This window comes from Lagopus leucura, unplaced genomic scaffold (assembly GCF_019238085.1).
Source record: "Lagopus leucura isolate 7727_CA_CO unplaced genomic scaffold, USGS_WTPT01 Super-Scaffold_100018, whole genome shotgun sequence".
Taxonomy (NCBI): domain Eukaryota; kingdom Metazoa; phylum Chordata; class Aves; order Galliformes; family Phasianidae; genus Lagopus; species Lagopus leucura.
In genome coordinates this window covers 7,964,381-8,033,006 of record NW_024962272.1, presented here as the reverse complement: position 1 = coordinate 8,033,006, position 68,626 = coordinate 7,964,381, and the positions used below count along the sequence as shown (strand labels likewise).

Sequence of the window (68,626 nt, the reverse complement as noted above, 5' to 3'; positions counted from 1 at the left end):
AAAATTGTTGGCTTAGGGTAAAACTATGCAGTTTATCAGTTTTGTGGTACCACCTAGTTCCCATCCCTTCAAGGTTACCACAGTAACATTGGTGTAACACTCTGGTGTTGCCAACTCCAAGGCTGCAGGTTGTGTTGCCTAGGGAACCATCATAAAACAGATTCTTTGCACACTCGCTATACTCTATGCTGGAATTTTCCTCAACCCTGTACCATCTCTTAAGAGAGGGACATCCCAACAAGTCCCCTCCAGTAGTTATTCCACACCCAGGAGTTAACCAGATACTTGCAAGGTCCTGCTTGAACATCTACATCCATGTTTCTTTACAGGTATTTTTTAACTGCTTTATTAATCATTTGAAACTGAACAAACTGAAAGCATTGTGAGAGAGAAGTCATATGAAAGCACTGTGAAAAAAATAGACAAGTCTTTCTTTCGGGATAGGGTAATTTTGTGTTTAGCCTGAGTCTCGTGTCTCTGGCTGCTGCCTCTCACCCTCCTACCCCACACTGCATGCAGAGCTCGCTGCCTCTCCTCCATCCCCTCCTGATGATGCTGGGACTGCTGCTGGGTGCCCCCAAGGCCACACCTGCAGCCATTTCCCAGATGAACAGGTCCCACTCTGCAACCTCACCTCACACAGCACAGCCTCCAGCCCCACTGCCTCGGGACCTCCTCTCCCCTCCTACCAGTTTGGAGGTATCCTCCCCCGCAGTCTGCAGTGTCCCAGCTCTGATACAAGCTCTGGGGAGCCATGACTGGTTCCTGGCTGGAGCAGCAGAAAAGCATCTCGAGGTCTCCTCTTAAACCCAGGATTTCACTGTAGAAGGCGGTAAGGTGGGACAGGTATGATTTACTCTTGTTAACTTGTGCTGATTGTTCCCAGTCGCTGTCTGCTCCCTTCTGTGCACGTGGGCTCTTTGAACTGGGACTGAAGGGAGGCTGTCTGGGCTGTGGTTCCCCACGTTGGCTTTACCCTGTTTCTGAAGGCAGGTGGGACATTTACCATTCTCCAGCTATTGTGGACCTCCCCTGAACTCCACAGCATTCCAGAGCTCATGGAGGGTAGCAATACAAGGGCATCCACTCACACAAGTCCCAGAGACATGTGTAACTAAAGTGCTCCTAAACAATTTCTGGCTCAACCATCACTCCTGATTGCTATCTTCTCTGCTTCTTGAGCCATGTCACTAACCACCGAAGCCTGGCAGACCTTGATAGTGATGACAGAGGCCATATCAGTGTATGCTCTAAGTCACACATCCTATCTTGCAATGCACCCACAGTTTGCTTGATCAGCCTTTTATGACTCATGTAGCAGTAGAATATCTTGTTGCCCTTAACATCCCTTCTAAATCTCAGATGCGGCTGAAATTTGGCTTTTCTGACCCTATCTCTCCATGCCTTGGCAGCATTTCGTGATTCCTCCTTTGTAGCTTCTCCTTGGCTCTCATCCTGGCTGCTGCCTTTTTGCACTGGAGAGCTAAGCTGGGAAGTCCCACAGCTGGCTTCCTGAGATATCTTGTTTTCCTGAGAATTGAACGTTCTTGCACTTGGAGTATGCCATCCACAAAGACCAGCTAGATTTTCTGGGTTCCTTTGCCTTTTGTAGATCCTGCCTATGGAATTCCACATACAAGTTCTTTGAATAAGGTAAAACATGGTTGATTTGCAGTATCTGTGCTCACATTCCTGCATACGGGGAATAAAGGCTATTAATGCCAAATACATGTCCTTTTTTAAAGGCTGGAACACTGATAGTAACTGCAAAAGAATGCCATCTTCATAAGACACACTTTTCTTTCATAAGACACACTTCACACTTTTCTGTTCCTGGAAGAGAAGAAGAACACATTCTGTTTCTGAAGAATTATTTTCTGTTTGTTCTTTTCTTTTTTCCTATAAAATCAGACCAATTTGCAGTGAAAAGCTTGTCAAAAAAGAACAGCTATGCAGAACATTAAGCCCAGTCATTACTTCCAATCAGGAAAATATAAGTGCATTTATTTGTCCTTCACAGGAAATTTCTGTGAAATAATCAATCAGCTAATTTTCTACTATTATCTCTGCTAAGTTTATCTACGAAACAGATCTGTGCTTTATGCTTTCTGGAGGGTCTGACGTTATATAGCTACTGTTTAGATAATGTTAATTTACTACAATTGAATAAAAGACACACTGAACTCATGTAATTTGTCAGACTGACATTGTCCTCCTTCATTTTATTTTTAACACAAAAGCAGACAATCTTTGGAAACTGTCACCTCCCCCCTGTTCAGAACTTTACAAACGAGCAGATCTTGCAGTCTTCAACCTTTGGCTTGGTTAAGGTAGGTGGAAGAAATGTGGGCCATCTCTCTTTGGAGATATTCAAAAGCTGTGTGGACACAAGCTTGAGAAACCTGCTGTAGGGAGCCTGCTTGAGCACAGGTGTTGGAGCAAATGGTCTCCAAAGGCCTCTACCAACCTCAGTCTGTGATTCTGTTATATTGCATAATGGGGTCTTTCCAGGTGGCTTGGACCAGGTGAGGTTAGAAAGCTGTGTGCAGTAAAACCAAGGATAATTTTTTCTAGTTACAGTACATGAAGCACATGTTTCATGACACATGGGAGCTGTCAAAAATTAATGCTATTGATAAAAACTGTAAGGTGATGAGGAATTAGTTGCAGGAGAGAGAACTAAGGACTGAATTAATAGATCATCTTTCAGGATAGAAAGATGTCAGCACTGGAAATAAAGTTCTGTTTCTTTTCTTTTTATTGCTTAATATTTCCACTTAGCACTGTTTCTCAGAAATTGTGCCTACTGATATTTGATGACAATTAGGAGGAAATATGATTCTTAAAAGCAGAAGTTTAAATTCAATATAGTTTAGGACCACATGAGAAGGAGAAGATGATGAAAAGTAGAATGTTTATGAACTACTAAAGTGCAACAACCATGAAAAAGATAAAAATGAGCATTGAATATGGCAAGAGATGTGTTTTTCAGGAGGAACAGGAGCACCTTAGTGGTACTGTCTGGAAGAACCTTGACTCTATGTACTAGTCATCAGTTTCAAGAAGGAAATTCTTATACAACAAACAAAATTTAAATTAGATATATGGAAACAATTCTCAAGAAAGATGATCAAATATTGTAACAGCTTGCCTAGGAAGGATGGTCTCTACCCTGGAGACAGGCAAGCATCAAATGTGCATGGTTCTGAAGTGTTTAATCCCAGTGGACTTTACATTGTGCATGAAGTTGAATCAGATGGAGCCCACCATTCCTGTCCAAAACAAGTTATGCTATGCTTCTGGAAATGGAGATCATCCATTAAAAGATTATGACTGACTTGGCAAACTAAAAAGGGCAGAAGTTGAAAGCTGTGATTTTGTCCCATTTTTGTCTATACCTGGCTGCTGACTGTGGAGCATCATGTATCACTTCAGCTGCTGCCTGCCAAGGAGTCGTCTTGGTGGGAAGCATGAGCTCAGAGCCCAGGGGAGAACAAATGGAGACAGCTGACATGGTCACAGCAGTTGTACAGCATGCAGCCCTGCATTACAGCCTTGCTGTTGCTGGTCACAGATCTCATGCTTTGTGCTGACCTTGGAGACCTCAAGGCTCACACTTGTCAGGCTTGCAATGTCTGAACTTTTTGTGTAACTTTATTTTACTTGATCACAAAAGCAATTTATTTGAGTGTTAATGACTAATTTTTATTTTTTTTTTACTTCTGCATAGTAAAACCATAGTTTTATATGGATAGTAGCAACAAGCATTTATTCCATGCAGAATTAAGTATTTTCACCTCTAACACAAAGACACAGCATAATGAAATACAGGCCTGGTTTTATAGCAAAAGCCTTGAGAAGTAAGACACAAGATGTGGTCCAAATTTATACAGACATGAGCTTGGCACTGGGAGCAAAACAAAACAAAACAAAAAAGCAGAAAGTGACATAAGTAAATACCACCATACATAGTACATTCGGGTGTAGAAGGCTGCAATGGACCACTGAATACAGGTGTGAAAGCACAATAGTGGTAAACATACAAATTACCTCAAGCGGATCTTGCAGAGAGAAACTAAGAACCAACAGCTTCAACCAGGAGGCTAACATTGTCTGGTATTGCCCTTTCTAGGAGCTCAAAGCTATTGACTTCAAGACTCAGAGGAGCATTGGAAACGTAAGCATAGCACCAGGAAAACAAGAGTAGTGATTACAAACTATATATAACAGTTTCCATTGTATTATTACCAAGAATCTTCTATATGGAAGTTTCTAACTGCAATATTATCCATTCAATTTCTGCAATAATTATATTTCTATGACTAATGGTTTTGAATTAGTCTGTTAAAATTTCCAGCATCCTACTTAGACTTTTATTTATTTACTTATTTATTTACTTGTACATAAAATGTGATTCCTCTTTGTCCATAAGCAAAAATTTGAGAATGAAGTCCAACTGGCTCAAGGGCACAGTGGATGGACACATCTCAGAGGGTCATCGTGCTGGCCACTGCAGGGGTGTAGTGGGGAATAGGGTCTTTGTTTATAGCTGTGCTGTAACGGTGCTGATGTGGTGCATAGAGAGGTCCCCAGCATGAGCTGGAGTGGCAAGTCATCAAGCATGCCCACTCTCCAGCCTCCATTAGGCAACTTTTGACTTTTTTTTTCAGTTCTGGAAGCAGAGTCAGAGAAATGTCACAATAAATCAGCATGATTGTACAAGTATAATTGTATTATTCAGAAAAAATTACAATTAGACCAGCTAGGCTGATTACCAGCACTTCTGATAGCAGTAGTTTTCAGAAACCAGCTGCAAGATTAAATTATAATAATGTAACCATGGTAGTCAAAATACTGTTCATACTCCGGTAATTCCCTGAAAGATTTGAATATTGGGGCATAACACTGAAAAACAAATCTGTAAATGCTGGTAAAACAAGCTGTAAATGACATTGTTTGTGGGAAGAAGGTTTGTTTCTCAGATATTCCCAGAGGTAATATGTACCTCTGGTTCCTGACAACATAAGCAGTGCGGGGAGATAGTGGCTAACCAACTGTGGTGCTATGTGAATTTTGGTTACTGAATTTGTTACTGTTATGTGAAAGTGGAAGGACGTGATGGGATTGGGCAAACTGCAATTTGCTTTTATTCATCTTCAACTAATTAGCAATCCATCAACTGCTAAAAATCAAACACTAATCAAATACAGTGTATTAATTCTTAGGTATCCTATTCCACGTGCTTCTTTTCTGGCACTGATGTTCACAGTCTCAGAGGTCTCTGAGATGAGAATCACCTAAATATATCTAAATATTTATATCTAAAATATCTTTGATGAAAGAAAACAGAAACAAATTTGGCTAGTTTGGTCCAAAAAACATTGTCCTTTTATTTTTTAGATAAGAAACAATCCATTGTGGCCATTCCAGAAACATCTCATTTCTTTGCCAGAAGGGTGTTACCTATTAGATGGCATTTCCCTCCAACAGTCATGTCCTGAATGTCTTTGCCTTGCTTAGTCTCACAGTATGTCTTGCTGTAAGGCAAACAGAACTAAGTCACTACCAGGTCTTGATGCCATAAGAGAGTATTCCTTCATTAAGAAAGGGTGTTGAGCCATGCAGATGTTTCTGCTGAAGTGAGGCTGTGAACTTAGTTAAAAAAATTTCGGACCAGTCCAGATCCAACCTGAGAAAAAATGAAGCTTTGTCTAATTTGAAGCTTATATGATGGTCAAGAGATTCCGTAGAAAAGGAAAGAATAAAAGCTCTCCTTCCTACCAAGACACATTCTCCAGAAATCTCCCACAGTCTACACTCAGAAGAGCTTGATGAAATGCTAAGTAGAACAGGAGCATGTGGAGTTTGCTTAGAACCTAGCATACATTTTCTGTATTTATATCTTTTTTCTCTGACTCATTCTGTTAAGTGTTTTCTCATCAACCAACCATCTATGTTTGGTGGAGAATAAGATACTGCCATTAATTCAAAGACTGGTGTTGTTCTTATGTTTTTAGATATCAAATAAGGTCAGGAAGTATAGTTAAAATATATTCCACATTTTAGAAAAATATATTTTACAGTTCCTAAAAATTATTTCAGCTTTGTTCAAATGGAGGGAGGAGACCTGAGTCAAACACGTTTGTCCTCTATGCAGAATGACTAGAACAGCTACAGGCTAGGGGATCTAAATTGTTACATATTTTAACATCATTTGAAATTAAGGGAATTGGTTTAGATACCTTTTGACAGATGGCATACAACTGAAAAGCTAAATGGCATGTATGTTTTCTATTCACATTTCTGAAAAGTGAAGAATAAAGCAACACTGTCATCTCCAAAGCAGTCCTTACATTATAAACCAAACAAGAAACTGTTTTTCCAGGCAGATGGTTACTCTCACCTGGTAACTTAAATAGTGCTGTAGCTCAGTGACAAGTGCTGCAGGGGGAAGGCTTAGTTGAAGTCAAGAAATGAACCATCATGAAGCAGCAAGTATTTGGAGAGATTATCTTCATTTTGGGGCTGGTAAGCTTTGGCATACTTCCAAAAGAACGAGAGCTCGATTTACAGCCGTTATTTTAAACACCACTCATGCATCTCCAGTTTTACTCCAGAGTGGCTTTGTGCATTGGCAAGGGGAAGGGATCACTTAACCAACTCTGCTCCTGCTGCCTGCCCAACCACCTGCTCTGCTGTGCCCACTCCAGCCGGCCAGTGCTATGCTTGCAACACACACGGAGAGAAGGAAGGACAATCTTCCTCTTTATCCTCTTTACCAAAAAACCTCCACTCCCCCCCCAAAACCACACTGATCTCTTTTCCTTCCCAGACACAAAATCTTATTTCCGTCCTTTCCAGCAAAGGAAAGATAACATGCTGTTTTCCTATTAGTTAAAACAATAAAACTCAATTTTTACCCTTGGTCCTGGCAGTCTCTGTAACATTGCAAGCACTGTCTGGAATTTATAACTGCTTCAGGAAAAGATCTTATAGCTAGCAGGATCCTTCGTTCACTGCTCATCCTGCACCTAAATCCAGCAGTAGGCGCCCTCCCTAACTCTGGTGTTAATGCCTTTGCAGCCCTAAGGAGATGAACCATTTCACCATTCAAATGCAATATAGATTAAAACAAGAGGAAACCTTGATTTCCTTTTTTTGTTTTTCAGTTCAGTCTGTATTTAAATGCAAGCTCCCTCCTTGTCTGAGGCTTTGCATTGTTCAATGAGCTTTAATCCAGGGTGAATTTCCATGCTTTTCAAAAAGGGCTATACTGAAATGGCTTGAATAAAATGTGTTGTCATATATATACAAGAAAATCACCATGAAACCTTCATTCTAACCTCATTCCCAAGGGTTGTTGGTTTTTTTTTTGTTCGTTTTTGGTTTTTTTTGTTTTTGTTTTTGTTTTTGTTGTTGTTGTTGTTGTTTTTTCCCTACCTTTCAGAATTTTGTATAGCTAAGGTAGTTAAATACTTGAAGTAGTCTTTGAAAAATTACTTTGGAAAATGGTACTACAGCTAATTTCATCATTGTATTTCTTCTTTCTGTCAAGGTAATTTCAGATAAGTGAGACTTTGAGAATAACTAACAGCAACTGAAGAAAAAAAGTGTATGTTTGATGTTGAGATAAAAGCAGTTTTATACAAAAGCCCTTTTTTACACTTTTCCAAGAGTTATACAAGTCATGGTAGCAAGAGAAGGAAGGCATTTTCTCCTAACTGGATCTTGGCCACTGTATTGATCCAAGGCCAGCTAACCAGGAAGAATGTTTACTGCATTAGTTTTGTTAGCCAGAGCCGCACAACTGGAAACACTTGGGTGCGCTTTCTAGAAATGTTTTTATTACCTGTTACATATCAGATATCCAGTTCTCCTTTTGCTAAGTGGAGGAACTTTGGAAACCAACTCCTTCAGCTGCCCCCAGCTGGCGGCTCTCAGCACTTCACCTTCCTCCTGCCCTTCACTCAAAAGATCCCTCGTCGCAACGGTGCTCCTGAGCTGCTCCTCGTGTCAGGCACAAACCTACTGAGTGCCCACTAACCCCAGGCGTCTGTCAAAAATGAATTGGCCAGCTTGAAGGGTGTACCAGTGAGCTCCACGTGTTGAGGCACCAGTACTGCCTGGGAAAGGAGTGCAGGCTCACTGGTCATGCAGGTGCTTTTATCATGTACTTTGGACTTGTTTGATCAGCTTTTCTGCAATTTACCATCAGAATTCCCATGTAGATATGCGATTAGAGATAAACTGTTGCATGATACAGTAGCTCCAGTTTAAAACAAGGATTAATTATAACAAGTTTTCTGTTAGCATTGAGTTGCAAAGTAGCAAGTTTATTTTGGCAATGTAATTCTTTTGTGGGGTGAAAGAGAGCAAAACTGTGAACAATGACAATTGCAGAGTCCGTGCAGAAGTTAAGCTTTTGCTATCACCATGGTTACTTACTTCTAAGCCAGAAACAGGGAGGGAACACACTGTTAATTTCCTGGAAGCTGTTCATCCCATTGAAACTATGTTATGTTTAGAGTCAGCCTCACCTGGCTTTTAAACCTATTCAAATGAATGAGCCTGCTTTAGATGTGGGGAAAAAAAAGGAAAAAAAACAACACAGAAATTAATGTTCCTGAGCTCAGAACTGATAACAAGAGAAAAAGGAAACAAGCACAACCAGTTGAGGCTCTCTTTTTTTAGTTGACGCAAGAATCATTTGATTTCTTTTTCTTGTGGCAAAATCTGAATCCAAGGAATTTTCTACACCAAGGGTCGCAAATGGAAACAAACTACACTATACAGTACTTCAAAGAGAGAAGCTTAGATACGTTTATTGATACACTAGGATTATACATACTGACATATCAAAACTTAATTGTAAATAAGGCAGTGACTGCATAAGATTTGAGGTGGCTGTATATGTACTTACATATTGACGGCACAGAGGGTGGGGTAAACACCCTTACACAGAAGGCCTTCCCACTGAGTCACAACGTTCAACGAGGATCCCTTTCTTTTCTAAACTGCTTCAACCATGCTGATAAGGAGCCTATGTGCAGCTGGATCCATATGTAGTCCCAGGCTTGGGCAATGGTTTATGTCTGAGGGATTGTATGAGCACAATCTAAGACACAATCTTAGTGAAGATAACAAATTTTACAGTCAATCTAAGATGTGATCTTAGCAAGGCTGACCAAGCACAGAACAATCAATCAGACACTTACTGAGGATCTCTGTCAGCAACTTGTTCTGACATTAAGGTGTAAAGGATCTTTGTTTGGTCATAACCTCAGTAAGTATCACTGCTCGAGAGAAGATCTTATCTTGCAGCTCAGTACCATGTAGGAGAGCTCAAAGGGGCTTTTGGGCTGCTTACAGTTGATGGGATAAGATAATTGACTCATAGTCAGATGTTGCTTTTTATGTTCATGCTCTATCGGCTCTTTCAGACCCTGCCCCCAACAGTCACCCTAAGTTTGAGAAAGATTTGTGGTTGTTAATCTGTTTTAGCAAGAGTGCTATCAGTCCAGCTGTGCAAGGCCCTGTGTGCAAGGCCAGCTGAAGGATGGAGCAGAGGGAAGGAGAGGTGGGAGCAGGGGGAAGGAGCACTGTCATACCAGGCCACAAGGACTCTTTAAACTTGTAAAGCTTCTGATGCATGGGGCTTTTTCTAGGCCTTCTACAGTGATGTGTTCACCCTTGTGCCTTTCAAACCAGGAAAAAATTGTTAATAAATAAGTTAACATCTGGAAATTACGATTAAGAGAGTGTTCATGAAGTGTAAATAAACAGTGTTTCTGTTTATTAATTTATCTCTCTCAGCCAAAAGAAGGACTTTTTTTTTTTTCCTCTTCTATCACTTGCTCAAATTCTAATCAACTCACTCCTACTTAGGAAGAAAAGGAGGTGGTTATTCTTGGAAAGGAGCTTCCTCCCACCTTTATTCTTCTTGAACTTAAGAAATTCCTTGACTCCAATTTTTCAATAGCTTCTGGAAATTCCTATCCTAAAATTGAAAACAATTGGATGGAAATATTTCAATCAAGAAACTGAAAGATTCAACCAATTCATGCAAGCATCAATAACTTCTTATTGGAATTGCATCATCAGCTTATTTGCATGCATTTTGGGTACCTTTCCATTATGAATGTCTGAAACTTAGTACTGAATAACACTGTCATCTTGCTATACGTTTTCCTAGTTAAGAAACATTTTACAGAGGACAACAAGTTGCCTTTAACTATTTCTTGTCCAAACAGCTATATCATATAAACCATTTACTGCTAAATCACTCTGGCAATATGCAGGTTATTGCTGCACAAAATGATGCAAGGCAAAAATGTGTATAGGTCTGTAGAGAGATATATTTTCTTTTGTTAGATACAAAATCAGCAGTCTGAGGATTGTCTGCCATTTGATAATCAAAATTGGTTCTTTTATTACATATTAAGCATTAAGAATGGTGAGATACCACCAAATTTATTTTGTGATAACAAATATTAATTTTACCTCATTTTCATATCAATAATTGTATTTGTATATCTAATGTTAATTTTGACACTCTTATGCTTTCCTCTACATAATAGAAGAGTTCTTGACAGCTGAATATTGCTGGTGTAACAAACCCATTCACTGCATTAAGTACAGTTAATGCAAGTGACTCATGAGTGGAATTGAGAATAAAATGAACATTTTGGCTGCTGCACCTTCTCTGAAAAGCAAAACAGCAAGAAACTATCTTTTGTTTTAAGCGTCTTAAAGAGTCTTAGACTTTATAATGGTTCAACTTAAAACACCTTCCAACATCTAAGAACACTGATGCCCACCCCTGGTATGATGATACAAATATAGAAATACTGTTCTGCTGTTGCCATAGAAATGATTTTGGATCACAACAAAAAATTATTGAGGAATTTAGAGAAGATTTGACTGATGTTGTTAAATTTAATCTACTTCACTTTCAGTGCATGAAATTCAGCAGAAAGAACAAGTCAAGCCTCTCTGCATTAAACCATCTAAAGGGGATGATGAGGACTGTCAGGACAGTAAGAAGTTGAACAGATTGTGACAGTGTCCTTGCTATCCAGAAGGACCTTAACACGCTCCAAAGGTGAGCCTGCAGGAATATAATGAAGTGCGAGGTTTTGCACTTGGGTCAGAGTAACCCCAAACACATATACAGAATGGGAGAAGAACTCCTTGAGAATATCACTGTGGAGAAGGACCAGGGGTACCGGTGGATGAAAAACATAACATGAGACAGCAGTGTGCACTTGCAGCTTGGAAGGCCAATGGTATTCTGGGCTGCAGCAGAAGAGGGGTGGCCAGCAGAGACAGGGAGGTGATTTTTCCTCTCTACTTTGCCCTCGTGAGACACCATCTGGAGTACTGCTTGCAGGTCTTGGACCCCCAGTACAGGAAAGATGTAGAACAGCTGGGGAGAGTCTGAGGAGGGCCACGAAGATGATCAGAGGGCTAGAGCACTTCCCCTACGAAGACAGACTGAGGGAGGTGGGCTTGTTCAGCCTGGAGAAGAGAAGGCTGCAAGGAGACCTTACTGCAGCCTTCCAGTATTTAAAAGGGGATTATAAACAGGAGGGGAGTTAATTTTTTACAAGGGTAAATAGGGATAGACAGGACAAGGGGGGAATGGTTTTAAGCTCAAGGAGGAAAGGTTAAGATTGGATGTTAGGAGGAAGTTCTTTACAGAGAGAGTGGTAAGGTGCTGGAACAGGCTGCCCAGAGATGTTGTGGATGCCCCATCCTTGGAGGTGTTCAGGAACCAGGTTGGATGGGGCCCTAGGAAGCCTGATCTAGTATTAAATGTGGAGGTTGGCGACCCTGCCTGTGGCAGAGGTTTGGAACTTGATGATCCTTGGTGTCCCTTCCAACCCAAGCCATTCTATGATTCTGTGATTCAATGACTCAATGATTGCATGATTCTATGACAGCTGGATAGCACATAAGGGTGGTAGGGAAGGCTGGTCAGCAACAGGAAACAGTCTGCTTGGAGATCTTTTAATCTGCCACTCCCTGAAAAAACAGAAAACATGGCTAAAATAGCAGAAACATCCCACTCCACTGTGCTGCCAGTTTTGCACCACCAGAAGATGCATGCTTTTGCTCAGCTGACATGGGACTTAGCTCAGAAGAGAGACTTTGCTTCAGAAGTGAGTATTTATTATATCACTTTGTTGGGTTGGAAAGAGGTTTAAACAAAAGTCTGAGAGCCGAAGCCTCTGAAGCAATCACTCTCCCTCTGTGACAGCTTTACACCAGAAACATGACTAGTTTGGATAAACAAGGTTGTTACCATTTGTGAGCAAATATCTTTGTGAATCACAGCATTATGCAACATTATGCTAATACTCCGCATGTCCATGAACCCTGGTCTGTGGAGGAAAAGTTGTTCTAAATGTGTATAGTTGAACAAGGCTCCATAGTCAAAATAATCACTAGCACAATACAAATTTTAAAATGCAAACTTCATAAAGCATTAGATTTAGTACCAAACTCCCATTGATTGTTATACAGTTTGGATTTGTACCAGGAAAAACCACCGGAACTTCCCGGAACAAAAAATGTTTTGCTGTACTGTTCTGTGAAGCACTATCCAGACCTGTCTTACTAATTAAAAGAACACATCAGTGAATGCTCTTATGCACATGGCTTATTGTCAGAGATTACTGACCAGAATATGAAATTAATAATAAGAGGAATAACAAAAGAGCTCAGTAACTGGACAGTAAATAGTTTTCAGATTTCTAATCTCAAGCACTTATGTTGTAACTTGTCCTGCTCATGACCGCTCTTGTATGCACAATTCTCCAGAAAGCACACTCCCACATGATTCAGGAACTTCTAAAGCAGAAAATACAAGCCACTTCCCTCCATAGACTCAAATATCATTCTTTGATTCTAAATATTCAAATGATGAACATACAGAACATTATGGATATTTTTTTTCCAGAGCCTTCAAATACGTAACTGACATTATGGGACATTATTCATCTTTTTGTTGTTGTTCCTTTTGCTGTCATTGTTGACATCTTTCTTTCAATAAAGGATTTGCTGTTCATGAATTTTATCCCATAGTGTATACAGCAACTAACTTTCAGTGACACACAGGCATTTCATCAGTTTGATATACATGGATCCCTATGTGCATGCTCACAAATTTTCTTACAGATTTGCTAAATCTGTGCCTTGAAATGTATGTATTAACAATGCTACAGTAATCTATATTTTTGGTACTCAGAACTGAGATTGCAGTAATGTAGAGACAATTTAGATAACACACTCAGTAAAAGGCAAACTGGGTCTGGCTGGGAAGAAATTGTCTTCATAGCAGCCCATATGAAGCTGTGCTTTGGATTTCTGTCTGATTCTGTCAGTAAGACACCAACGTTTTGATCATTTCTGGTCACTGCTTGGACATATGAGAGGCTTTTACTCTTTTCTACTCTGTCACTCTGTAAGAAGTAGTCTGGGAGGGGGACACAGCCAGGAGAGCTGACTCCAACTGGCCAAAGGGAAGTCCCATTGTTTATGATGCCATGCTAGTAATAAAAGCTCAAGGAAACGAGAAAGAAGGGAAGTTATCTTTGATGGTGTTTGTCTTCTGAAGTGACTTTTCATTTGATGGTGCCCTGCCTTCCAGGGAGTTGCTAAACACCTGACTGCTAACAAGAAGCAATGAATGAATGCTTTGCTTTTTCCTTGCTTGCTTCCCATCTTTTGCATTCAGTTAAGCTGTCTTTTTCTTAATCCACAACTCTTCTCACTTTCCTTCTACTTTCTCCCAATCCTGAAGACTGAAGAGCAAGTGTGGGGCTGCATGGCCATGCGGCAGTTAGCCAAGGCTGATCCGCCATGGGAAGGCAAGTGCTTAGTTAGACAGATGATAGCATGAGAAAGTAACATTACTCTTTTTCACTTCCTCTTCTTGGCTAACTGAAGATTATTTTATTTTCTTTCTACCCTGACATGCACCCGCTTTTCTGCACTTTATTTACTAACAGCTCAGAGATTGTCCTGCAAAGCAGCTGCTGAAAACTTACAAGCTCAGTGGAATGTCATTTGGTAGCAGCATTTTTCATTTTTAGTTTCCTTGTGTCCCAACAGTTCTGAGCTGGTTTTCTAAGACTACCAAGGAAATTCACAAACTGAGGTTAACATACCCCATCCCGGGAGCCACACAAGGCCAGGTTGGATGGGGCCCTGAGCAGCCTGATTGGTGGGGAGCAGCCCTGCTCATGGCAAGGGCTTTGAGGTCCCTGCCCATCCAAGCCATTCTGTGATAATTTATATGTCATTTGAGCATTGATTTGATTTTTAAATTCACACAAGAGAAGGCTAGATTTCTGAATGAGGACCTTAACACTCATTTTAAAAATTCACACAAATTCACACATTATCTATGTGCAGCACTACAGCTACCAGAGCAGAGCCCAGGCTGGGAGGCATGGCCTTTTAAGCCTTCCCTAAAAGCAGATTCCGAATCAAAAACAGAGCTCCTGGCTCAGTTGTCCACTGTTGATCCCAGCTCCTCTCCTGAGTAGCTGTAACCCCTCTAGAAGTGCAGAATAGCCACACCTTTCTGCACTGGTATCATCGTGAGACAAAATCTGGTGAAAACAAGGCATTTTCATGGTACAGAGCCTGGTGCCTTGAGGAACCAGTTGTTTCAAAAGCCTCTATCACACTTAGTACAAAGCCAAATTGCAAGCCAACCTTTTCACTTTGTTATAGTGACACCTGGTGTCACAAGGGAATTTATTCTAGAGAGGAATGTTGTCAGCATCACACCAGAAAGTCTTGCCTCTTTTCTTGGTGATACACCGCATATCACCAGCATGCATATTTTGATGGCTTTTGGATATAATATATACATTTTTTTTCAACACTGTTTTTCTTGTTCTGCATTCGTTAAGAAAAAATATATGTATTAGTATATAAAAGGTTATGCTCCATTTTACACAGGCTACAGAAAAAAAGCTCTGGTAAGGAATTGGTTAGGATTTAAGATTTTGGGATTCTACTGACACCCTCTTGCTGAGCTGCCAGCTGTGAAACTTTGCAGATCTTATGACCCTCATGTTTCTGTTTTATCTCACAAATTATACTCTGGATTAGGATCTGCCATTCAAGTTTGAGACCTTGTCATCAATGGAATATCAAAACACTCATGTGAATAAGAACGCACAAGTCAAAGAAACCTCAGTCAAAGTAAGTAAGTCAAGCATCAAGTCCAGTGGAATATCTTGATGTTAAATCCATTAGAAAAGACATATTTAACCATCAATATATATTCAAGATCAGTAAATCAAGTTTTGTTGTCACACAACTTATTTTTAAGAAGGGGCAAAGGCGTCCCAGGTGGAGAATAACGTGACTCGGTGGTCTTGGTTATGAAGCAGCTTTGCATGGAGCAGAACTTTGCTCATTAACATTAACAATGCTGGACGATGCTTAAAGGAATGGGGAAGGAATGGCTAGGGGTGGAAACACCATCAAATTACAGTGATAACTTTGTATTTTGCCACTGTTATGGCCTAGTTTTAACTTCAGGAACTGGATTAGTAATTCTTTCTAGGTGATTTGTTTTTGGGCTCCAGAACAAAAATTACCCTGCAGAGTAGTTTCCGTCCATTACAAAATTGCTTTCATTTTCACCTAAAATTAAGAGGCCTGAGACAAGAACAAGGTATTTCTTTCCTCACAGCTTGCGTGCAAATCTCGTTAAGAATGCCAGGAGGCAATAAACACTAACTTGTTTTCAGATCAATTATGCTAAAGCAGTAGGTTATTATTTGGATTAATTTCTACATGTATTACAATGACAGCTGGAACCTGTGAAGATGAAGAGAGGCGGCTGTGGGCTGTGTGAACCTCTGAATTTCCATACTCACAAGCTCAGCATTGTGTTTATTTCAGTCAGTGGCTTTTTCTTTGTTTTTCATCTCCACAGGGCATTTTGAACAGACCTGGCTCAGGAACTTTGCCTGACACCCTCAGATATTTGGCAGAGAACCTCTTCTCCATTGAAAGGCTAGAGGCATAAACACTTCATTTTGTGTTCTTATTAATGGTAAGCCAAACTTCCCCCTCAGTGGGGAGAAAAACACTCACTTTAACCACTACAGAAGTGAGTTCAGGGCTGCCACATCCTTGGAGTGGCAGGAGAGAAGAATGGCCAATTGGACACATTTCTGGGGTGCTGGGCGAGCGCTGCAGCCCTTTTTGTGTCACAGTCAGTCAGCTGCTAATGGGATTTTTTTGAAATAATCCACATAGTTAACCATCCTGGTTGTTTGGCTCCCACAGTCATCAGAGAAAAGTTAAGCTGTGGGGGTGTGAATGGAGCAACTAGCTGAATAAAGTGATTCAATATGTAATTCTGTTCTGATGCAGAAGAGATCATAATGTTACAAATGATCATAATTATTTGTACTCAAATGCAACCCAAGCTAATACAAAGACTGTGGAGAGTAAGAAAACTTTCTGATGAAACAGTAAAAATTCTGTCATTCCAGAAACCACATAGCTCAGAGATGTCTTAATCTTTCATGTTGCACTTTCCCAAAGAACAATATTATGTCATAATGGCATCAGATCTTGACAAACCTAGACATTTATGCCAAATTCCTCATTAGATTGTTCTTTTCAGAGCACAGGATTGCAATTCCATAGCATATAAAGAATATATAAGAATATAGTATGCCTTTTCTCCAAATGATGCAGGTACAAGCTTGTTCCATTCTGGGAGGTTCAGCTTCTTTTAAGAAAGACTCAGCCACTACTGACGAGTTGAGTATGAGACATTACTTATTGCCAGTGAAATTCTTTAAAATCTTTGTCACATAAGCAACAGAAAATCTGCCACTGGTGAAATAATAGGCTTTACCTTCCCATGGGTTTTATTTTTCCTTGGAAATGAAATGTTTAGGGTTATTCTGCACTTCTCTACCATAACAAGAAATGCCGTAGGGTCCTTTTATCTCTTCTCCAAGAATTTCAGCTTCATTTCATTTTACATACAACAACGTGTTGTTGCTACACAGAATAACCTGGAGAAAGGTAGTTACAGCTCATAGGCTGTATCAATTCTCATTTAAGCTAGCAATTTGCACAGCGCAGAGCCAGACTGAGAAAAAAGGAATAACTAGTGAGGAAGTCGGCTAGAGAGAGCAGTTCAAACTGTCACATAATCACTCTGCAGTCCTTGATTTAACAAGTGTTACAAGTTTCACTATTGCTACACTTACAAGCACTTAAACTGTGGTTAATCTTCATTGACTATTTTCACACACTATGTCAGGCTTGCTCAGGAAGTACATAGGGAACAGTAAGAGAAGTGCTGGGAACATAAGTATGACAAACTTGACTCTCAGAAATACAAGCTGTCCTATAAAGAGACATTTAAAGTGAGTGCTACTATTCAGGAACACACATAACCATTTCATATTTTTGTACTAAAACATGGTCTTCTGTGCTGCAGTCGCATCAGTACATAAATGAACAAATAAATAACCAAACAATTTGGTACTGCTTTCAAAGCCCTCTTAGTTATGCAATTACACCAAACTCCTTAACCTGGTTTTCTAAAAATTCCGTCAGTGGTGAATTGAAATACGGATGATGCACAACTGAAATTCAAGTAAAATTCTAATGTATTGTCTGCGGCCTGTATTGTATTGTGACTTCAATTTGTGAAGTTAGAAACACTGGTTTGCTAACTTATTTCTGTAGGAAAAACAAACAAACAAAAAAGCAAACTTCCCTGTTATTTTATCTTAACTGTTTTAAAGAATCCAACAAAAATATCCACTATGTGAAACTTGGCAAGTATTTCATTTCTAGCCCGCTACAGGTGATTTGTCTGAGAACACGCTATCGATCTCTACACAGACCTACCTCATTTCAAATACTAGTATGTTTTCAACTGTTTTGAGGACAAGAACCCCACTTTACATACTCACTGTATGTGATGAGAGCATGTATATAGAACATGTATTTTTCATATATACCTTTGTCCTCTTAAAAGCTTTCAGATAAAAGGCAGGCAGAAGAAATGAAACATGCTGACAGTGTGTATGACCAGCACCCTAAACATCTTGTTATTAAGAAGGTCTCCTTATGCTACTTAGAATCCTTTCCTCATTAGCAGCTTAAGTCAGAGAGATGCTTTCTGTAAGGAGAGGCAGTTTTGCATTTTCTGTCGGTGTCCATTTATTTGTGAGAATTCCTGAACAAAGAAAACATATGTAATTGTAGGGCTAGAGGTGGCTCATTTTTCACTACCTGCTATTTTTTTCCTCTATTTTCCTTGCTAATGCTATGATTTGCATCTCAGCATCCAAGTACATGCCCATTATAGGGAGAAAACTACTTACCCTCTTCTTAATTAACCAGTAGTCCTATAAAGCTTCAGAGGCTGGTATTATATACTTTAGAGGAATATAGATCAATCAGTAGACAAGAGAAAAACTGCCCAACCCCATGCAAAACTAGGAGTAAATCATTGGCAATTCTTTTTGTACCACAAGATACTTTAAAACACTTGAATATGTTTCAGAGATACCAACAAATTTTGACAAAACAGATTGATAGAAAATAGTGCTAGGAAGCAGCAGCATACATAAAAAGGACTTTCCTCATGTTGCAATGAATCCAGATTCTCTGAACACATCCATACATATGGGAATTTTTTTTTCCGGAAACCTGATGAAGTAAATAATGACCGGTTCTATGATAAGCATTTCCCCTAGTGAAGTGAGAATCATCTTGCATGCCTTACACACATATCAACAGTCCATTATCTAATTAATTACTATCAGCGATGAGTCACACCAAATGAGAATTGATAACGCTCGTAAGGACAATTAGCTAACAGGAATCCACCTGTACCAGCAGCATCACCCCATCTTCTTTATTCTTCAGATGACTAATTATTAACATCTATCATTCCCTTCTTCAGTAATGTACTAGGCATCTACCCACAATGCTCAGTAAAATTCCTGAAATCCCTGTCAGTCATCCTACACAGATCTCTTAAATATCATCTCAGCATACTGCCTCATGGTGATAGCATTTCCCCTCTTGTTAAGTTTACAAACTCACAATATTCCTTGTAAAAGAAGAAGTAGGAGCCCTTCAAAATCTCAGTTAAAAAAAATACTTTAAAAATCCAAAGATGATTCCTGTTGTGTAACTACCCTGGTCAGAAAACATAAAACCTTTCCAGATTGATCATAGAATGGCTTTTGTCAGAAGGGACCTTAAAGATCCAACCACTCTGCCACAGATAGGGTTTACACTCACCAGATCAGTTTGCACATGGCCTCATCCAACCTGGACACCTGAACACCACCAAGGATGGGGCAGTCACAGCCTTTGCAGGCAGCCTGTGCCAGTGCCTCATCACTCTCTCAGGAAAGAATTTCCTTCTAAAAGTTGATCTTTCATGTGATTTTCTCACCAATTTTTTTTTCTATCAAAGATCAGTATTTAAAGAGGTTCTATCTCTAGAGAACTCTCATTTCAACAAGCACTTCACGCACACACGCACACACACACACCAACAAAAAAAAAACCAAAACCCTGCAATTCTGAACTATTGCTTAAATCTTATAAAAATTATATCTCCCTATAATTCCAAATATATTCTGACTTCTGTCCAAAATTAATAAGAAAACAAAGACTGCTCTTTTTATTCCCATGTTTGAGATATCTTCAGTAAAACTTATTTTCCCTGTAACAGTGAACATACACGAACACAGAATTTTACAAGCTGACTCACACCACCATGTGAGTATACTGTTTTAGTTGCAGCAGTCATTTTCATTAGTGCATCTTTTAACTACAATTAAGACCAACGACCCAACATCAAGAGCTGTCTTCAGCTGTCTTTGTTAGGCTAAATCCTGCCAGCCACCCCTGTAGTTTTGCTCAATCCCAGCAATTTCATCATAGCCTTGTAGAATCAGTCTTGTAACATCTTGTCATACTAGTAGCATCAACTACCCAAGTAAACTCTGAATAGACAATTAGTTACGGCACGTAAATATGTTAACTTCAAACTATTTTATAACACCTTTTGTTTTGGTTGCTCTTGTCGTTCAACATCTCTTCCTCCATACTGATAGATTATAACAATGACTTTGACAAGGCAGCCCTTCCCCTTTTCTTACTGCCAATTGCTCAAGTTTTCCTATCATTTCAGGATTTCCTTTCACCTTTGGACAGAAGGCTAGGTCATTATCAAATTTTTCCAAGTGAAAGAATGTTTCCTGTAGGTATATCATTCTCATGAAAACTCACATTTCCCCTTCATAGAGCCCCTCTCTGCAGCTGATGCCAGATCACTTATTAACTACAAGCCAGAATCACCATGCATTTGCAGTGTCTGCTGGGGATGTTCCATGTTTGCTCTGTCTTTACCAGCGTCAACTGGCAGAACAACAGGCAACGTCACACAAAGACAGACGTCACTGCTGACCTGGTGGGAGGACTTATCTGTCAACGTGGTGTGACCTTCTGACCATCTTCTAGTCTCTTCTAAACACCACACAACTTCTCTTCTACCACTAAGCATCTCTTAGTGCCCTGCAGATTAACTAATGGACTCTTCCAAGCCAAGCCAAGCCAAGCCATCACCATTCCATACATGTTATAATGATGAATTTTTTATTTATTGAAATTGAGTGAAATAATCTGAGTTGATCACAAAGCTAGTTGTTTAGCTTGTAAACAACATATTTATAGATAGAGGGAAAAAGAAGGAGACTGGTTGTTTTGGTCATAAATTCTAGTGCTTTATGATTGCAAATAAGCATAAAAATGATATTCAAATAGTTAGCAAATGTTACACTTTGTCTCAGTGAAGAGCTGTAAGTCTTGATGTATTAAGAAGAACAGAGAAGACCATGATTTGCAATTGCTTGGTGCACACAGTTATCATAAAACACTTTGCAAAAATCAATATATGCAGAAAATGGACATAGAAAAATTTCTTTCTTCAAAAGCAGATGGGCAGCACAGAAAAGAAACAAGAATTAAACCATGCAGATTACTAGTCCTTAGAGATAATTTAAAAATGATGTTTTGGATGTTAGTATACAAACTTACAAGAAGTTCAGAAAAAGTAAATGTGATGTTTTAATGTCCCATGGAAATATATAAAAGTGAAAGACAAATCTAAATAGAAGATACTAAATAGCATAATGCTTAAGGCCTTATCTGTAGTGACGAGCACATAAGCAGTAAAGAAAAAAAAGATATGAGCTCAATGCTAGATGACTGATTACAAGAATTTTGCTGTTGTGTATTATTAACAATACTAAATACTAATGCTGTTGTTTCAATCTGAACAGGTTCTGTGCTCCTGACCGCTCTATATCTTAGCACTCCATATCTTGATAAGCAGATTTTCTTTGAAAGTCAGCTACGGTAGAGACATGGTGACTATCCCTATCCAAAAGAAATAAAAGTTTCAATATTTCCATATTTTGAAGGAAAAACACAAGTCAAAGTCCCTCACAATTGATTTGAAGAAGACATTTTTAGATTTATTTTATTTATTTATTTTTTTTTCTGTGTCTGGTAACTGCAATTCAGACAACGCCAAACAAGCTGGTTACTTTTTCACTGGTCAGTAAAAACTATATTGTTAGTTGTTCTTGCATTAAACCATTTAGTAAACAAGAAGCACTTCTCCTGCGTTATTCATAGATGTGGCAGATGACATAAAACAAATCAAACCACACTGAATCCAGCAGAAGTTCATTTCAATGAAGTTCTTCTTAGAGCTTAGTCTACATTGAAATAATCCCTACAAGGAACTGAAAGTCAGGAATCCTGCTATGTAATAGTACGGCATTTGAAATCATAACTTATTTAACATAATTCTATATTAGCATCCCTGCATGGCACCTAAGTGCTTTTGTATTAGAGGAAACTACATTATGTCTACATCCAAATGAAAAGAAAGTGTGGAACATGTATGAAAAATTCTAAAGTCTTAAGCTCTTTTTTTTTTTTTCTTTTTTCCATTTCAAAATTTTGGTAAAAACAAGGTCACAAATATGAAATGGATATTGATGGCACTTAGGCACTCTTCCCATGGAAAAGAGACAGCTGGAGTAAGAACAATGATTACTTGATATTTCAGTAATGGCCTCTGGAAGCTCACTGACAAAAGATGCAAGTTCTTCCCTCAAAATCTATTAAAATTGGTTTAACTTTTTTTTTTTTTTTTAAATGACAGAACTTTTTATTTCTTTGTTTGAACTACAGATGTCCATGTAGTTTTTCAAATGGCAATACAACAGTTGTGTAATACTGGACTCATATCAATAACACACAGAGGAACATCCATACAAGAAATAACTGTACTTAAAGATTCAAACTCTGAGTCTTTCAAACAAGTAACAAGTCTCTCCACAACAAGAATCAAAACACACTGTGCCAATACATGAGGATTTTAAATGTCAGACCAGGTTTTCAGAGCAGAAGTCAGAGGAAAGCATCAGTCTATCACAATTCATTGTGTACAGTCTCTTCTACAAACTCAAGTTTTTGAATCTCTGTCCTTTCAAAGTTCATACTTTTAAATCTTTCTTCAAGCCTATCAGAATCTTCTTCACTGTCTGTACTACTCAAGTTCATGTCAAAATCCAGTTCATCCTCCAGTCCACTTTCCTGGCCATTTTTAGTAGTCTTATCCTCAATTCCATCTTGTCCTTTATTGATCCTGCAAAAAATCAATATTAAGTTAGCAACTATTACTTCTGGAATTTATAAATATTTTAAATAAGAATGGGATGAAGGACACAACAGTCTACCTGGGTGGTGGGGGAAGGAGAAAGGAGAAAATAATCTAAAATTACTTTCATGTTGAGTGGACAGTAAGGGAAAAGAGACTAAGAAATAAAAAGAATACATATTTAAGTATGATAAAATCATAAAATAACTTAAGTTGGAAGGAAACTTAAGGATTAATCAAGTTCCAACTCCCCTACCACATGCAGGATTACCAATCAGTAGATAAGTGCTAGGTCTGGTTGCCCAGAATCCCATCCAGCTTGGCCTTGAATACCTTCAGGGATGAGGCATCCACAACCTCTCTGGGCAACCTGTTCCAGCATTTCACCACCCTCTCAGTGAAAAGCTTCCCCTGACATCTAACATAAATCTTCTCTCCTTTACTTTAAAACTATTTCCCCTTGTCCTATCTCTATCTACCTGTGTAAAAACTTGACTCTCTTTACGATTTCCCTTTAAATAAGGCCACAATGAAGTCTTCCTGCAGCCTTCTCTTCCCCAGACCAAACAAGACTGGCTTCTTGAGCCTGTCTTTACAGAAGAGGTTCTCTGGCCCTCTGATCAGCATCTCTGGACTCTCTTGAACAGCTCTACATTTTTCCTGTGTGCAAAGACTGGAGGCAGGACTCCAGCTGGGGCCTCATGAGAGAAGACCACCTTCCTTGTCCTTCTGGCCACCCCTCTTCTGATGTAGCATACGATACTGCTGGCCTTCCAGTCTGCAAGCACACACTGCTGCTTCATGCTAAGTATTTCACTTACCAAGACCCCTAAGTCCCTCTCAGCAGGGCTACTCTCAAAGAATTCTTCTCCAAGTCCATATACATAGCCGGGATTACCCAAACCAAGTGCAAAATCTTATACTTTCTTTTGTTAAACCTCATTGGCTTCACATGGGCCCACCTTACAAGTTTATCAAGCTCATTCTGGTTGGCATTCCTTCCTCCTGCCATATCAACTAGAATCATAGAATTATAGTCACAAGGTTGGAAAGGACCTGCAAGATCATCTAGTCCAACCATCCTCCCATCACAATGCTACCACAAGCACTACACCATACCTTGCAGCTCCTCATCCAGGCGCCTCTTGAACACTGCCAGGGACGGCGACTCCACCACCTCCCTGGGCAGCCATTCCAGTGCCTGACCACCCTTTGAGAGAAGAAGTTCTTCCTCATATCTAACCTAAACCTCCTCTGGTACAAATTGTGGTCATTTCCTCAGGTCCTGTTTGTTGCCTGGAAGAAGAGGCCAAACCCCTCCTCATCACCACAACCTCCCTTGAGGAAGTTGTAGAGTGCAATGAGCCTCCTCTTCTCCAGAGTAAATAATCCCAGCTCCCTCAGCTGCTCCTCATAAGATCTGTGCTCCAGACCCCTCACCAGTTGAGTTTTCCAGGGCCTCAATGTCTTTTTTGTAGCGAAGGGTCCAAAACTGAACACAATACTCGAGGTGCGGCCTCACCAGTGCTGACTACAGAGGGATGATCACCTCCCTGCTCCTGCTGGCCACACTATTTCTAATGCAGGCCAGGATGCCGTTGGCCCTCTTGGCCACCTGGGCACAATTGGTCATGTTCAGCTGAGCATCAACCAACACTCCCAGGTCCCTTTCCTCTTCACAGTCATCCAGCCACTCAGCCCCAAGCCTACAGCGCTGCATGGGGTTACTGTGGCCAAAGTGCAGGACCTGGCACTTGGCCTTGTTGAACCTCATCCCATCCACCTCAGCCCAGTGATCTAGCTTACCTAAATCCCTCTGAAGGACCTAAATCCCTCTGAATCACTCTGAAGGAGGGAAGGATCTGTGATCCTACCCTCAGGCAGAATGACACCACCTCACAGCTTGGTGTCATCTGCAAACTTACTGAGGGTGCACTCAATCCCCTCATCTAGGTCATCAATAAAGATATTAAACAAGATGGGCCTCAGTACCGACCCCTGGGGGACACCACTTGTAATGGGTCGCCAGCTGGACTTCAGTCCATTCACCACTACCTGTTGGGCATGGCCCTCTAACCAGTTCCTTACCCAAAGAAGGGCATACCTGCCCAGGCCTTGGGCAGCCAGTTTCCCCAGAAGAATTATGTGAGAGACTATGTCAAAGTCTTTGCTTAAGTCTAGGGAGACTATATCAACAGCCTTCCCCTCGTTTGCGAGTCTGGTCACCCAGTCATAGAAGGAGATGAGGTTGGTCAAGCACAACCTGCCTTTCATAAACCCGTGCTGGCCGGGCCTGATCCCTTGGATGCCTCGCACATGCTGTGTGATCTCACCCAAGATGATTTGCTCCATAACTTTCCCTGGTATCAAGGTCAGGTTGACAGGCCTATAGTTCCCTGGATCCTCCTTATGATCCTTCTTGTAGACTGGAGATCGGCAAGCCTCCAATCCTCTCCAGATAACCAGGAGCACTGGTAGATGACCAAGAGCAGCTCGGCAATCACCCCCGCCAGCTTTGTCAGCAACCTAGGATGAAGCCTGTCCAGTACCATGGACTTGTGACAGCCCAGATGGAGGAGGGGGGGAGTATGCACCTGAATCACCCGGGATGCATTCTGCATAGCATCCCAGACTTCCAGATCAGGGCGTAAAGTCCCTGAGGATAACTGATCTGCCTATTAAAGGAAGATGTAAAGAAGGCATTGAAGACCCCAGCCTTCTCCTTATCCTCAAAATACCATATGACACCATTTAGCTTGGTGTCATCAGAGAACTTGCTGAGGGTGCACTCACTCCCACCATCTATGCCATTGATAAGGATGTTAAAGAATACCAGTCCCAAGGCAGACTCCTGGACAACACCATTTGTGAACAGCCCCCACCTGGACACAGAGCCATTGACCACAACCCTCTGGCTGTGACCACACAACCAATTACTTACCCACCAAACAGTCCACCCTTGAAATCTATCTCTCTCCAATTCGGAGATAAGGATGTGGTTGGACCATATCAAAGGCCTGTCACAAGTCCAGGCAGATGATACCAGTTGCCCTTCTTTGGCCCACAGATGCTGTCACTCCATCATCACAGAAGGTGATCAGACTGGTCAGGCATGATATGTCCTTGGTGAAGCCATGCTGGCCATCTGGGATTGCCAGCTTGTCCCTGATGTGCCTTAATATATCTTCCAGGAGAATCTGCTCTATGAGTTTCCCAGGCACAGTGTATACACGTATGATTGTATATAAACAGTCTGACTAACTAGTTAACTGCTGATGAGCAGTCATAATTGTAAATTAATATAGAATGCTCAATAAAAGTGACTTATTTACTAAAAGAATTAAAAAAAGAGGAAAGCCTGCTAAAAACACTGCAGTAACTGTGCTCAGTATCAGCCCATCTTTATTTCTGTTCCTGGTAACTGAATCATCAAATGACACACAAAATGCAAACAGTAAATTTTCAAAGTACTTTGTTCCTAAGGTAGAAATACAATCTTCTCTTTGGTATTATAATAAAGTGTCTTATTTGAGTAAGACTTATTTGGCCCAGCCTCACTAACATCAATAAGCATTCCACCTTGGTTTCAGCAGAAGAAAATGAAGCTGATGACTTCTACTGATTTCTGTCAGGATTATTCAGAATATGGCATGAAGTGTAACAGTGTCTTGTATAGTTTCCAAACAAGCCTTATTAAAAAGGGAAAAAAGAAGCGCAGTACGGAAACTATATAATTTATGAGCTACTTACGGAATTACAATTTCTTTTTCCTTTCCACATTTGGCACAAACTTCTAGTTTACTAGCACATGGTCGACAAATAATGTGGTAAGGATCTTTCACAGCTTTCTGGAGGCACTTCACACTGTGAAGAGAAAGAAAACATAATTACTTGTTTCTTTGACAAGCACTTATTAAATATTCTGTGTTGAAAGACAACACACACAACACAGAGAGCCTTCAAAAGAATTTCTATAGTCCAGTCTCATTCTTTAATATTAAAACTAAAACTGAAGAAAAAATATTAAATTAAAAAAAAATCTCACATTAAAGTGACAAAACAAACCTTTCAATTCATTTCAATAGGTTATTTTGCTTTAAAAGCTGCATAAATTATACATCTGGCTTACCAATAAAAGAAAATAAAAACACAGTATAAGAAGGTGCATAGATTTTTACAGATTAAAAGGTTTCAATCAAAACAATGCAATGTCTTTTTCTTGAACTTCTCAGAATATAAACAAAACCACTGCTGGACTTTGCTTTCTACAAATCCATGCCTGCAAGGAACTTTATCCTAAACAAAACCATCCTAAATTTCTAGAGGTTTTTGGTTACTGTTTTCAAGTATGGTAGAACTCTGTTCATCAAATAATTTCTGAAATGCTATGGCTTAATGTTCAGCTGACACTTTTAATGCCTTGTATTTTTGTTGAACAGAACCTGGAATTAAATAACCCACACTAGGCAGCTGTCTTAAAATAAGTCATCCTTGCTTGGTTCTTCAGGCACTCAAAGTCCATCAGGAAAGCTTTAGTATGTAGCATACAGTTCTAAACACTCAATTTGTAGACTAACAGGCTAAAGACAAACATCAAGTATATATCAATGTCTTGTAAGACTCTAGCATCTCTACAGCTCTTCTCAGTTGTGTCTCACTGTACACTATTAATGCAAGCCAGTTTGTCTTTAATACTTTAATTTTTAATACTTAAATACCCAAAATGAAATTAAAGGCTAAGCTGTAGTTCTACTAAAAATCGTAATTTAAAAAGAGGTTAAAAAAATATAAATAAATGTATATGCATAAGTCCTTGATTTCCATACTCTGTGATGTAAATATTTCAGTTTCTTAGCTTGAAAGTCATGTTTTTAAAGTATGTATTTATTTCATTTTGAAGCTTAACCAATTGAAATTCTTAATAGCCTAGGTCTTTCAGAACACTGGCCCATTCAGCCAGCATAGTATCCAATGGATGTGGGAACAACAAAAAAATCTGCAGAATTACAGAGTTAAGAATGATATGAAGTCTAATTTTCTTGTTCAAAACTATGACAACATACTTAGTCAGAAGCAGCTGTCCTGCAAAGCCACTTTTTCTATTCCTCATGCTTCCCTGATTTACAAATCTTTTTGTATGCTTTTTTTTTTTTCTTACTTTTGGAGGTGGATAGAGAGAAGACAAAACAATCAAGCCTGTCAAGATCCATCTAGATGACATCCCTTCCTTCTGCCATATCAACTACATTCAGCTTGATGTCTTCAGAGAACTTGCTGAGGGTGCACTCACTCCCACCATCTATGCCATTGATAAGGATGTTAAAGAATACCAGTCCCAAGGCAGACTCCTGGACAACACCATTTGTGAACAGCCCCCACCTGGACACAGAGCCATTGACCACAACCCTCTGGCTGTGACCACACAACCAATTACTTACCCACCAAACAGTCCACCCTTGAAATCTATCTCTCTCCAATTCGGAGATAAGGATGTGGTTGGACCATATCAAAGGCCTGTCACAAGTCCAGGCAGATGATACCAGTTGCCCTTCTTTGGCTCACAGATGCTGTCACTCCATCATCACAGAAGGTGATCAGACTGGTCAGGCATGATATGTCCTTGGTGAAACCATGCTGGCTGTATGGGATTGCCAGCTCGTCCCTGATGTTCCTTAATATATCTTCCAGGAGTACCTGTTCCATGATCTTTCCAGGCAAAGAAGTAAGGTTTATCAGCCAGTAACACTTCACTTCTAGTTGGTCTGTCCAATATCTGGATCAGAAATTTATCCTCAGTAGACTCCAGGATTACTTGTATCACGCCATGTTGTTTTCCCAGCAAATTTCCAGGTGGCTGAAATCCCCCTATCAGGATAAGATGCTGCAAGCACAATGCCTCCTGTAGCTGAAGCAAGAAGGGCTCGTCAACAGGTTCCTCTTAATAAGGCAGCCTGCAGTTAACCCTGACAATCAGATGTCCTTTGTTGGTTTCGTCCCTGATTTTAATCCACAAGCTCTTAACCTGGTCATGGCTGTTTCTCAGTCAGCTGTTTGCAATCTACCCTCTTCTTAACACAGAGAGAAACTCTATTGCCCCTCCTGCCTTGCCTATCCCTTCTAAAAAGACTGTAGCCCTCAATCACAGTATTTTGGTTGTATGATTGGTCCCATCATGTTTCTAAGATAGCAATTAGGTCAGAGTTTTCTAATTACCAAGTTTCCATCTCCATACACCATGCTGTGTGTACTGGTGTAGAGTCACTTCAGCTGGCCTATTGACCATGTTACCCTCCCATATGTCCTAAGTTCCACCGGGATAAATCTGAGGTTTTCCCCTTCTGCTTCCTAAAGTGACAGTGTTTCCAGCTCTTCTCTGTCACTCAGTAGCACATCTCCTTCCTCCAACAAATTTAGTTTTATGCTCTGATGATCGGTCCTGCCAGCTAGCTGCCAAGGTATGTTCTTTGCCATCCTGCTTAGTTATATCCCAACCAACATAAACATGTCCAGTTTATACAAAGGTGCAACCTAAATCATACAATCAAAAGACACCCATGCGTCCATTCACAAACTGGTCCATTCTCTTCCTGGTTCCTAGTATCCAACCAGGAGGACTGAGGAGAACTGTCAATGGTTTACAGGCTGGTTTGGCCCAGCTCTGTGACTAGGAAGGTGGAGGGATTTTGCAAATCCATACCTCCAGAAAAGGGAAACAGGGAGCCCAAAATAAAAATAGCAGCAACATCTGAGGAGAATCAAACTAATTTACTAAATATGGTATCGGAATGCATGACAATACTCCATAATACAATATAATTAGAATTGAAGCTAATACATATAATGAGAGAGAGTGTCTGAAAGGTGGATAGGCCTCACCATAACATTGAGGTGAGACGTGCAGTCTGTTTGAGCAACATGGAGGAGAGCCTGACTTAGAAGAGGAGGTCAGATGACCTACCACGGCCTTATGTCTGCTCCCCCTGAGCAGAAATGATAACAGCACAGTGAACAGTCTTCTAGGGAATCTAGTTCTTCTTCTCTTCTGGGTACCCAGAACTGGAGCATTAACACTTCAACTCCCAGTGGACTACATGATGTTATGATGTGGAACACCAATAACCAAAAATCACAGAACCATGACAAGAATACTACCTATGCTTCCACTCCCTTCATCATCTTCCCAAGGGTCAAAAAGTCCTTTTTAACATTTTGTAATTTCCTAGTTGCAGCCTTCTGTGAGCCAGCTTGAAAGAGCAACAGCAGACAGTAGCCTTCCAGCTTTTTCACACCTGGTAGCCTCTTCTGGATGTCCCAGATGCAGGCTTCTGGCAGACAGAAAACTTCTTAAATGATTATCTGGGCAGCAAATGGGAGCCTCAGTGCTTCTCAGGGCAAAATCCCTAATCACAAAGATGCTTTGCCTTTTCTTTAACTGCACTGGTTCTAACTCAGATTTTTGGTTGGACCATCTTAACTTGGTTGCTCCTTTCCAGTCCTCAGCCACTGTCCAGACGTTCTTCTCTTCCCATCCCCAGAGCCTCACATCTGTTGCTTGAGAATATTTCAGGGGCAAGAGAAAGGCTTCTCCTGCTGTCCTGAGTAGAGACAAAGGTCCAGTTTCCCTCATTTTGAAATTTTTTTTGCCGTCTGACTCCTTAGGGCCAGAAGTCTGCTTATCTTCTTTCCCTTGCTGAAACTTAAGACAGGGCTGTTGGTCTGGCTTCTGTTACTGTATGACACCAAGCATCACAGTCTCTCCAACTGCTGGATACATCTCAGCCTGGTGTTTTCCTCATGCAACCTGGCCACCAGCTCAAAAAGTTGATCAAGCTGGGCACACCTGCAACCATGACACCCCACTCTGCCCTCAGGCTCAAAGTTCTGGGCAGCTCTGTCACTCCTAGGGAAGTCCATCCAAGTGCACGCATCAGCCCGAAAAGGTTGTGGTGCCTCCTTCATTTAGGTTTCTACCTCAGGCCAACTGCTTGGTGGGTAGTCACCATGTTTCTCAGTAGAGTGCTGCTCCCTACTGTAACCAGATAGACAGAAGAAAGCAGACCCCCTTGTGCTCTTGCTGTGCTCCCTACCTGTGTGAACTGTGCACCACACCCTTACTGCCATGCCATGCCCATCTGCATGATCTATTTGTCACCTGTGAAAGATTTTTTGTTTTTGAATCCCTACTTAGTGGTAAGCATAACCCAGAACATCCACTTTGGAAACTAGAGACTTCTACATTAAGTAGAACGATTTTTTCTTGAACATGAAAGGATGACACTGTTTAAAAACAAAATATTTTTTGTGTATGGCTTCATATTAAAAAGTAAAACTTCATGTAAGTAGCAGATACAGTATGAACAGATATTCCTTCTCTTTCAGACTCAAGAAAACCAAAATTAAGACGCAATCATTCAGGAAGTTATCCATGTTCTCACATAACTTCCCCAACTGGTTCAGAAGCATATATGTCAGAAGTATGTAACTGAGAACAACATACAAATACAGAAGGAGCTAGGGAGACAAAGCTGATTATTTTATGCACTACATCCCAGCTATAGTTTCCTTGAGTTCAGTGTTTCATTGCTGGAATGTTAGCTGCATCTGGAGACACTGATGTAAGAACCTCTACAGATGTGCAATTCTGACTTGCTATAAGATCTGAGAAAATCACACCATAACTGATTCACTTCTAACTTTTTTTTTGGGAGGACACTGACATGTTTTTGGAAACTTACAGGTTCAAAATGATCATTAAGAATATTCAAACATTTTAACAGTGAGGAAGGAAGCAGCTGCTTTGCTACGTTTTCTAATATTTAAGATAAAAGCATTAAAGAAATTGAAAATTAATACAGTATTTTGATTATTGCTGCAGACTCCAGACTGAAAAACATGATATATAAGTAGTATAGACTTGTAGCATCTACGAGTTTCCAAAAACAAAATATGCTCCAGAAAGTTCACAAACAATACTGCCAGTGATTAAGACAAAGTATCTGTACTCACCATTTTTTAGGTTTTGATAGTAGTTTATACTTGCTGAATTTTACCCGCCACTCCAAAATACCTTTACAATGCTGACACACTCCGTCATGAAGTTTAGAATTTATTTTCTAAATAAACAAATAATAATGAGAATCAGAGAAGCTTTCTTATCTTTATAAGTATAATCTTGCTTAGAAAGCATTTTTACGCATCATGTGATTCACACTGTATTTAGAAAATTATCTGATGTTAATCATTTTATACATTTACCACTTGTTATTTTCTTCAGCAGAAAGAGTGGTGAGGTCAACCTCTACTTTGAGGTAGTCTTTGGTATTACTAACATAGTTACAACACTAATATAAGTAGTAGGTATAATATGAACTGTGTTCTTATGTTATTTATGGTATATTGTTATTTTATTATTATCATTATTATTATTACGTCTCTGAAGTAGAAATGAACCCTGAAAAACACTGCCTTTATTTGGAAAAGATACCTCACAAGACTTAAAATTTAGCTTATTATTGCTCAAGATACTTCTATACTACAGGTGTTCTCCAAAAGCAGTGTCCCCTATTCTATGATGTTGGACAACAGTATCAGAGTTAGATGTTGGTGATATGGCAGTAGAGATTGAACCCTCCCATCAATATTCCATTACGTTCTGTTGCTACGGGACAGATGGCAGTCGAGGGGCAGTCCGACAAAATGGCATCCGACATGGAGTGTGTATGAAGCGAAGGTGTGGAACTCAATTCATCCATGCAGAAAAAAAATGCACCCTCCAGCATCCATCAACATTTGATGGACATCTATGGAGACCAAACAGTGGTTTTGTAGCTGAGAATTTGCTCTACCAAATAATGTTTTTGCCCTCTTCGTATCTCCATAGTTTTCATGAAAGTAAATAGGAGGCACTACTTTCAGAGCAACCTGTGTACACACTTGAAATGAGTAGTCTCACAAGTCTTTCTTAGACCACAGTAAAATGGAATTAGCATATTTGCTGGCAAACCATTCCATGTTTCTTTCACCATAAACTTCCCCTATGAAAATGTAGTACATTTCTGCACTTGAGCATCTACGATAAAATTAAAAAAAAGTCAAAATGGTCTTTCAAACTACAATAAATTTTCAAGATAATACCAAATTTACTGTAAGATCTTCTGTAACTTTTTGTGTTTAGTTTGATTGGCAATATGAACTATCAACTGGTTGGTACGGTTTGCACAAGGCAAGTTCTTCAGAGATAGTGAACAGGAACAAACCACACTTGCCTTAAAGACCAAGTGATGAATACTAGTTCACTCAACTTACTTTCATACTTTCTCTAAACAAAAACATCAGCAGTAATTACAATTATTATACAGTTTTACTCATGCACAACTATGAAAACAAAATTTTCACTGAAAATAAAAAATAATAAAAAGTCTGTGTATTTTGAAACAGATGCAAAATGATATTAAAAAACTATAAGGTGGCCAAAACCACATTTATTGATTTATTGCTTAAAATATCCAAAAGTTCTTTGGGATAGATTCTACATTAATCAGTATCTGGCTTTATAATACTATTTCAGAAATAAGTTAAAAAGTTCACCTGTGCATACAGCAGCTACTGAAATAATTTCTTAGTTTTATGACCTTACTGAGCTTCTTACTACACCAAAAAAGTCTACCTCAATTAGATGGAAGTTTCAATTAGAAGAATAAGTCTAGCTTTAAACACGCAATATCTTACTCCATGCCTAAAAAGGTATGTGGTAGAGGAAATACTACACATGAGTGAGACTACTATGGAATCTGCTTTGTAATGTTTTCATTTTCACTCGGCTTCACTTGTTCAGCTGCGGCACTTCTTGTCTGGAACGTTAAAAGACAGAAAACTTCTTTCAAGTAATTGAATACTGACTTAGCATATTAAAAAGAAATAAAAGACACCATACTCCCCCCATTCAGAAGGGAAAAAAAAAAAAAAGATTTTGTAAAATGCTATAATAAAAAAAGCTCTGATGCCTGCTATGTACTGGGAATGAAGTTTGCCTGGAAACACAGTTATTCAGACAGCACAAAAACTTTCTGAGAGAAGAAAATCAATAAAAAGTCCTCAGTAGATACCTGTGAAAATGTTGCCAATCAAACAGGTCAGCTTAATTGTGCTCATACTTTCAAAATGCATGCAATTTGAAGATATGCCTTCTTTCCAGTGCTTAATTCGCATAAAGATTCCAAGCAGGATAGCCTTAATAAGCTTCTAAAAATGTGCAAATAAGACCCAACTTCCCAGTTCTCCCTCTCACTATCCTAATTTGCATTAATTAGTAATGCAGGAGGAAAGACAGACACAAAGGTCATTTGTATTCACAAGCATGCTTTACTGTAATCAACTACTTTTGGTATTGTCAAGGCAGAACCCAATAAACTTAAAAACACTGCAACAGTTCACACTGAAGACAGTTGAAATAACTGCTGAAGAAGTTGCTAACACCTTCTTTCAAAACAAGAGTTAGCTTCCTTGCTGACAAACACCTAGTTTCCAATAATGTGTCATACTATCAGTGCTGGGGACAGAACCCTGTCCCTACACGACACAGGGATTGGCTCAGTGATGTGTAACACACCTGGAATTTAGGAGGCCACACTGAAGGTGTGCGTGGCATAAACAGTGCAGAGTAAGGCAGGCATTACTTTCACCTCTCATTTGAAGGAAACTCAAAGTCTGTAGAACAGACATCTTACTTCAGATGCTACTGAATGATTCTTATGGTACAGTGAAATGCATATAGTTATTATTAATAGCGCTTCTTCTCCTCCCTTTCCCCCCCTTCCACTCCCATATCTCATACAGCTCCTGAATATATAATAATCACAGAATCACAGAAGCACAGAATTGTAGGGGTCGGAAGGGACCCCCAGAGATCATCGAGTCCAACCCCCCTGCCAAAGCAGGTTCCCTACAGCAGGTCGCACAGGTAGGCATCCAGGCAGGTCTGGAACATCTCCAGAGAAGGAGACTCCACAACCCCCTGGGCAGCCTGTTCCAGTGCTCCGTCACCTCACTGTAAAGAAGTTCTTGCGCATGTTTGTGCGGAACTTCCTATGCTGCAGTTTCCAGCCGTTTCCCCTTGTCCTTCTCCATTCACCACTGAAAAGAGTCCGGCCTCACCATTCTGCCCCCCACACCTTAGATATTTATAGACCTGGATCAGGTCCCCTCTCAGTCTTCTTTTCTCAAGGCTAATCTTCCAGTCATTAATTTTTCATTTTATTTTTTATAAAACAAAAAGGCAGATCATGCTGAGTTGCAAAGATGTCTTTTCACATTGCTCATAAGACAGCACTCAGAATGCTTGGAAATGCCTCTTACAGCAAGACCAAGGACTTGCCACATAGCATATATGCCAGCTTTGTTTCGAACAAGTTCCAGAGTCTTATCTGAACTCATTCTGGAGTCCTCCCTCCAATACTCTAATTCACTGTTTCCCCACAGAAACTCTCTCATGTATTATGAGTAATATATGAGAAGCTCAAAAAGTAAAGTAATTCCATTTCATAGTAACAAGCACATTATCTACATAAAGTCAGTCAACCCCTGCCAGGTACAGAGCAGGTCTGTATATTTAGACTGTTTTTACAGTCAAGTTTCAACTATTCCACATTCCTGGTTCAATCAGTCATACTCCAAACATTCAGGACAAAGCTACAAATTAAGTACATTGACCAAAACACCAAGAGCTTGGACACAAAAGTCACGAAGAGAAAGAAATTCAACGTTACCAAATTTAATTCTTACATATCACACTGAGTCGTTAAAAGATAATCACATTTTGAAGAGATGCCCATCACCCTGACCAAACAAAGCTTCAGTGGGAGAGGCAATGAAACTGTAGATTCCCTAGGGGAAATGAAGAAAGATATAATTGAAGTACAGAGGACTGTGCTGTAAGAATGAAGGTGGCTTCTGCAGAGACAGATTTTCAAGTCACAGTAGAAATGATAAGTAAATGCAGCAAGTCAGGAGAGCTAAGAGGGCAATTTCATTCCAAACAATGGAGTGCTTATCTGCCAGTACAGAGATACAGTTACAGGAAGTATGCAGGGATGCTCCTGCTCCTTCCACCAATATCAAATGTACCACTTCTGTTCTGTTCCTTTCTCAGATAAGAAATTAAAACAAAGTGCAAAAATGAGACTAAAGATAAAATAGAAGAAACTCAAAATTGAGATAATTCCTAAGATCGGTAACAAAATGAATCACCGTTCCCAAACTTTCCTACCTCTTTAATTTTGAAATTGCTTTTGAAATTACTTTCAGTCATATTACTAACAGTTCTCCAACAGACATGTAGCTGATAAACAATAAGAGGACTCTAACATAAGTAACAAAGAATGTTCTCAAGAATCTAAGAAGATTTAAAACCTTATTGAATAGGAAATTTAACACTTTATTAAAGTACTAAATGCTCAATCGTAATAGAAACAAAACACTCTTGGAAGAAGCATGCCGTAAATGCTGTGGTATTACTGGTACCCGAAAAAGACACCAAATTTGGCTGTAGCTACTGTACTTCAGTCCTGATCCTAGGCACCTGGACTTATCAACAGCCATCTGTAGGACTACAAATTTAACAATTTGGAATTCAAAGAAAAATGAGGAATCTGCTCAGAAATTGGCAACTGGAAGAAAGACAACAGATTTTAAGTTTCAACTTCATCCTTCTAACAGGCACACATACAGCACAGTACCTTCCTCCTCTTCAGCCATGTCCTTTATTTTTTACTCAATTTTGGCACTGCAGTATTGGGGTGAGATGGTTAATCATTGGCTCAGCATATCTGAAAGGGAAACCAATTCTAACATCCTTCCACTAGCCAGGGAATTAGAAAATCAAAACAGAATGATGGATTGATGTAAAGCACATTAAGCCGCAGATTTACTCAGTTAAATCTTGATTTGTGCTTGTCTTCTAAGTTTATCTTGCTCATAAATAGTACCTGATTTTTAAATCTTACTAATACAAGCTGCTTTTCATGAGCAAAACAGACTTGATGAAGCCAATAAAATTGTGCAAAATTAAACATTTGGATCATTTTTTATTATTTTTTGATTGAGAAACATGTAAGATTAAGTTCCCCTCACAAACATGAAGAGAAACTTCCCTTGTATCTCAGCCATAACATGGAAATTAATAGTAAAATAAATTTCTCTGTTGCTTGTTTTTCCCATTAATATTCACTCTTGTATGTATCTGATACATTTCACATATTCAGACTTCTTTCTTTTCAACCATTTAATAGCTTGCTTTCATCTAACAGTATAAAAAACCCAACTACATACACAAAGACCTGAAATAGGATTTCAAACATCTTTTCCATTCAAATTTTTTTTTTTTAAACAGCTTTCACTCGGCTTTCTCACACACAACAACATGGTAATGCTTAACGCTTCTGGTCTGAAATGTTTTTTCTAGGTGTGAAAACTACTCAGATTAGATTCTGTTTCTGTCACAGCCATTTTTTACTTTCATTTCCCTATTTTACATACTAGTTCTTTCCTCTTCCCCTTTACCATACTTCCTCCAATATCAGGATAGCTCATTCAATGCTTGCAGTACTTCTGTACGTTCTCCAAAGACACAGCAATTATGCAACGCTGGCATATATAAACAAGTCTGAAGTATACAGTCACAAAACATTCCATGTGCATATAATATACACAGTCAGGTCAACTGCATCAATAAAACAGCATCCTCTGTATGCTCAACTAACCCAACATTAAAACATTTAACAATCTGCCAAAAGCAGTTCAGAAAGTATTAAAGTAAACACATGTGCCTACACCTACTAACCTGGCTCACAAAATGACTCCTAGCTTAAGCTTAGCATTAAAGAAGCAGTCACAAGGAAGATGTAATAATGGGGTTTCAAAGATGCCTCACTGTCTGTCTGGAAGTTTCTAATTATGTGTGCATGCACGTGTGTTTTGATTCACTGCACTGACCAGCAGACTTCTACAACACATTGGTGGCTTATTCTACTATAAATCAACACGGCATCAATGCTATCCAAAATCTTTCTTCTCAGAAGAAACAGCAGATACTGATTGGATCAACAAAGCTGAATGCAACATTTCTGAGTGACTGCGTTCTCAGAAAAACAAGACTCCACAAAATCTCCAGTGTACAACTACAAAGTAATTAGAACAGAACAGTGCAAACTAACAGACAGATGAGCCAGCAGTGCGCTCTGGCAGCTCAAAAGGCAAATGGTATCCTGGGCTCCATCACGAGAGGCGTGGTCAGCAGGGACAGGGAGGTGATTGTCCCTCTCTACTCGGCTCTTGTGAGGCCCCATCTGGAGTACTGTGTCCAGGTGTGGAGCCCTCAGTACAAGAAAGACATAGATTTTGGAAAGGGACCAGAGGAGGGCGACTAAGATGATCAGGGGGCTGGAGCACCTCCCCTATGAGGACAGGCTGAGGGAGTTGGGCTTGTTCAGCCTGGAGAAGAGAAGGCTGCGGGGTGACCTCATTGCAGCCTATCAATGCCTGAAGGGAACCTACACCCAGGAGGGGAGTAAACTCTTCAAAAGGGCTGACAACAGCAGGACTAGGGGAAATGGATCCAAGTTGAGGGAGGGAAGATTTAGGTTGGATGTTAGGGGGAAGTTCTTTACAAGGAGAGTGGTTAGGCCCTGGAACGGGCTGCCCAGGGAGGTTGTGGATGCCCCGTCCTTGGACGTGTTTAAGGCCAGGTTGGACGGGGTCCTGGGCAACCTGATCTGAATGTGTATGTTTGGTGGCCCTGCTAGGCAGGGGGGTTGGAACTACATGATCCTTGAGGTCCCTTCCAACCCGGGTGATTCTGTGATCCTTGTATTTGCTATAGTACATGCCTCACAGACTGAAATCAGTTTCCCCAGCAAACTTCACTTGCTCACATACAGCATATACTGACTTTAAAACACACAAAATCGAAATCTTCCTTTTAAGCCCAATTCCAAATGGCCTTCTTGATCTCCAAGACATTTAGCCTTTTTGCACATCAGCGGAGAGGTTCTTAACAACTTCATTCTCCAAGAACAACCACATATCTCAGAACGTATGAGACTGTGCATATTTAGAAGAACTTACAATGTGCATACGTACTGTGTCTACCTTCAGCGCAGTCTTGTCACAGTCCAAAATATATGTTCAGTTTACTTCTCTTCTACCTACATGAAAGACTGCAAGATAAGCCTGAATTCACTTTCAAACTCAGAAGAAAAGGAATAGCTAGAAAGCAGACTTTATCCTGCCAAGTTGCCCTATGTTGCAGCAAGACAAATTCCAGCAGTGTTATCTGTCACTTCCATTTGGCTACCAGTGTACCTACATCTTCCCTTCTGAACTTCTAAGTCTCATTCACTGACTCCGCAATTAAGCCTCTTCCCAGTGCCTTCTCACAGTCTTGACCAGTGCCTCAACTAAAACAAATTATCTACACAGCCAGCTGAAGAAGTAGCTAGCATCAGCATAATGGTAAAGTTGAGGTTCAAAGTTAATAACATCCGAAATTTTGGAAAATCTGGATTATCATCTGGAGTGTAATTAATGAGGGGAAGAAACCGAGACGAGAAACAGACCAGTCATTTGGGTATAAATATGAATCATTTTGTGGCCTACCATCTCATTACAATGGAGTTCTAAATGTTCCTATTGAACACTGCTTTCTTTCATCTCTAGAATTACCTTTATTTCCAATTTCCACACTGTCTTAAGTAATAATAATAATTAAGAATTTATGTTTATATAACATAATGTATATTCCTCAGCTCAGAGTCACAAGCAGCTGTTCCAGAATATACTAGGTAAAGCAATCACCCACAAACAAAATTCCCAATTTCAATAACTAACAGCAGTGTGTTTTATTCTGTCCAGCCCTTCCTTCTTCATTCATCCCAGCATGCAGGCTTTCCCAGCACTTCGTAGGCAGCTACCCAAACATGGGTCAGATGTAACATGCACTGTTTTCAGCTCATCTAGCCTATCCCAAAGTAATGCAGGCAGTAGGGCCTGGTCATTAGGAGAAACACAAGTGCCCTTTCAGCATGTTCTACAAGTAATCATAACTAGTCTTTAAGATTAGAAAATGGATGCCAATTCATTTCAGATAGAAAGTATAAAACCCTTTCAAAACAAAACAAACAAGAAATAGCAACAAAAAGTAATGACTATTATAGTAATTTCCTCTTCAGCCACTTATTCACAGAGAAGACTAGAAATAGACATGAAAATAACTACCTCAGCTTCAACCACAGTACAACCTGAAGCTACTGAACTTGATATCCAGCATTGCTAATGCAGTGCACACATGCAGAAAGATATGAATTTTAAGCTAAAAATAATTCTACAGACTGAAGATGGCACTGAGCTGCACTGTGTACAACAGTAGCTAAAGACAGGCCACAAACTTAAAATAGCAGTGATTTACTGGAGATCCACCCACTCAGCAACTCAGCATTCTAAACTGATAGCCAGTAAGACATGGAAAGGAGGAATGTCCCAGTTCTGTGCCATGATCAAACTGCCACCTTCTTCCTTTGTCTCATTACAGCTTAGATGTCTGTAGTCAGTGTGATCACTCAGGACCACACAAGTACATAGGAGTGACAAGAGAAGCAAAGCTCTTGCCAATATTCAGCATGTGTGGCATAACATTAGTCACCACCTAAATCTTGTTAAATCTCTTTTCAAGTTTCTTAAATGGTAGAATCAAACCAAGTTATCATTATAATGGCCTCTGCATATTCTTTATTAAAAGAAGGCGAAAATTTGAATTTGTATACAAAAGTACAACACAAGAAAACAAACTTTCTTTCCCACTACCCTGTAATAGGAAGCAGCTTCTTCCCTATATTCAGCAATCTCCAAGAACTGGCAGGTACAAAGAGGAAGAAAGCACTTCCTTGGAAAAGAAAGACACAGTTCCACATTGAATTCAGTTCCTGAACTGAATCTTGACTGTGTTCAAACGATGCTTTTTAAAAAATATTTATTTATATAAGTTCATGGCACTGTGGAGCCAGTTCTCTCAGATATCAAATATACTAAAAAAAAAAAAAAAAAAAAAAAAAAAGGAAAAAAAAAAAAAAAACAAAAATGTACTTTAAAGAGATAGTTTCAGTTACAAATCTGAACTCATTTTCTCTTTAAGGACTTTTCTGACTGACCTGCTCTCTAGGATATTTCATATGGATACATACAGGAAAACACATTTATCTGTACAATCGGAGATAACAAAGTGACTCAAACAATTAATAATACTGGTGATGCTTGGAGCAGGAAAACAGCCCGTTCAACTTGCAGAACCAGTCCTACAAACACTTGGGGAAAAAAAGAAAAAAGAAACCGCAACCCTTTGGTGCCACTGTTTTGACTTACCAGTTTATTCCCCTCCTCTCAATTCTTTTTGACAATCTAACCTACTTAAAGGGACACTGACAGAATGACAACAGCGCTACATATTCCTCCTCCAGAGTGCTCATCTCGTGTTTTGTTTTATTCACATTTCTCAGTTTCATAAGGCATTTTGTCATAAAACCAAGCACCTCTCTGCAGTGATGATACTGCTCAGCACACTGAGTGGTCTTCATCCTCACAGCACTATTATGTTGCTACAACTGTATGTAGATAGAAGGTATTCCAGGAATATATTGTGAACCATTTCCTTTGCCTTTCTTGGAAACTAATTAAAAGACAACAATGGTCTTTTGTAACAATGGTGTGAAATATCAGACCACCGCCATGCGTGCAGCAGAGGCCCTGATGAAGCAGCAGGAGGCACCTGTGTGGAGCCACCCCTAAGCACACCGCCGGGTTTATTCAAGCCTTAAAGCAAACAAGAGTGCTTTCTCAGTTGTCTCAAAAGCGTGACTTGTCGCGTAGACATGATAGCTGAAGTCGTTCAAAATTAATTTTGACTACGCTGAGATGTCAGAAATAAGGCGATACAATAGAGATCTTCAATGCGAGCACATTTCCAGAAGTCGGGCTGCCAACCCCGCAGACAACTCTGCACTCACAGCGCAGAGGTGAACACTTTATTTCAGCTTTCCTTTCTTACGTGGAAGTGACTCGACGAACATTTCTCACTGTAGGTTCCAATCACCGCACGAGGCCTCGGCTCATGCCGCCCCGTCCGCCCCGCCCCGCCTCTGACCCCGAGTGCCTCCTGGGCCTCCCTTCAGCCCTCACACTTCCCGGCGGCGGGCCCAAGGCCAGCTCCGACCCCCGCCTAGGCCCAGCCCTGCGCCTACCTTCAGCCGCGCGCTGGTGTCGTACTTGTCGTTCCTGAAGGCGCGCGCGTTCTGGTGGCGCTGGGGCCGCCTGCGCGCTACGTTCCCCTTCTCGGAGCTCATTCCCCCGGCAACCGCCGCTGCAGGCCGCGCGTGCCCCGGAACCGCTCCTCCCCCGACCCTCCATCTGCCATTGGCGGAAGCAGCCATCCGTTAAGCTCGCTCCCAAGCGGCGATTCGCCGTCCGCTCGCCACGTCCCGCCCGCCCGTTCTAAGGCGGATCCCCTGCGGTCGGAGCCGCGTTGCGGGCCGTGCTCCGATTGGCGCTCGGCGGCCGTTGGTCACCGCGCGGCCGGCTCCGCCCTACTGCCCCTTTGGCCGCCGCGGCAGCCGCTGGGTCAGATGCAGTCGCTCGGCGGGGCGAAGTCGGCGCCGCTTCCCTAAGCTGTTCGGCGAGAGGCTTCCGCCGGCCGCGCGTCTCCTTCCGAGTGCTACGCGGGAGGCAGCAGGCACCGCTGAGCCGGCAGCCGCCGCCAAGCCGTTACTCAGCACAACCGACGTCGCCGCGCCCGGCGCTCGGACGGCGGTGGTCGGGAGCGCGCGGGGTCACCGCTGCCCAGCGAAGGGGAGCCGGGAGCCCCGCGCAGGTAGGCGCTGGGGACGGCGGGCCGAGCTGAGCCGAGCTGGGGGCGGCTGCAGCGGGGGCAGGGAGGGAGAGGGAAGGGCTGCCGGGCAGGTGAGACGTTCCGGGTGGCTGCGGCGAGGGGTAGGGGCGGGCGGCGCCTTCTCCCGTTGCTCCGCCCGCGGGGTGCTGCGGGACGGCTGCTGCCCCGCTCACGCTGGGGGCGCCTTTGTTCGAGGATGGAGCAGCTGCTGCCCGCTGGCCGCTCCCGAGCTGTGCGTCCTCAGGCCCCGCGCTCTTAGCGCCTCTGTCAGCATTGCGAGCTGCTGGGAGCCGTCTGGGGAGATCGGGTGTTGCGGTGAGGCTGACTTACTGCGTTTTCTCGGCTCCTGCCCCTGCCGGCGAGGGCGAAGCTGGCCTTAGCCTTGCTCTCGAGCGGTGATCGCTTACGCCTTCAGCCCGGAGGCAGCCACTCGAAAACACACGGTTTGTTTGTTTGTAACCAGTGTGTTCCGAACTCAAGTTCTATTCTCATCATGCCTCTGTACGGTGTGGCTGTTACTGTTGCTTGTTTATTTTTTTTTTTTCTCGAATGTAATTGCGTTGATAGGTTGTTTTTTTTTGTTGTTTGTTTGTTTGTATGTTTTTGTTTGAGAAGAGCTTGGAGGATTAATAATATTATCTTGGGTCGTTTTTCGTTACTGAATAAACTTCCTCAGTGTTATTTTCTGGACGTTCATTCTTAATAGCACTGGGTAGGATGGCTAACCTAATGTAGCTTACTTGTACACCGGTTTACTTAACGTTTTGTTCCTTTATGTGTTGAACTGATACATGTTAAACTTGTATTCAAGCCCTTCTTTCTGTAGCAATGTACACAGGTGTTAACAGAGTTTCAGTAACGGTTTGAACTACAGTTTTCATTGCCTTGCCTTCAGTAAAAGGAATAGGCATTCGAGTACATTATTTCAGGACTGCATAATGAAAAAATGATTATTCATAAAAAACAGCACACCACAATGTGAATGTCTTGCTTGTTGCAAAGTTAGGGCAACAATAAGGTTTACAAGCTGGCAGTAGTGCTTATGAATTTGACTTTATTCTTTTGAATTGTTCTTATGATGTAAGTAATTTAGTTTAAACACATATTTGCATTAAATCTGTAGAATTTTAAATGTAAGATTTCTAGATAAGTATTTGCATGGGCAGGGTTTTTGAGGCTAAGATGCTAATATGTAGTAAAGTACTTCAAGATGTGAATAATATAAGCCAATCTGATTTACAGAGGAACAAGCACAAGAATAATTGCTTATATGAAAGAACTATGTCTGCATTATCCTAGGAATAGCAATATAAATATTTAAGGTGTACTTTCAGATTAGGTGGATTTTTTTCCCCTCTTCTGTCAGCCTTGATCATAAGGTTAATTGCTGAATTTAACTACTGCCTGTAGGCAGTTTTAAATTTTCCTTCTTGTATGCTACTTTTTAATTATTGTTATTATTCATGAGAGAGATAAATTTCATAAAATGGTCTCCTCTTTCTTTTAAAGGCTCTTCTACAAAGAGCAGTCTTGTCACTTGAGTCTGTTTTGTTTCTTCACTTTTCTTGGAGCTGTAGTAAAAATCATGCATTACAGTTCCTTCCACAATTTTTCTATTATATCTGCATGAAAACACAGTGTTCTTTATATTTCTAAAGGATGTTTACATTTCTCTTTCTACATTCTTTCTGTTGTTAATAACTTTACCAGCATTAGGAACTATGTTTACAGGGCAGCGCTGTCATCTTTACTGTTATGTTGTTGAAATGTGTTATCTTTGTATCTGGAGATTCTAGTGTTATGAGGATAAATTTTCATCATGCATACTCAAAAGCTGTTAGGTTGTGACCTGGGTTTTCTCTGCTTATGTTAATCTCATTACTAACATTATTAACCTATCCTTGTGGTAATTTCTGGTGGGAGTTGATTTTATCCTGGTTTTAGTGATAGGATTCATGTGAAGTATACTCAAGCCTTTTTGTTATTGGTTTGGTATTTTTTCAAACAGTATCACCTATGGTATTTAGAGTTCCATAAATTATAAAGTAGGCTTATTAGAAGCCCAGAGGTTTCAGTAGTACTCTTGATGTCCAGATGGGAAATTTGAACTGCTTTTGTGAAGACTTGGCAGTAAATGAAGACTGACTTAAATTTTTTTTAAGTCTTATCTTAATTCCTGTGTTGGGAAGTCATTAAGAAATCATGTTGAATGTCTTCCTAACATTTAAAGGAAACAAACTTTAATCACTTCACTGAAGTATCTTACCTGTATACCTTCTGAGGAATGATAATGTCTGTTCTAATTGAAGTTATGACATCACATGCATATCTACTAGGCTGAAATGCTGATTCAATTGTACTTTTAAACAGTGATATCAGAACAACACTGTGCACCATGGGGATTCTCACATCCTGGTTCCATTCCAGATCCAGAGGTAAAGAACGCACTCATGTGAATACAATGAATGACAAACTAGTTCCAGTATAATGAAAACATTGTTTACATGTAGTTGGCAGTATCCTCCTGAGAAGGACCAGTAGGTGTTCTATGACACATTTGTTCAGTTAGTGATGCTAGGGATCTAATTTTTTTCTTCAGTTTTTCCAAGAAAAGGTAGCAGTGACTCTTTTCTTTAAAGCAAAGGTTGTTGCTGGCCATGATTCAAGTGGAGAATGGCTCAGGAATAAGAAACTGAAGTTTCAGTAAAGATTAAATGGGCATTACATGAAGTCTACAGTACAGTCTGGTACAAGGAGAGAAATGATACTTTATCCATTTTCTTCCACATATTTCATTTGTCATATGTGGCAGCAACCCATATTTAGCACATTTAAGCTATGTTGGGGGCCCTGTACCTCCTCAGCTGATTATCTCTAATTATTGCAGTAATGTGAATTCCACAGACCAGTTAAAATTACAACAGATAGCAAATACTTTGTGTGAAATCTTATTTGTAGTGTTGCAGGGCTGTTTATGGTTATAAACAATGTAAACTCCTGGCTTCAGTTCTTTCTGACGTGTGGTTTATAAAGGAAGTAAGAAGTTTTGCAGTTATTACTTTATGTTGGAATAGAATGCAGTCATCTATTCTTGGACACAAGAGGCTGTTTGTACCTTAGTTTTGAAGGTACTGCTACATTTTTTTCAATGAAATGAAAATGCTTCCCTCCATCATAAAGTACACTGTATTATCTAGCTTTGGCATTCAAATTTTCTGGAAAAGTGGGAAAAAAATACTCAATGTAATAGTTTCTATAGAAGTAGAGGTGTGATTGAATACTGAGTCATTGGTGATGTTTGCAGAACTAAAAAAGCCTCTTGAAGTATTACAACAACACTGTTGTTCAAAGTCTGCGAATATGAGCTTTCTGATTAAAGTGAAGAAAATGGCTCCTTTGGTGCTCACAGCCATGAGAGACATAAAGCAGGAAATAAATGTTTACCTGTTCTTGTGCATAAGATGTTCAAAGCCTTTTAAAAGTCTCTGGACATCTTCGGTAGGTCTTTCCCACTTGTCTTTATTTGCATGTTGAAAGTAATGTCCAATAATGTCACTTGAAAGAGAGCAGATGAGCAATTACAAGTTAAGTGACTAATTTGCTTATTGCATTAATACATGAGTCTATTTCCTTAACTGGTAGGTTGTATACTCCAGATCTGTTCATTAAGAGATAACTTACCTTTTCATGGCAGCTGATGGGCCCCATTCTCCTGTAACTGGTTATGTTGACAACTCTGTGATTTCCCTTTCTTTTGAAGAAAACTAGAGACTTGGGGTGAAAACACCTGACAAAAAAAAGAACAACCAAGCCATTGTTTTATGCTTCACAAGAGGCAGTAATATTTCAGAAACACACATCTTGTTTATTAGACTTGCTGTGATTTAGTTCTCAACAAATATGTTCTATGATTGTGTAGTTCTATATGAGTGTCACACATTCCACTAAGGGAAGAGACCATCCATACAGTCAAAATAAGGCTAACTGTTCAGTCATCTGCATTCAGAAGTTCTTATGGCAGTGCCCTATAAAACTTTTCCAAAGTGAAGTGTATACAAGTTAAAGAACAGACTGAAATGTATTTTGATGTTGCCAGGTATCACAGTTACAGTAAGACTTTACTGTTGACTGACACAAGGGAATTGTTGCCTGAAACCACAAGGGAATGTGACATCAGAAGTTGGCTTTCTGTTGTTGTTATTCCTGTTTTTAAGCTTGACTCTAGCTGTCAAAGCTGATACATGAAATTGTAGGAGAGTTTCCGTTTGCATGACCAATAGGAACCGAGCATGAGACCTGTAGTAGAGCTGGGGTGGAAAAGTTCTTTGAGATAAAACATCAGATGTGTTCACAACAGGAAAGTAAATACTTATGCTAGGTGTGCTGATGTACTTCACGGTTCTTGGCAGATTGTCGTTCTCCAACCTTCAAGGGAAAAGTACTGTCACAATAAAGATTTCTTTTCCTCTTCCTTCTCGGCCTTGTAAATTAGGAGGGCTCAGTGTCTCTTCATCACGGCAGCAATGTTGTTAACTAGCTTGCTTTAGGTCTGTGTCTATTTTGCTCTTTTTCAAACTCCCGCTCCCCTCCCTATTAAGTGCTTTGAATTCATAGTATAGGTTATTTTGCTTTGTCAGTTATTTGTGTTACAGTATGTCTGGTGTGTTTTTGTTAAAACATGGAATAAAAAGTAATTTCTTTAAGATTGGTAACATAACCCCAATTCTGATGTGCAAAATGAGGAACTTAGTTGATAACCACTTTAAGGGAGTTGGAAATGTTGTCAAACAGAATGCAGAGCTAAGAATAGTTTTACAGCCGGATTTTAGAGGGGTGAAGGTCTGAAGTGCTTGCTAGGCAGTAGAAGAGTCTCTTTTTGACCTTTGTGCAACTCTTGTACTGATGATAACTGTTTGCAATACTTCGTGACTCAAACTGAGAATGTATTGTCATTATATGGGAAGAATAGTATCAGTTTGTGGCTGTAGGAATGAATCTGAGTGATCTTGATATCCTGCAAATACCGCAGTGTGCTTTAATTGCTTTTTTATAATGCCAGTTTGTCAAGGGAGTGAGTGCTTCTGTTACTCTGAGGCGAGTAGCCTCAAAAGAAACTAAAACTCATGCTTGTTCTTGGCCTAAGCAGTTCTAGTGTCTGGCAATGCTTAAGAGTTACCACTCTTCTGTAATAATATGGTAATTCTGAAGATGCTACTAATAACAAAAAAGTGCTGTATAGAAATTTACACATATACTTAAGCTTTTGTTTTGTTTAAATAATTCCACTAAATTTCAATGTTATTTTCTAAGAAGGTTGAACTTACAACTTCAGTGAGGTTTTTTCTTTTCAAGTCACAATATAACTAGAAACTGATACCATTCTCTCTTCCCGTTTCAGACTAGAAGATGAATAATCTTTCCTTCAGTGAACTGTGTTGCCTGTTTTGTTGTCCACCATGCCCAGGGAAAATTGCTTCCAAACTGGCATTCTTACCTCCTGATCCCACATACACTCTGATGTGTGACGAAAGTGGTAGCCGCTGGACTTTGCATCTCTCAGAGAGAGCAGACTGGCAGTATTCATCAAGAGAAAAAGATGCTATTGAGTGCTTCATGACTAGAACAAGTAAAGGTAACAGGATTGCCTGTATGTTTGTGCGTTGCTCACCTAACGCCAAATATACTTTGCTCTTCTCGCATGGAAACGCTGTTGACCTAGGTCAGATGAGCAGCTTTTACATAGGACTGGGTTCACGGATTAATTGCAACATATTCTCATATGATTATTCTGGATATGGTGCAAGCTCTGGCAAGCCAACAGAAAAGAATCTGTATGCTGACATTGATGCTGCTTGGGTGGCTCTTAGGACAAGGTAAGACATTACAGTATGCTTTCTAAATCGCTGTGCTTATACTGCATTGGTAAATGAAACAGAAATGCTTTTTTTTTGTGATTAATTTACTCATATCAAAGCAGACTGGTGATATCTTGTAACAAAGGTATTGTTAGTATTGAGCAGTATCAGTATTTAGCACTGATATACTTGAGAAACTGAAATGGGATGAAGTTTAGTAAGGTGTCACCTGATGTTATTTGAATGTTTCAAATATAGCCCTTACTGTCCTAATTAAGGATCCCCTTTGTTGACAATATTAGAGGAGAAGAAAAATCTATAGTAGATTCCCCAGTCACAGACCTACTGGTATAATGGGTAAGAGAAAACAGAAGTTTATTTTTCAGATTTAATGGTCTTTGAGTGTTCAGACTTCCATTGTTTCAAAATTCAGACTAGTAGCTACAGCGTTTCCGGAAGGTAGAAAGCTTTTTGTTTTATAAAGAAAGCTATTTTAGCAAAGTACAGTGTCTGAGAGAGGAGGTAATTAATCTACATAACTACCTTATGGTAGGAACAAAGCCCAGGAATCTGAATTGCTGTTGTTAGCACAGATTAAAACTGGACAAGGTAAAATAAAATCCCAAGCTGGGAAGATGTGTTTCCAGAGCCTGTGTTCTAAGCTTTTACTTTACAGATGGTGAAACAGTAAGGTAAATACTATAGACACATGCTGTGATACAGCTACCAAATAAAGCCCACTTCTTCATCTTGACAGCATTTTCTTGCCATGAGTTGTCAAATTTAAAGCAAAACTCTTGTGAATACTCAAACTACAGAAATTAGGGTTAAGCTAGTTGGTAACTGTCTCCTCCCCTGCTCTCACCACATCATCTTTGAATAGTTTCTGTGTGGAAAACTCAGAAGGAAATACAATGGCAATTTGAGTTCTCCCCTCCATTCTTGAACAATAGCTTTCCTACTCAAATAAGGTTATAGCTTGTAACAATATCCCATCTGAATATATCACAGAATGGCCAGGGCTGGAAGGGACCTCAAGAATCATAAATCTCCAACCCCCTGCCACATGCAGGGCCACCAACCTCCCCATTTAATACTAGACCAGGCTGCCCAGGGCCCCATCCAACCTGGCCTTGGACACCTCCAGGGACGGGGCATCCACAGCCTCTCTGGGCAGCCTGCTCCAGTACCTCACCAGTCTCTCTGTAAAGAACTTCCCCCTAACATCTGACCTCATTTTTCCCTCCCTCAACTTAAAACCATTTCCTCTTGTCCTGCTGTTATCTACCCTTTCAAAGAGTTGATTTCCCCTCCTGTTTGTAGGCTCCCTTTAGGTACTGAAAGGCTGCAATGAGCTGGACAGCCATTGTAGGGAAGGAGAGGGGTATATGACTCTAAATGCGTATTCCTTCCCTTTTACTTTCCTTCTTCTACTCAGGAATGATTCTGCCTTGAGCCTATTTGCTCCTGTGAGATGTTTTATGTCAAAACTTTGTGTAGAAATATTTAAGTATCTAGAGCTAGGTTTTATATCTAAGTATGAACTTATTTCATTGACTAAAAGGTGATTATTATTACTAGCTTTCACTTTCTACTTTCAACAGCTTTCCAGCTGGTAGTCCTAGTTTTGCTTTTGTGTTTGAATGCTGAGTGGAATACAGTGAAGTTCAGTACATGATTCTAGATGTACTAGTTCATACAGTATGGTTGCCAGTGTTCTCTTGAGCCCTGAAGCAGTGCTCAGCTGCTCTTTACTAGTTAATATCAGGATCAGAATGCAATCTTAAGCATTTGCTGCAGTGCTGATTCATTTTTCTGGTGTAGCCTGTTCTGTCAGTGTTACACTGGCATTGTCTTTAATGCTTTATAAAATCAGTGTTCTGTAAAAGCAAATTTAGTTCTGTGGGTTCTTTGTAGGGTAAATGTAACTTCCTTGAAGTTCCTTTTGATAGGAAAAGTCTATGTCTTGCAAATGTAGGCCTACAAACCATGCCTCATTCTTTATGTGATTGGACAAAGAAAGAAATAGAGAAGTTACATCTGTTGAAGGTTTATCACAGTCATTCAGCTTCCTCCCTTCTCTTTTCTGAGAAATGGGATCACAGAATCCAGCATTGAAATATGTGGGAGATGGAGAGGTTGGCTTGATCTTGTTGAGTCTTGACTTACTGATAATGAAGCTCTGGAAAGGAAACAGAAGTATCTGGGGTAACTGAAATTCTCATGTGGACATCATTCTACAGTCAGAACTGCTGCTTGTGTTAAAGACATTAGTTATTTATTGGAAGAACTTTCCTGATGGGCAGTGCTTTCCTGCGGGGAGTAGAAATACTCTTTGAAGTAATATTCAGGGTGAAATTAAGATTAGTACAACACCATTTTCTCAAAAGAGGTTCTTCCAAAGATACGTGAATATTATCATGCATGTAGATGAGTGCGGAGAACTATTTGCCAGTGGAGCAGAGGAGGAGAAGTGAAAATAAAGAACAAGAACAACTCAGAATCTGTCTGCTTTTAATATTTCGGTTGGACACAGTAGCTGTTCTTGTGGATGCTGACTGTGAGAGATGGCAAGGTGATTCACTGCCATGGTGTTTAGGAAAGATGCACAGTATTGCATATTCATCTTCATGGCACTGTATAAAAGCCACAAGTGAGAACATTCTTTTTCTGACTGTCATAGCTACAAAGTGTTGAAATGCAAGCAGTCATTTTGGGATACGCCCATCTTCTGCTGCTCTGGTCTCTGAATGCCTTTGATGACACACTAGAAAGGGTGGAAAGGTTTAACCAGCCCCAGGCAAATGCAAGGCAAGTGGTGCTCATTCAGAAACCTCAAGACATGCCAAGGTTGATTCATAATGAGATTTATCTTTAAGAAGTCAAGCTACCTTGCCACTGTTTCCTACCATGGATCAAACAGTATTTTAAAAGCTGAAGGATCTCACTGTCATACTGATGTGTCAAAATGGATAGAATAGCCACAACTCAAACTTAATTCAAATCTATTCTGATGATGGCTGAAAGTATTCTTTTGAAAATTGACATATTACACTTTTCATTCAGAAGTATCATTCTCTCATACTACTTTTGGTGCACATTAGGAGAAGGGCTATTTCTTTGTGTGCCTAAACTTACAATATTTTTAGACAGATTGCACTTTTAAACTGATAAGCAAAATGTCCTTATTTACTGTGGTAATAATCTTTCAATGCTACTCATACATTCATTCTACTGATAAGGTCTATAAAAGGCCAGTCTATCTTGAAAGAGATAAAGGAAATATGTCTTGTTGATTACTACATGCATCATCAATGCACTTGCCTTACCTCTCTTAAAACTTGCTTCTTTCAACCTTTCTGGCAACGTTATTTGTTGCATACACAGAAAGGAAAGGTGCCTCTGAGTTGAGCAAGTTTTAATCTCATGAATTTAATTCGTAGCCTGGAATGTTGATAGTTAGGGATGTTGTGTCCTTCATGTTCTGCAATTTGCACCTGTAATTTCATGTGTTATGTACATAATGACAAAAGGTTCTGAAACTCCCTTAGGATGTTCTCCTTATTTCATCTACCCCAAGCAGTGCTGTCAGTTGTTGTCAGTGTTGTACTGATCTAACAAACAGTAGCCTCTCTAGAACATCTACTGCACGTCTTTGTTAGTAGGAACCTATGAGATATTACTGAAAATGCACCCTATTAAGGTTGGTTGTCCAATGCTTTGTCTTGTAAAGGGAGCAAGTCTTCAAGATCAATGGCAGTACTTTGGAGATAATAAGATAAACTGCTTTCTGTCTCCCTTGGGTGTGTCAAGGGCAAAATGGCAGATATTCCAGGGGCCCACATTGCACACCATAGTAACTTCTGCTTATTTTTTAGTTGTTAAAGGTAACTTTAACCTTGCAAACTGCAAGATTTCTATATCATAGTAATGTGTATGTTAAATAAAAAGAGTAGAAAAATAAGAGACTGTCACTAAGATAAGTGTAGAAAAGGTCTTATTTACAGAGACAAATATAAAGGAAACAGTAAAGGAGTTCTTGCTACAGCACTTTGCCAAGGTTGTCACACAGGAGGGAGAAGAATATTTTGTGCTGCTTAGAACATGAGTTCTTTTCTTACCAGAAGGTGAGAAGATTAGGAAGGAGAGATCAGGGTTGCCTCTATTACAAGGGACCATCATTTGTAGGCTTGCAGAAGAGTAGATAAGGGTGACTAATAAAACCATATGTTAGGTTGGGTTGCTAGTACTAGGAAGTGGTGTGATGATACAGTTAGTGGTATACTGGTTTGCTCTTTCCTTGTTTCCTCCTCTGTCAAGTCATTACTTGTCTATGAAGACAGCCTGCACAAATGAGCAGAAAAGCAGCTGCTCTACTCCCAGAAGGGATTAGTACTCTATCCTAAGCTAGTTAGAGGAGACCTATGAGGGCAACATGCTGAAAATCAAAGTAGGAAAGTACTGTTCTCTTTGACAATATCGCATAGTTTAGTAGTGACATTAACCTATTCCTTTAATGTGATGCGTGTGAATGTTAGCAAACTTGTGAGCAGGGTTAAATCTACTTTTGTGAAAGTACCACTCATCAAGTTCCATGTGTTTTGGAAGGTGGCCCTTGGGTACGTAAACTTAAAGGATAAATCAGATGTTGAAAGGAATTGAAATCTCAGTTGCTCTGGGAAAACAATGTTTTGGCAGCCTTTGTGCTGTGGAAAATGTCTAGATTTTATGCTAAATTCAGTCCTGAGTAACTTGTCACTGCAAGGCTGCTTTCTCTGAGAACGTGCATCTCTTTGCTGCTTTCATATATTTTTTTTGAAGTCCATTATGGTGATTGTGACCAAAAAGCCCTCACAATTATCACCACCAACAAAAAAATTGTCTAAATGAAGTTATCTACAACTTCCTTAATAGGCAGTAGCATGCGTTACTACTGTGATCAATGTAATGTGTTTTCAAAAATGCCAGCAGTTTTCATGGCAAGTGTCTGAGCTCTTGTCTCCTGAATAGGTGCTTTCAGCATATAGCTCCATAACTTCCCCTTCCTCAGGATGGCCTGCAATTCTTAAGGGACTGTATCACTGTTACATTTGCTGTTGATTTCATACTTTTCATTCTGGAGGAAGAGGAAATTTTTAGTTAATAATTCATAGCAATAAAAGAATCATTGAATTATGAAGTTATTAACTTATTAACTGTTCTCCCAGATTAGAACCTGGACATTCAATAACTTTCTATGAAATTTATTGGAATTTACCAGTATAGGACTGCCAAAAGGAAGAGTCAATTAATTCTATGGAGAAGGAATTTATTAGCAGCCTTCATCTCGCAGAACTTTTTAGCTTTAAGCTAGGAGGTGATACTTTGGAGAGAGGAACTGAAGGATGTTTGGACTCCTCTTTTTCTTTCAACTTCTTTTTTGAGGAGTGGGAGGTGAGGAAAGAGTGGAGAGGGGAAGGGGGAAAATACAGAAACAGATACTACTGATACTGTTATTTGGATTTCAAGGGGCTTTTTGCTAGTTTTTCGTACCAGAATATTTGAAAATCTAGCTGCTTTAAACTGCAGCTGCTGTTATAGGTTTAACTATTTTTGTTTCCAGACTGTAAAAGCTGTTTGAGTGGTGCTGTGAAGGCAGTCGGGCTGTGGTGCAGAAAAGGTTTACTTTAATCCAAATATAGTAAGCACTATTCCTGGATTACTTTTTGTAGCTGATATTTGGATCCGAAGAAGAATAAAGGCAATGGAGAACATACAATGAAAAATGTTCATTTTTTGCTTTAAAGCTTTGTGCAGTAGTCTTCACCTTGTAGTGTCTAATACTGGTGAAAATGTGTGATGGGTTTGCAAGGTGGTGTTCTGTGATAATTTACTGCACAAGTTTGATGTCACACTAATAACACAGTGTGTCACTTATTTAGTGTGACTTTGTTCTGATTTGTAAATGGGATAGAAGGACATTGTATTTCCAGAATGCAAAAATGTGCTGTTTTAGGAGACTTATTCTGTTTTCAAGTGTTTCAGTATAGATAAAGAAATAGTTAAGACTTTGCATCTTTTTTTACATTTCAAAGCATTAATTCATTGTTCTGTAGTATGTTGGAATTCTGAGAAAGTCTTCTTAATAGGAATGCTAGGTGTTTGGGTCTTTTTGCTGTGCTCTGAGAACTGTTTTGAAATAGAGAGCTTGCCAGTAACATAAAACTGATGATTAAGTCTTGGTATTTTAGAATTCTTAATTTTGTTGTATTTTAGAAACTCTTTCTAGGAAACATTAAGTTTTCATGGTATCTATGCATGTGTGTGCTGAATGTCTTGTAAATTCTTGAGAAGTACTTGTTCTACAGACATCCATTCATATTTTACGGAATCTTGAACAATTTCTTGTTATCTCAATTTTTGTATTTTATGGAGTTATGCTAATCAACCTGAGAACTCTGAGCATGGGTGATCTTAGCTGGTACAGATCTCTCATCTTTTGCAAAGAAGATGCATTTGTTTATTGTAGAGAAGGTAATGGCTGAACCTTCCTTAACTTTAAATGAAAACAGTTGTCAATTCCCCTAGGAATCTTATCAAACATTAGAATTACAATATGCTATTCCATAGCACTGTTAGGCTAGCCTAGCATAAATTAGAGAGCTAACAAACTTCTGATAATAAATTAGAATGACTTATATTTTGCTTTTGAATGCAGTGCAGTATCTCTATTTAAAGTACTTCTTCTCCTACATAAACTACAGGTTTCCATATAGACACTTCTGTAGATCCAATCTGCTGTAAAAATGCTTTGCTGGTATTTTGCAGTGTGTCAGTACTTATTTTCTGCTGTGGGTGCTATTCTTGCCAGTGTAACATTTTGCTCAGATTTTTCCAGTACTGTTGTGTTGCTTGGCAATCAGATCATACTTGCATCCACATTACTGCAGAAAAACACATTAGATTTGATCTGAATAGGTGCAGCTAGATGTTTCACAACTTTTGTCTACCTCAGTTACAGGAAAAAAAGACTTTTTTTTTTCTCCCTTAGAGGGAGAGGAAATTGACCTGAGCTTTGTACTGCTTACTGGGATATGTTAATGGTATTAGCTGAAATATTTTTTTCTAACCTGTGTTTCAAATACCAGACCAATCAGAAAGAAGCATCTCACTATTACAGAGAACATGTAGTATTTTGGACATTGTCCAAAATTGTCTGTTGTAAGGGCATGCCTTGTGTTTCATGAAGTTGAAGGATGTCACCATCCTGCAGTTTTTACCAGGTAACAGATGAGTAAAACTGACAACATTTTTTGCATGCTTGACTATCCTCTAAGTAATGATAAATATAAACTTAATGAGGCTCTAATTCCTATTGTAGCTCCACAGGTGTTACCAATGAAGATACTCAACTAGTTCACAAGTTGCAACAACATTCTGAAGTCTATGCTTCAAAATCTAAAGCATCATTCTTTCTTAAGGCAAGAAATGTGCTGCAAATACAGACTAACTCTTCCTTTTACCTCAGCAATGATCTTAAAATATGCTTTCTTGTTCTAGCTTCAGTTTTATCTTCCTCAGGAAAGATTAGTGTATGGAAATGGTTTGTTTGCCTTTTTACAAATTGTTTATTTCCCTTTACATGCCTTTTTATTAACTTATTTGATCTTCTAGGTACGGAATCCGCCCTGAAAATGTGATCATATATGGCCAAAGTATAGGAACAGTACCATCTGTGGATCTTGCTGCTAGGTATGAAAGTGCTGCTGTAATCCTACATTCTCCACTGACCTCAGGAATGCGAGTAGCTTTTCCTGATACAAAGAAGACCTATTGCTTTGATGCATTCCCAAAGTAAGTTGTGGGATTTTTTTGCATGTATTTTTTTCCAATTACACAGACTTTGTATTAGGGAAATGGTAATATGATAAATTCTCAGAATGTTCTTTAAAGGCTTAAAGGATAACTGGAGTAGATAACAAGAAACACTTTATTTGAAGGAGTTTGTAGAACTACTTAAATCTTTAAGGTTTTTCACATCTCTAATTGTTTCCGTGGATATCTGAAGAGTGATTAGTTTTCCTCTGTGTAACCCATAATACCTCTAACAACGATAAGCAGTTCTCTTCTAGTAAGTTGCTAATCTGAGTAACTGCAAAGGAAGCCTTCTGCATGTTTTTCAATAAGTATTAAAGACTGGGAAAAATGGGGCATAGTAAACTCCTGTCATGTATTTCAGATGAACTGGTACACTTGGCTCAAAGATCTAAGAACTTTAACATAAAGAGCCAAAACTACTTTAGTTCTGAAAAGCATGTGTTTTTTTAATTGAAAATATCTGAAGTAGTAATTTCATCTGTTCTATAACTGATTCAGGATATATTTCAATAAATATTTTTTAAGCTTCATGTTTTTAATGAACATAGTAATGAATATCACTTTTGAATTGCTGAGTTATTCAATCCTACTAGTTTCTGGGAGTGTTTGTCCTTTCTGTTTAGCTCAAATGTGCTGCTACAATGGTTTCCAGAGTGTTGATAAGATCTATTTTTTTTATTTAAACAGTTCCAAAATTAAGTAGTTAAAACTAGAGTATGTAACTAAAAAGTGAATTCAAGAGTCTCTGGTCCTTCAAAGAAGTTATAATAAAACTGACTGCACTCATAGAAACAATCTTTTTCTTACAGCATTGACAAAATTTCTAAGATAACATCTCCTGTGTTAATTATCCATGGGACTGAAGATGAAGTAATTGACTTTTCACATGGCCTAGCCTTATTTGAACGTTGCCAGAGACCTGTAGAGCCACTGTGGGTAGAAGGAGCAGGCCATAATGATGTGGAGCTCTATGGACAATATCTTGAAAGATTAAAACGGTTTGTGTCGCAGGAACTGGTGAATTTGTAATTGCCTTTGTATATTCACGTGCTTCTTCATTTCACTGCAGAACTGCATACCCTGACAAGTACATAACATAAAACCTGAAGGTTGTGTTTTCAAATCAGGTTGGTTGCCTTCATTAGATGTACAGGTAATGATTTGTCAACATAATTAGTGAAGGTTTTGATGCCAGTATTGTTAACTGGAATTGCATCATCAGTCAAGGTTGGCAATTCATATTACTCTGTGAGATTTTTCTTTACAGATTTAAAAAAAAAAAACACAAGTACTGTATGAAATTTTAATTATATAAAATCAAATGCTGTAAAAGTGTTGCCAAATGCTCTAGCATATTAAAAGCAAGTTTATAAATATTTTTTAAACAGCTCAAAATGTACTGTGACTTACTCTGTTTCTCAGATGTAAATTTAAAACCAGACTTTTAAGCAGTTGTCCTGTAAAAATGCAATAGCCATGCAATTTGAGCAATTATTCATGTATGTAGTAAGAATGAAGCATCACTGGAAATGACCTGTGCCCTGTTATAGAGGGAGGGGATCAAATTAGGTCTTTCCATATCTTTTTATATCTTCTGTGCTTAGTTTTACTTCAGTTGTTCTGTTTTGTCCTTGTGCTGTTTTATAACTTGAAAGGGACAAATTTACTCGTGCATCTTCTTAGCTGCCCTAATCTTGCCAAAATAATGTCAAAATTGTCATTGTTACAACTTAAAGATCATTACATGATTGCTACTGAGGCCACTAAGTACTATTTTGAAACAAATTGAACATTTAAAACCTAGAAAGCTTTGTGGACAATGTAGTTTCAAACACTGATTGTATAGAGATGCAGTGTTTCAGTAGGAAGAACCTGGAAGTTTATTTAACTTTGTAATAAAATTTGAAAGTTGCAGTTTGTTCAGACTTACTTTTGGATGTTTAGTGTAAAAGTTCCTTGGTTTTTAGTATTGTATGGAAATTTTACTTATTGCTCTCTCCTAGACAAGAGTGGGAGGAGGGGCAAGAATGTTGACATTTTCTTGTTAAGTCATACTAAAATAAACTTTGTAAGTTGCCTTTCCTTGAATGCATTTTGCTTGAATAAAAAATATGAAAAAAATAACTATGTAGCCTATTTGTAAAATGGGTAATCTGAAAATACGCACTGTGCTTCTAATTTCAAGGCCTTATGTAGTTTAATTGTTCTGCTTGTTTTGTGACTCAGACTATTGTATAATTAAATGTAGCATCACATTGTGAAATTTTTCAGATGTGTTGATTTAACAGTAAACAATATTCCAAGTACTTGTTGTTCTTCATGTTTTTTTTTTTTTTTTTTTTTTGAAAAGCCAGAAAAGGAAAAATGGAAAATTAGAGTAGTAACCTACAGCTAATTTTATTGGCACATCTTATGTTTATGAGAAACTACTGCTTTGACCACCTTCCCACCTCCATGTCTCCTTAATTCTTACTGCTCCCAGTTGTTCAACTTAGTTTTCATTATAACTTCATTGTTAACATTCTTCTTTGTGGAATTCAAGGTTCACTTTGAAATCAGTTGTGAATTTCTCTTACGTTCTCTGGTTGTTGTTAAAGATATTTAAGCTCATGCTAAAACAACTTGGTACCTTTCTGATCAAGCATGATTTAAAATGTTCTGGATTTCAGACTGGTAGTCACACAGTAATATTGGTTGTTGATTTCCATCCTGGTCCAAGATTAAGTTAGAAATGTGCTTAAATAGATCTGATGCAATTCACCTGATTTACGTACAACTTACACAGTTTGATTTCAGTTTCTTACTGGCTTTCAACCACTCTGATTTTGATGGAAATATTTCCCTTGAGTACATTCATTTTTAAGGAATTAAGTCTGTTTTCAGAGCCTTTTTCAGAAACCTGTAAAGAATGTAGAAGTGTAAATAGTCATACAGATTGGCTGCTAGTAGTGCAAATTGCGGGCAAATAACCAAATGTGATCACAAGAAATATCTGACTGTGCTGGTAAATATTATAGCACCCTGTAACTGAATGGACAAAGTAGGTGGTGTAGCCACTTTGCTGCTCGTGTCTCTGTGTTTTGTTGAGGCAGAACAAAACAGCAGCAGTGTTTTGTCTTCAGTAGATGCAGCTGTGCCAGATTGCACTGGTGAGTAAAGGTTCTGGTGTCTTTAGGACCACTTATGTGCAGTTAATTATTGCTAGTTTGTTCTGATTTATATTTTACACCAAATTTTTTCAGATTATTTACTGAAGGCATTAAAATAGCTTTTATGCACAGCCAATATTGTATTGGGAGTTATGCTGTGGCAAGAAATGATTGGTATAAGGCAACTCTGAGCTACTGCAGCTTGAAAGAAAACATTTGATATGGTGGTTTGTCTTGAGTTTAAATTCTCACTTTGAGATTAACAATGGGCTGCTGTTCTATTATACATGCAGTTGTCTCATGATACATAAGAGTTGATTCAGCATTCATTAATAAGACAATGTCTATATTTTACAGAAAAATAAAAGCGCATTTTATGTCCCACATGGTCTGTCTTCTCTTTCAGCCAGACATTAGACAGTAAGTTCTTTTCAGTTCTGGAAACTTGACTAATCAACTTTAAAAACAACTTCATTTATGCAAACTGTGACTATTCTCTAAGGATGTGGTCTCCTGGGGGAGTATAAGCATTGACATAAAAGCCTATGCATTCCTGTTCCCAATTACAGACTTCAAAAAAAAAAAAAAAAAAAAATTACCTCCCTCTGTTTGGTGTCTTCATGTGTCAGAGAAGTGATCTAGTGCATGTTCACTCTTATTGGTGAATTTCAAATTTGTATTACTTTTACTTGTGAATTTTTTTTAGTAGAAAATTGTTCATGTTCACTTTTGTGCTTTTAATTGGATACCAATGTGCCACAGGGCTAGCTACTCAGTTTCTCACTACTGGCTGCTTCAGGTCCTGTAGACAGTTTCTTGATGTATGGTCCAGTGTCTTAGTCCCATTACTAGTGGGAGCAGGGGGAAAAGAAAGGAAAATAATGTTTAAGAACAACAGAAGGAAAATATCCTGCATAAGTAGAAGACCAATCTTAAAAGTAGGTCTGTAGAGAAGGACCTGAGAGGAGGAGGACAAGCTGACCATGATCTGGCAGCATAGAACAGCATCCTGGGCTTCATTAGTAGAGACTTGCCAGCAATTTCCAGAGGTGACCTCTTCCTGCCACTTAGTGCTGCTGAGACAACTTGAGCATTCAACTCAGTTTTGGGCAATGTCAGGTAGCTATGAATGTACTCATCATACGTTTGCATCAAGGGTACAAGTGGACCATCCCACACAACAGGAGAGCCTGACAGCTTGACCTGCTCAGCCTGGAGAGAAAAAGCTCAGGAGGCTCTTTTCCATGTGTATAAATACCTGATGCATGGGAGTAGTGACAACTGAGAGGACAACCAAAAAAACCACAAAACAGGGAAATCAACCTTTACCTTTTTTACTTTAAGCTTTTCATGGTGAGGTTTGTCAAACACTGGAACTGATTACCTAAGGAGCTTGTGGAGTTCCTATATTTAGGAGTACTTGGCTGAAGCCAGCTCTCAGCAAACTGCTGCAACTGATCTCACTCTGAGCATGCGGGTCAGACTAGCTAATCTCAAGAGATCTGTTGCAATATCACTTGTGCTGTGGCTTTGTAAAGTATGATTTGCAAATCTTTATGTAGTTGACACTACATACACTTGTGCCTCATCATCATACACCACCTCATAAATGGAGATTTGAATTACAAGAATTATCTTTACTGTCTTCCACATCTGATGTTTCAATTTTTGGCAGCAGGAAAGCAACAGGCTGCTACAGAAAAACCAAAAACTTGAGACAATTAGTAGTTGATAGGCTGTTAAGGAAACTGATTCTAAAGCCTGACACTATACCAAAGACAGTGTCAGAACTTGCATTGCTGCCTTACTACTGAAGGATATTTGAAAAGATGAATGTTAAATATACATGTAATCCTAAAAAGAGAAAAGTGCTTGAAAGATGCCTTGAATCTTCTTTTTGGTATTGCTGTCACAACTGTTATCATGGGACTTTTGTGTGAAGTAAGCAGTTGAAAGGCTCAAATAGGGGTAGTTCGATTTTTTAAAATCAAGTTAGTCGTTCAGATTACATAATAACATTTGTTCTAATTCACTTGAATACTTTCTATCAAATGGTGAGTAGTTGTGTTCTCACTGGAGGGGTGAAAAAAGCTTTTTATGAGCTAGTAACTGACTCAGGCTTGCTTTTCTTAAATAGTCTGGGTAACATTTGACACTCTAGTCTTCAAAAGTTAGCGTGCAAACTTACTGAGTTGATATAGTATTGAAAGAATATCATTTGTAAAGAAACAGTGTTTCCCTGTGAAGAAATAATATTGTATGATGATGATAATACATTTTCCTCTTCATTTTTTCAGGTGACATCTCTTGCTCTTTCTTTCTATGGAAGGGAATAGAATTCTAGCTCATTTCAGATAAATTGCCAAAGGAAATGCTTTAAAAACAGAGGAGAGTAAGAATCAATATAAAAATGGATTTCTTTGCCAGAAAGAAAGGAGCTGATCTCAGAAAGTATCGCTACTAGGTTTTCCCTTGAGGTGTTAGCAAGGTAACTTAACACAATAATCTATTTCAAAATAATAGAAAGCCTCAAAATGGTTTTGCAGCCTAAGAAGAGGTTTTGTGGTTGATATTGTCATACTAATGACAGTGATTTCTACAGTGCTTCATTTCCAAATGTTTCTTGCTTATTTAAGACAATAAAATAAAAATCAAGTAAATTCCTCTTTTTTTCCGAAAATAAGAATCAAGTAAATTCCTTTTTTTCCCCCTTTTTGCTGTAGTATGTAGCTGTACCAGTGTATTCATATGTGAAGTATTGACTTGTTCATGATTATTGCTTAGTTTTTAATCAACAGCTGAGTTTTCTCTTTTTCTATGAGGTTTGTGAGAACGTGTACCTTTAGTAGTACTTCTATTTAAACTGGCACCTTGTCTGTAGGGCTCTGCTAAACAGTTAGAATAGTAGGTAATTAGAAATGACTTTGAAGTATAGTGCGTGTATATACTATGAGGTCCAGTGTGTTTAAGTATTGTATGAAATATGTAGTTGACTTCAAAAGTACTGTGTCCTATTTATTTCCATGGAAGCTACAACAGATGTAAAGAGCACAAGCAACGTTATTTGGTAGAGTAACTTCTCAGCTTCAAACCACTATTTTTCAACATGGTCACCACCATGAACTACACATTTTTGCCAGTGATGAACAAGAGCCTTCATGCTGTACTTGTAACAGTCTGCAGCAGTGGAAGTGACCCTCTGTCACCACGGCAGAAATGCACCACCCTCTGCCTCACTGTGCTCATGTTTACTGTTTGGGCTCCATAAATGTTCAGCAGTTGTCAATTAATGTCAGTGGGTGCCATGTTTTCTGCATGGAAGAATGCAATGACACACCTCTGCTTCATATGCACTTCCGTGTCAAATGCCTTTCTGTCAGAGTGCCCCTCTGCTGCCATCTGTTGCACAGCAACAACATGTAATGGGACATTTGTGGGAAGGTTCAGCCTCTACTGCCATACAGCCAACATCTGCCTCTGATATCACGGGACAGCATTATGAAGGAGGAGGAATTAATTTTGGAGCATCCATTATAAATGGAAATATTCACCTTTCTCTATACTGGTGTCAGTTCACAAAAGAATCTAAGTTAGAGACAGGTATTGGGTATGTGTAGTTTCAAGAGAGTCAGTTACGAGTACATATGACAGCCAGGAATTTGATTCTTATTCATAGCAAATGACCTCAGTTTTCTCTTCTGTGCTTCTCTTTTATAGTTCATAGGGGTTTGGTTTGGTTTTCCACATTACACAGTACATAGTCCTAATTAAAGAAGCAATTTCAGTTACAATTATGAGAGCTGATTCTCCCTGCTGTACTTCCGTAAAGCTGTTTTATTGCAGTTTTATTGCAGTTGCATACAGTATACAGACTGCATGTAGAGCTTCAGCATGCATATGCATAGTGAAACCTTTACTTTAAGCAAATGCATGAATTTCAGTTTTGTTAGTTATTCTGCAATGCCCTATAATCTTACCCTTCTTAAGTTTTGTCATACCTACATATGGATCAGAAATGCAAGCAAGGCAGCAGCTAATCCACAAGAGATGCTTATTTGCAGTAAATTCACTACAAATATAAGAAATGCCACTGTGAGTTGAATCAGTTGTCTGTCTGTCCCAGAATTCTGTCTCCAACAATGGAGTCAGAGATGCTATTTAGAAGACCATGCAGACCTTCTTAAGTTACTGAACAAGAAATGTTTAAGGGTGAATCCAAACTTATTTGCTTTTAATATTTGCTTATCTTCTGTTTGATTATTTGCTTATGGCCTTTTAAAATTTCTTGATGCTATTCTGGCAGTGGTGGCAATGAATCCAAGAATTTCACTGTTTGCTGTAAGATTAGTAATTCCTGTTCAAATCCATTTCCTACAAGCTGCAGTGAGCGTTGTTTATTTCTGTTTTGCAGGACTTGGTAAACAACAAATCTGTCATCATTTTGCCTAGCTTACTGCCAGCAGCTTTCCCTCCATTTTCCTTTTATTGTCCAAATGATTGCAGATACCCTCTGTTATATCCTGCTTAAGAATTAGCTGGTGAACTAAACAGAGAAACTGCATTGCTGGACATATAGGCACATGCTTTCAAATTGCTGTAGATAGAAGAGCTGATGTTTATAAACTGTAGAATTTAGCTCTTGTGCATTATAGTTCAATACTTTTATTAATATATATATTAATTAAGGTATGTATTAATATATATTGATTAAGGTATATATTTATTTTAAAGGCTGTTAGGGAAAGGAGATGACATTTATGCTGATAGTGTTTCTTCAGTGCCATCATTCAGAACAAAAACATGTGAGAAGGGGTATGTAAGAAAAGGAAGTGGTTAACTTCAAAAGCACCATGATTCTTAACACACTGCTTAAAAGCAGAAAAAACAAGTGTCAGTATATATTTTAGAGATTAATTTAAGTGTCCATCTTTAATTTATTAGTGAAGCTAGCTCATAAATACTGTAACATTTTGATATGATTTTTTTTGACAAAAGTAAGTAGATTCCTACGGTGACCCTTACTTTTAATCCTAGGAGTACTTAAGAAAATAAAAAGATAAATCACTTAGTATCTACATCAGTATTTTCTGGCTTACACCTTCTTGTAGATAATGATTTCTTATGCCATGGCACATGTTAAAATATGAGGGAATGACTTTTAGAAAATGACAGCAGCGGAGAAGCAGCTAAATAAATAATCTTGTACTTGAAGTAGCTGTAACTTGATCTCTAAGGCGTGTGTTGCCAACCTGCTTGTTGTAAGTTCCCACTGTAGCAGTGCTGTAATTGAAACACAGTGCTCTGGCATGTAATTGTCACCTGTTGAGTATAGAAAGCGTCTTTTAGCTTATGTTGTCTTTTCTTCAGCTGCAGCTCACAGACATTTCTGTGCAGGTTATTATCTGCTTCCTTTTCTCACCTTTTGTGCCCTGTCTGCCTCTTTTGTCCCTCTGCTGGTCTCAGCGCTCCATAAGCATCCTCCTACGAATCTCCCAACCTGTTACCAGCTGTGGCTGTGCCAGGGCTCACATGCTGCATTTTGGTGGTGCACAGAACTGAGGCAGGAAGGGACTTGTTGCAGCACGTGGTCAGCTGTTCCTGCTTTCCAACATACGGTTTTGCTGCCAAGAGAAAGGGTAGCCGGAAGGCTAGAGGAAACAGAATATCACAAAGGCACATCTCTACTGCAGAGCATTTCTCTTCCCTCTTGTCATGGGGAAAGAAAATAACAGGAAAGAGAGGATGTGGAAAATGTAAGGGTCCTCCTGGGGAAAAGAAAAAAGGTCAGAGTTGCAGGATGGAAGGAAGTAGACAAAGGAAAACAGCGGGAAGGCCCAAAGATGGGTCTGTAGACAAAGTGAAAGGTGGTCTTGGTTAGGTAAAGGAGGGCAAAATGTTTGAATGAGAAAGGAAAAAAAGGAGATATCGGGAATAGAGAGGTACTTATGGCAGAACTAAACAAATCAAAACAAAATAACAAAAAAAGAAGGGAGCAGGGGTGGTGGGAGGAAAACTAAGAACTAAGAACGAAGAGTTTTTGACTGTATAAAATATAATATTTTTGAAAATTACACCGGTCTAGTTTTGACTAGAGAAAGTATAAGACAGAAAAATGCCAAATACACTTAGAAACAGAGAAGTAGAAGGAAAACGCAAGAAGAAGCAAAAATAGAGACAAAGGGGAATTAATTTACTTTTTTCCTGATCCTGTATTTCATCATATGTTGGGAGGGTGGCTCATTCTGATTGAAGTGTTTAATTATGCTGCACCCTATACTTTTATTTACCAATACTGTACAATGGAGATGCCACTGGTCTCCAAGCATTTTGCATTATGCATCCCTGTAGGAGAAACATTTGTGAGGGATTACATCCCTAATATGTCTGTATCTATTAATTTATAAATTATGTAAATGCTCTGCTGTACTGAAATATTACATGTATTATAAAAATATGCAAAAATAAAGTTTTTAAAAGAGGTGAGGTAAAGGTGGTGTAAATTTAAACTTAATTTATTAATTTAAGTTAATTAAATTAATTTAATTAAACAGAATTTAAGTTAGTTAAATTAATTTAATTAAACAGAATACACTGTTCCTATACCATACTTGCATCCATCCCTGTCCCTGATATTTTGAAGACCACTGGGCTAGACCAGTAATGACAAAGCTTAATGATGAGATTATTGACATTTCGGGTGGCCTGAGTGACAACACCCAGAGCTGACTTGGCTCCTCATGGCAATGGAATCTGAGCGTCTGCAGTCATGCACAGAAACAGGTCCCAGTATAACTAGCTAGTAAATAGAAAAAAAATCAGATCGTTCAATCTGATCAGATTTGAACTTTACGGATTCTTGTTTTGTTTTTACTAACTAGAAGGACCAAAAATTACACTTTTCCAGAAATAGACACAAGTCTTACTGAAGTCAGTGGTTATGACTTTGGAAGACTCCAGTCCAAATTAGAGAATTTTAATCTATTTAGGTTATTTTGTATTCTTACAAGAATCTCCAAGCATAATCTGTGAATTCAAATGAGTTTAAAAGCCCTTTGAAGTAGACCTGAAATCAAGCTCTGGTTGCGCAGATAAGAGCAGATTAACTGCTCCAATAGTAACTTCATCTACATACACAGAATCTTAAATTTCCATTGTGTTTAATGTTACATTAATGAGAAATTCAGAATGTCCATGATAAATCATATTGAGCTTTCCTGAGAAGGGTAAATCTGAAAACACTTACCTTCATTATGTCATCTTTGCACGCGCTTTCCTGTGGAAATTTGTAAAAATTGTTATCAGGAGGTATAGTATCAGCTATAGGAAGACAAGCAAAGACTTATTTAAAGAACATTTCTTAATTTTTGTTAAATAAAATCTTCATTTAATCTTTACTGATGCTCATTTTCTTATGCCTAGATACAGTAATTTTAAGCAGTAATGAACAACAATATTGATAGGAAAATGAAAACACATTAAAATAACAGATAAAGGTATTTTTTAGATGAGATTTCAAGTAAAAGCTCTCTAATTTTGTTTATGACCTTTGCTGGTACATACTCGAGTTGTCAGACACTAATGTATTAGATATACTAAGATGAAGAATCTTTGTTAGAACAAACAGTCTAGCTGATAGAGTTCAGTAGGAAGGTTCTGGCTTTGAATTCTGTAGGAATATAGAAAGTCTATCAGTGCTAGCAAGAAGACTGGAAAATTACTCTTTTAAGGCAGATTTATACTTGAGCTTCAATACATAATCCCAGTTGTTTGGGCTTTGTTGTTGTTGTTGTTTTTGTTTTCCTGACTTGCTTGTCATTTTATGTGTTTTTATGAAGGAGTTCATCGACAGCTATTAATTACTTAAACACTAAACCTGATAGAACACAGAAGATGTGTTTAATCTTCCTGAGCTTGACCCTTCTGTTGAAAATATGGACAAAGATTGTAACAGTTAGAAAACAGACATGAGTTTGCACAGTATTGACTTCAGTATACTTCCTCATACTGGTATCAGGCAATTAGGCAATTCCTCTGTGCTTTTTTTTTTTTAAACTCATTTCATAAACACAAATCCATTATTCTTTTCAACTTCTGATGAAGTAGTTGAGGTTGACTCAAAGATAAAATTGTCTGTATCCTGTTAGCTATCTGCTACCCTTTAAATAGTATTTAATGACTATAATGTTTGTGAGAGAGTAGAAGCAAGATGATAGAAAGACAATACTGCATTGTGAAATAGAAATGATACTATCATTTGAATTTTTTTAAAATATACTTTCTATTGAGCTGTGTGTAAATAGAATGCATTCTGTAAAGCTTTGTATGAGAGCTGTTTCCCTGAGGATGTTTATGAGTCTTTCCAATAAGGAAGAGCTAGTGAACTCAAGCCCAGCCCAATCCGGTATATTAAAAACATATGTTGAACACAAAAAAACTTCTGAGTTTATCCCTCTCCCTGAAGACCAGCAAACCTAGTCATGGTACTTCTGATTTACCTCTTGGATTTTGAACATTTAAAGGACATTCAAGTTAAATTTTTAAGCACCAGCTGGAACACAGGCTAAAAATACTTTTTTAGAAAAGAAAGTGGATTCTGATGGAACTCTTAGTATTCTAAAGAGAGTAGTAATTCTAGAAACATCAAGGCAAACACTGAATTAAACTTCAGGCTGATGGAAGAGGAATGGACTTCAAACCACCAGATAACAAGGGCATTTGGGTTTGCATTTCTCCTTATTTGCTCATACTTGTGAGACCAGCTCTGAATTCTAGGAGTTTGGTGGTGAAGGACAAGGTGCCTGAAGTCATAGCTGTAGTTGCTTTGGGTTACACGGCGTGAAGATCACAGCTTTGACCTTTGTAACTCCAGGACTTCTCTGACTCATAAAACATTTATAATCCAGAGAAGATTTCAATGGAGGATCAAATATGTTGGTGAGTGTCAACCAGATGTCAAATGTAGCTACCTTATGCTTTGGATTTACCAAGACCATACTGAGATTTTGGCAGCATGTCATGGTTTTGTGATTTTTGGTTTTCGGTATTCCACATCATAGCATCATGTAGGGCACTGGGAGTTTAA

General features: G+C 39.1%; 2 protein-coding genes across 3 annotated transcripts; one reads left to right on the top strand and one right to left on the bottom strand.

Annotated features, from left to right (window-relative positions):
* Positions 1–22,233: 22,233 nt before the first annotated feature.
* CUNH9orf85 (chromosome unknown C9orf85 homolog) lies at positions 22,234–42,166 on the bottom strand. The gene is made up of 4 exons (XM_042877559.1): positions 42,040–42,166; positions 31,763–31,869; positions 26,507–26,620; positions 22,234–22,744 (listed from the first exon to the last, which is right to left on the bottom strand). Exons 1-4 carry the CDS (start codon positions 42,139–42,141, stop codon positions 22,528–22,530), a joined length of 540 nt encoding a protein of 179 aa, XP_042733493.1. The 5' UTR covers positions 42,142–42,166; the 3' UTR covers positions 22,234–22,527.
* A 419-nt stretch (positions 42,167–42,585) lies between these two features.
* ABHD17B (abhydrolase domain containing 17B, depalmitoylase) lies at positions 42,586–58,658 on the top strand. Of its 2 annotated transcripts, none has more exons than XM_042877547.1 (4): positions 42,586–42,665; positions 48,082–48,556; positions 56,192–56,371; positions 57,205–58,658. In XM_042877547.1, exons 2-4 carry the CDS (start codon positions 48,090–48,092, stop codon positions 57,422–57,424), a joined length of 867 nt encoding a protein of 288 aa, XP_042733481.1. In that variant the 5' UTR covers positions 42,586–42,665; positions 48,082–48,089; the 3' UTR covers positions 57,425–58,658. The 2 variants fall into 2 exon arrangements, with proteins under 2 accessions (XP_042733481.1, XP_042733482.1); XM_042877548.1 differs by lacking the exon at positions 42,586–42,665 and adding an exon at positions 42,876–42,998.
* The last annotated feature ends 9,968 nt before the right edge of the window (positions 58,659–68,626 follow it).

What these genes read in the sequence shown, in the direction of transcription:
- CUNH9orf85 (XM_042877559.1), bottom strand. Translation starts at nt 42,141, where the DNA reads ATGAGCTCCGAGAAGGGGAACGTAGCGCGCAGGCGGCCCCAGCGCCAC. An exon ending in ACACCAGCGCGCGGCTGAAG is followed by an intron (nt 31,870 to 42,039) that starts GTAGGCGCAGGG and finishes TTGTTTATTTAG; the next exon opens with AAAATAAATTCTAAACTTCA. An exon ending in GAAAAAGAAATTGTAATTCC is followed by an intron (nt 22,745 to 26,506) that starts GTAAGTAGCTCA and finishes GATTTTTTGCAG; the next exon opens with GATCAATAAAGGACAAGATG.
- ABHD17B (XM_042877547.1), top strand. Translation starts at nt 48,090, where the DNA reads ATGAATAATCTTTCCTTCAGTGAACTGTGTTGCCTGTTTTGTTGTCCA. An exon ending in TGGGTGGCTCTTAGGACAAG is followed by an intron (nt 48,557 to 56,191) that starts GTAAGACATTAC and finishes TTGATCTTCTAG; the next exon opens with GTACGGAATCCGCCCTGAAA. An exon ending in TGCTTTGATGCATTCCCAAA is followed by an intron (nt 56,372 to 57,204) that starts GTAAGTTGTGGG and finishes TTTTTCTTACAG; the next exon opens with CATTGACAAAATTTCTAAGA.